Source organism: Equus przewalskii, chromosome 9, assembly GCF_037783145.1.
Source record: "Equus przewalskii isolate Varuska chromosome 9, EquPr2, whole genome shotgun sequence".
Taxonomy (NCBI): Eukaryota; Metazoa; Chordata; class Mammalia; order Perissodactyla; family Equidae; genus Equus; species Equus przewalskii.
In genome coordinates, this window is record NC_091839.1 from 1,104,829 (window position 1) to 1,175,996 (window position 71,168).

The window sequence follows — 71,168 nt, forward strand, 5'->3', positions numbered from 1 at the left end:
GCAACTCACCCAAACGGCAGAGGCTCTCATCTTAAATACCATCCTCAGCTAAAGACAAAGGAGGATGTTGGCGGTGGGGGGAGTCAGTAAGTGGAGATTACCAGAAAAGTGCAGTAAACAAGGGTAAGATTATTATGCAGATTTAAGTCCTTGCCTTCTGCATTGATAAGAGTTTCTAGAGATAATGTCATCCCCCCTTCTTCCTGGTACAGCGAGGGAGACACCTTTACAGATGGAGATTTCCTTTACAAATGTAAATGTCTCTTAACAAGGGGTAAATTCTACTTTTCAGAGCTTCTCCCATGTCTGCAGTTTTTAAAAGTAACCAGCCCAAAATAATACTCATGCCAAAGAGACGCATTTTGGGGTGGCCAATTCTGATCCTCCAGTCATCATTCAACAAAGATTTCTTTAGCCCCTGCTATGTACCAGGCACTGTTCCAGGTACTGAGGATACTGACTTAAACAAAGAGACAGTCTTCACCCAAGAGCAGCTCACATATTTTAAAGGTAATACTTTGTCCTATTTTCATTTCTAGGAGCTTACTTCTGATGCAGTGAAAAGCCTTGATTTAGAACACTAGTCTTGCCATTCAGCACCTTACCAAATTCTTAATTCTAGTGTTTTATTAGGGTCTCTGGGTTTTCTGGAAATGTTACATCAACAGAAAATACAGTTTTCTCTCTTCTTTTCTGGGATTTATACTGATTATTTCATTTTCTTTCCTATTTATTGCATTTTCTAGAACCTCCAAAACAGTGTTAAATAATGCTAGTGATAGTGGGTATCACCAGCTGGCCCTGATCTTCCGAGTTGTCTCAGTGTTTCACAATTTAGAATATTTGCTATTGGTTTCAATAAACCTTTCTCATATTTAAAGATTCTCCTTCCCTGTTTTATTTAGATTTATATTAAGAATGCCTTTTCCATATCTGTTGATAGCTTCATATGTTTTTTTCTTTTTTGTTGCTTTAATAAACAGTGTTGATTCCAAACCACCTTGCATTCCTAGAATAAACCTGACTTGGTCAAAGCTTATTATTCTTTTGCTACCTTGTTATATTTCCTCTTTTTTTTTTTTTTTTTTTTTTTGTCTTGGTACAGCATACTTTACCGTGGTACATTACAAGGTAGGGCTTCCTAAGCCCCTCCCTTCTTCAGGGGCTCTGGGATGGAAACTGTATTGAGGCCCAGAGTCTCAGTATGTTGGGGGCTCAAGTGGGGGCACGAACTCCCCAGCTGAGAACCTCTCTCTTCCTCTCGTGCTCTCACTGAGGCTGGTGGTCCAGGGCTCTCACTCTTGGAGGCCATGTGGACCATTAACAGCTACCACCCCGTTGCTATAGTCAAATTCACTGTCATACCAGGAAAGGACCTTTACCAAGTGGTTGCTGAGGGTAATGCCAGCCCCAGGACCGAAGGTGGAAGAGTGGGTGTCACTGTTAAAGTCACAGGAGATAACCTGTCCTCAGCATAGCCCAGGATGCCCTTTAGGAGGCCTTCTGATGCCCACTTCACCACCTTCTTGATGTCATCATATTTTACAGCTTTTTGTAGATGGCAGGTCAGATGCATGGCCAACTCATCAGGGCTGGGGACACAGAAGGCCATGCCAGGAAGCTTTCCATTCAGCTCAGGGATGACCTAGCCCACAGCCTTGGCAGCACCAGTAGAAGCAGGGATGATGTTGTGGGCAGCCCCTCAGGCATCACGCCACAGCTTCCCAGAGGGACTGTTCATGGTCTTCTGTGTGGCAGTGATGGCATAGACTGTGGCCATGTGTCCCTCCACGATGCCAAAGTTGTCAAGGATGACGTTAGCCGGGGTGGGGGGGGGGTGGGACGGGCAGGGGGTGTAAGTAGTTGGTGGTGCAGGAGGCATTGCTGACAATCTTGAAGGAGTTATACTTCCCACGGTTCATGCTCATCACAAACATGGAGGCATCAGCAGACGGTGCAGACACGAAGACCTTTTTGGCTCTACCTTTCAAGAGAGCTCCAGCCTTCTCCAAGGTAGTGAAGACATCAGTGGACTCCACAGCAGATTCAGCACCAACATCACCTGATTGATGTTGGCAGGATCTTGCTCCTGGAAGATGGAGATGGACTTTCCATTGATGACAAGCTTCCCATTCCCAGCCTTGACTGTGCTATTGCACTTGCCATGGGTGAACTTACACTGGAACATATAGATCATGTAGGTCAGTGAAGGGGTCATTGACGGCAACAGTGTCTACGTTGCCAGAGTTACAAGCAGCCCTGGTTCCCAGGCTCCCAGTGCAGCCAGACCCATTCACTCAGACCGTCACCATCACGTGTCCGGGCGATGCAGCTGTCTGTCAAGCAGGGAGAAGCAGAGCCTAGATTTCTTTTACTAGTATTTGATTTAGAAATTTTTTATTTATTAAGTAAATGAGATTGATTTAGTACTTTATTTATTTATTTATTTTAAAGATTTTATTTTTTCCTTTTTCTCCCCAAAGCCCCCCGCTACATAGTTGTATCTTCTTCGTTGTGGGTCCTTCTAGTTGTGGCATGTGGGGCGCTGCCTCAGCGTGGCTTGATGAGCAGTGCCATGTCCGCGCCCAGGATTCGAACCAACGAAACACTGGGCCGCCTGCAGCGGAGCGCGCGAACTTAACCACTCGGCCACGGGGCCGGCCCCGGTACTTGATTTTTGTGTATCTAATCTCAGGTTTTATAGTAAGCTTACGCTGAGGCCATAAAATGAATTGCAGACCTTCCGTCTCCCACCTCAGCCTACAATCCCATGACGCAGAATTCTGCTGACCCAAAGCACGCCTCAGGAACCACCAGCATGGACGTCACGTGGACGTCAAGCTCATTTCCTGGAACTTGTGAGAAATGCAGAATCTCAAGCCCTAACTCAGACCTATGGAATCAGAACCAGAGCGTCAGAGTTATCTTTTCTTTCAAGTGTGACACAGAACTCAGATATGAAGCCAAACCAGGCATGGTAACTCTTTCCACTTAATTTAATCAATGCTAATTGGTGTATTTAAGGTTTCTACTTCTTGGGTGAATTTTGGTATTTTATATTTTGTTTAAAAATTATCTGTGTCCCTTGATCTTTACAACTTTGTTGTCACAGAGTTGCATTCTTTTATTATTATTTTAATCTCTTCCACCAAGTGACGATGACTGACTCTTTCCTCATTTTACGTATTTCTGCTTTGTCTCATTTTTCTCTTTATCAAGCTTACAAAAGCTTTATCTATCTTCTTGGTCTTTTCAAAGAATCAGCTTTTAGACTCAATTAGTAATAAGCCTTCAAAATTCAATGAGAGGAAGAAACCCACGTGAAGCATTACTGCATCCGGATGAATTCGGCTTTGCTCTCCATTAGCATCAAAACCACGCACACAGGCAAATCCGAACTTCAGGGACCAAAGCATCGTGAGAACGCAGAATCAATACCCATCTTCAACTGATGAATCACAGTCCGAACAGGGTCATACCTTCGCCTAAACTGCCTTTCTGCACACCTAACCATATCCTAAATGTCATCCATGGCCTCACTGGTACACCTCTCTAAATAATGCTTCGAGCATTTGTATCTTGCTTTACTGTTTATATGCCTCTCACACCTTTTATCTCATTTGAGATTTATCTTTAAAAGGGTCTAATAGATAATCCTTGACTAAGGGGAATATAGTGCCTAACCTGATTTTCACGTACCGAGATCAGCTCAGAATGCTCTGTCCCCACAAAGGGCCACAGGGGAGAGTGCGTCTTGTGGGGAAAGCTAAAAAGCAAGTGTCCCCTCAGATAGAGGAAGAGTCATGAGATGGAATTTTAGCCAGGGACCGATAAAGAAAAGGCACACTTCGGATACTCATCCTAGACCGCACAGTTAGGCGAAATGCATTAGCTTTTTTCCCTTTCAATTAAGGAGTCAAGGTTTTGTTGGCTCGTTAAAAAATGTGCGAAAAATTTATTATTTATGCACTCTCATTTCTTACCTTTGCAAATATTCTAATCAGATAAGGATTTCCAAAGCCAGATGACTGTAAACTTTTGCACTCAAATTGGCCCAAGTTTAGAATAATAGTTGAAAAAATATAAAATGTAGTTTATTGAATTTGGGATTTTCAGTTCACTGATAGACCAAGCCTTATGTTGATCATTTTGGAGGAGTTATTGCAAAGATACTGCTGAAGCCCTTCACAAAATTAATTTTAATTTTGTGCTGTCGACCAGAGACTTCTGATCTATAATAATCTTTTCATAAGCATTCACATGAGCAAGCCCTTGAACAGTCTTTCTCTGGCGGTCTACCCAAGTCTCCTTCAGGTATCCAGAGTAGAAAGCACCTTATCTTCACATTCCTGGGAGTATTATGCTTAAGACATTTTTAACCTCCAATAAGTAGTGCTGAGCATTAAAAAAGAGGAAATAATCCCCAATCCTTCCTACCTCAGAGAAGAACTGACCAGTTCACTGCTTGACAATATTTTTCCCCTTTAAGCAAAATGTTCCCTTCCCACATCCCAGGATGGAAAGTGAATAAAAGAGAGATGAGATTGCAGAAGTCATGAAATGAGGGCCATTGCACTTAAGTGTTGGAAATAAAATACTAAAGGACAGACCTTTTGACATTGAAATCTTACGCAGGCAGAAAAATGTTCATTATGAAGCAAATGGAAATAAAGTAAAATTATCCTAGATTTTTAAGATTTTGAATTATTTATTCTTTTCAATTTTTTCTTCTGTGGCTAAAGGCTGAATTTAAATCCAAAATATCCTGTAACATAGTTCTGTTCTCCTCTAAGCTGAAGTCCCAGAAAGATATGCAGACATTACATGATTGTTCCATTTTTTTTTTTAATGTTAGAGCCGATATTTATAAAGTACTCCCTGGAAATTTTTCCTTTCAAATATCGCCACTCAGAAATTCCTTTTTTTTTCCCATTCAGCATTCGACTCCATGGCTGAGTACTTGTCACAGGCACAGCCCCCTCGGCCTGGCGGTGGGCAGACAAACCAGGAGTGGACTTCACAACAGAGGAGAATAGAAATATCTAAATGGATACGGCTGGCTGTTCGGGGGAGACTTGCTGGAAAAGTGGATGTGACTTGGGTGCAGGTGCCACACCTAAGCAGTCTTGAAGGGCAGGCAGAGGACAATCCAGCTAAGACAAGCAAAAGGAGAGCGAACCAGGCGAGGCGAGTGTGGGAAGAGACAGAGAGAACAAGGAGAACGCAGGGAGCAGGCAGCAAATTCTGTGGTTCTGGAGCAAAGGGTTTACTGACGGGATGCAGGCAAGGAGGACCTTGTTAGGAGGTTCCACATCAAGAAGTTTTGAAGGCATCCCTGACCAACGATAATGCACTAATTCCTAAAGAAACCCTGGGAGGGTATGAGTTTTCAAATGGGGAAGAGAGGGACAAAGAGATTGATTCATGTCGGGTCACATATCTAGGACACAGCAGCGCCAGGACTGGAACCCAGGAACGAAGCTCATACTCTTAAGCTCTACACTACTTAGCAATTATGTGGAGGGTTTTAAGGGGACAGGATTGGAGGAAAGCAGACAGACCTGTATGGAATCTTGCTGCAGTAGACCAGGCAAGAACTGACGAGGCCCCAATTAAAGACAGGTTGGCGATCAGGATTATAGGCTCTGGACTCAGACTCTCTGGATTAAAATAAAATTTTGGCTCCACCAACCTACCAGCTATATGACTGTAGGCAAAGGACTTCTATGTGCCTCAGTTTCTCTATCTATAAACCAGGAATAGCAATATTACCTATCTGACTGGATTTTTTGAGGATTAAATGAAATCATATACACAAAGTACACTTGGCCTCGTGGCCAGGAGTCAGTGCTCAAAGTCTGTCATTATTGGAGTGCTACAGCTTGCAGAGACAGTAAGGGACCTGTTTTATTAAGGAGGTCCAATGAGCAGGGTTTTGAGATTGACTTGAGCCCAGGGGGAGGGAGTAATGAGAAAGGAGGCAGCAAAGACTAGAGGTTTTTACCTGCCAAGCAGGTTAGCAGGTAGATGGGAAGGCTACTAACAGCAATAAAGAAGATGGCTCATGGAAAACAGAGATGACTTCCTTTTGCACATGTTGAGTTTAAGGTGTTAATGCAACATCCACACAGATGCCCAGGCAGCAGGTGGATGTGAGCATGAAGCTCAGGGAAGTGATCTAGGGAAGCAATGAGCAATAATGAAAGTGTGTTAGAACAGTGGGCCAACGATATCATTCTGAGAAATATGAACATGTATGTGGGTTAATATATAAACAGCAATAATATTCAAATGACATGAAAATTCAGAAAATGACAGTTTCAGCACTGTGGGAATTAAGAATGACCTGACATCCAGATAAATAGCATGTTCCCATTGTTCAGAAAAATTAGGGTACCGATAGCACATTTTGATCCCAAGCCATAAATATCAAGTAAGGAAAAATGCCCTCCCTCTACACCCTCAGATTGAGTCATAGATTTTATGAAGGTATGCTCAGAAAAACCAAAGTAAATTTGGTGTTACTTCTAACAGACATTGCAATTTTTTTTTTTAAATGATTGGCACCTGTGCTAACATCTGTTGCCAATCTTTCTTCTTCTTCTTCTTCTTCTTCTTCTTCTTCTTCTCCTCAAAGCCCCTGGTACGTAGTTGTATATTCTAGTCGAGTGCCTCTGGTTGTGCTATATGGGACACCGCCTCAAAATGACCTGGTGAGCGGTGCCCATGTCCACACCCAGGATCCAAACCGGTGAAACCCTGGGCCACTGAAGTGGAGCGCACAAACTTAACCACTTGGCCACAGGGCCAGCCCCTGCAAAATTTTTTTAAAAGGCCATTTTCTATAACCCTCTTTTAAAGCATGCTGAAAAGTCATGGATCCCAAGATTGTCCCAATCTTTATTCCCAGTAAAAACACGTTAATGATCTGATGTCAAGATGTCAATGGGTCATATTTCTTCTATTTTTCTTAAGTCATTTCCCCCTAATATCTAAGATCTTGTTTCAGTAAAATCATCAAAAAGCTAACATAGCCCTGCTCTATCCATTTAGCAAAGTAGCATGTAGTAATTTTACTCGTCCTGTCACTTGTGGAACAAAAAACTAAATGGGGTACAATTTAAAAATAAATGGGGTACTAGGATTTATCAGTTTAACATCATCAGTCAAAATGGCATGAAAGACATAAGCAGCCCACCAAATACAGCAATTCCAGCACAGAACGCCCGATACTTCCAGGGACGTGCAACCTGCCTGAGTCTGCCATTGCCATGTAGCCTCTAAGACAGCCGTGTTTTGGCATTTCAAATATAAAACTATGAACTATATTGAGGTATCACTTCAGCGTACAGGAAGTGGTGCTATTGACACTTGACAAGCACTTCTTAGGGTGTGGACCTGTGCCCCCCTCACAACTGAAGATTTTTCATCCCTGCTCCCCTCAACACCAGCAGCACCCTCCAATCATCATGAGGATGAAACAATGCCCACAAACACCCCGAGAGTAGCCGGGCTGCCCTATTGGGAAAGGTTGGCTCAGCTGATTAAGATACCACCACTCCCGAGTTTGGATCTCTTTATTATAATACCAAAAACTGGAAACACAACAAACACTTATCAAAGAAAACTCATTCCCATTACTGGGGTGGGGTTGAGGGGCTCAGAGAATCCTAACATTGGAAGGACTCTGAGAAATCATCTAGTCCGACAGTCCCGATTTTAAGGATGGGAAAACAGACGTCCAGGGGAGGTTAAGCGACAGGCCCATGGTTCCACAGCTAGGAAATGGCAAACCCAGAATTAACGCCCTAAATTCTAGTCCAGTACTTCCACCACTACACCACGCCCCCGACTCATGCTACCCTCCATGGATGTGTTAGCAGCTCAGCAACTTCAATTAGGTCCAAAGGAACAAAAGTACTTTAAAATTTGCATAGGATGACAAAAGAACAGTCAGCTGGATTTGCTGGGTTGTAAGGATTCCTTCAACAATGCTTTGAGGTTTAATAACACCCTCAAATTAAAATTTGCATTTTTACTTATCATCCCATTAAGTTGCTCCAAGCAAGAATTTTATGGATGAAAAATATATACCAGCAAAGTTCCTACATTAGTATATCCTGAAGAAGTGATCAACAGCTCCGGGTGCCATTAAAAAAAAAAGTAGCCACTTACAACTCGACCTCAAAATTTGTCAGCTTATAAGATATGTTGGTATAGTTTTAAACGATAAGTTGTGGGCAACTAGCACCACGAAAAATTGGCATGAGCAAAAGAAAAGTCTAAGATGATTTTCCCCATGAATATTAGAAAAACAGAATCTCCACAATAATAAACAAAATATCCAAAAATATACAGCAACTTCTCTTGGGGTGACAGGGACTTCATGTGAGATGCTCCAAATGTTGACACCAAATACTGTGCACCTATAATGTTTATATCTAGTATTTCATGACTTTTAAGTTCAAGAACACCAACTTTTCCTTGTTAATCTACATATGCTCAAAAGATCAGAAAGCGCTCCATTTAAAATAGAGAACATACCAAAAAGTAGTAATGTTTGGTACTTTTGGTCTCATATTCACACTTAAATATTTGCACCTAAATGTCATTATCTAGAGACCTGGAACATAAAGTACTCTTGTTATGTGCCCCATTTTTCACATCTGCTAATTTTCTTTCTAGAATGGTAAAAATAAACCAAAGACTAATATCTGCTCATAAGCACAAAACTTCAACATTTTCTTTTTTTGATACATTAACTACTGACTTAAAGACTGGAACCCTTGGGGCCAGCCCAGTGGCGCAGCGGTTAAGTGTGCACGTTCCGCTTCTCGGTGCCCCAGGGTTCACCGGTTCAGATCCAATGTGTGGACATGGCACCGCTTGGCATGCCATGCTGTGGCAGGCGTCCCACATATAAAGTAGAGGAAGATGGGCATGGATGGTAGCTCAGGGCCAGTCTTCCTCAGCAAAAAGAGGAGGACTGGCAGTAGTTAGTTCAGGGCTAATCTTCCTCAAATAAAATAAAAAAGACCAGAACCCTCAATGGCCAGTTCCCTTTCGAAGACCCAACCACTTAATCTAGTTGGCTATTTTACAAACGCACCTGTGATCACAAGGTGGCCCCAGTGGAGTACATTGCTGATCCACGTCCAAGCAGTAAAACAAGACAAACCTATCAAAGTAGCCACAATTCTCCAGAGGGCAAAGCCCACTCCCAGTTCCCAGGGAGCCTGTCAGGTCTTGGTCTCACTTCACCTGTGTGACTAGAGACAGGAGGCAGGAGGCAGAAAGCAAGTGTGAATTCTGCCGTCTCCCTGTGCCCACCCTCACTCCACAGTGAACAGTAGTGAGTGACTGCAAACCCAACTGGAAGAAACACCTCAAAGCGTAATCATTACAGAACCGGGACCAGCGGGATCATTTTCAGACAGCCTCCAGACTCAGATGCATCACTCTGTCTGCCTCTTGGTAAGGCAGATGCATTAGGGACACAAATCCCCACCCCAGATGAAGGAAAGGGCACTCCCATTTTGGAAACTTCTCAGATATTCCACCACTGCCTCTCAAAAGTAAAGAATTCTAACTACTAACTTCCCCCATGGGTGATGAATAGAACTTCCTGATCTGTCCCAGGGCTATCAGCCAGCTAGAGCTTGGGCTACCCTGAAAGCTGCTAACCCCTCACTCAGGAGGCTTTCCCAGAGACAAGTCAACACCGTCAGACAAATGACACCAGGGGTGGGGGGGATGTGGTGGTGGGGGGGCACGCAGACACAGAGCCAGGACTCACGTGCGAAATAAGGGAAACCTGGATACTACCGTTTCTGACAATGCCACAAACATCTCCCAGGACCTGGAGATGCCCAGCTAGTTCTACCTCATCCTAACCAGGAGCTCTGTAGAATCCATGTCCCTGACATAAAGAAGGTAAATAAACGAGAAATTACAGATTCCACAAATACCCTGTACACCAATCTGTAACTTTTAATTAGAATTAACTAACAAAGACACTGCATCTTTCAAGTCTCTGAGCATAACAATGTTTAACAGTGGTTTTATTAGGTGAATGATTGAAAGAATCCAATTTACTTCACATTAATGTTTGCAAATACATTATTAGCAATTCTTAACTACTTCAAATCAAGCAAGTTGAAGTGCAGAAGGCTTGCTCTCGAATAACTCTTCTGAGGTGCTAGGAAGACTGAGAGAAGCCTATGACTTGAGTCCAGGTCTCTAACCAACAATCACCAAATCATCACCGGTGAACTCATATGAGGGAACTTCAAGGTTGAGAGGCGCAGGCCCCTTCCTGATCCTGCCAGACGCATCATAGTGTGACCCATGGCAAGGGCAGTAATAACCACCGAAATCTCCTGCATTTGCAATGGGTACACAGCCAAGATGAGTGCAAACACCTATCAGGATAACCCACTCTGGCTTCTTTACTCGTTCTAAATCATGCTGTGGGTCCCTCAACTGGGACATTTCCACTGCTGCTTCCTGGTCGATCTCCTTCTTGGTTCTATGGCGCACAAACAGGGGTTTGCCTCTCCACTTGAAAGCCATGTTCTTGCCTTCCGGAATATCAGATAACTTGATTTCGATTTTCGACATGGCCAACACATCCGCAGAAGCACTCATGCTGGAAACAAACTGGGAGACGACATTCTTGGCGGCATATGCAACACCCACAGTAGTTGTCGCTGTTACCAGGTAGGAGAAGCCCTTTCTCGCCTCGCTGCTCGCCTTTGAAGACTTGGTACTGTCTAACACTTCCGGGCGCCGATAGTCAGAGAAGTCAGGCACTCTGATGTCTGTATGGGAATAACGAACAGAAGCAGGGACTGCAAGATAAACAAAGGTTAAAAAACACAATTAGATGACCACCCTGAGGGGGTGTGTATACATCAGGAAACACAGCTTTACGCATTCAAAACAAAAACTCAAATTATAAAAATGTAAAATATGGCACTCAGTGGTCTCGGAAATAGTCAAGTTGGCAGCGCCAGCATACAAAATACTAAAAACGGAGTCAACCACACCTATCATAATGGTATGAAATCATAAGACAATATTGTAGACTGAGTTCCTTCTGATTGAACACTATTGATTCAGGATTCACAACCATTCAGTTGCATCAAACAAATACCACTGCGAACAGCAACAGTTTAAAGTTCCCAAAAATCCACGCTGCCAAGACACACTATACAATCATGCTTATACCTCCCATATTCTCTGGGTTAGAAGAGACCCTAAAACTCATCTAGCCCACCTAATAAGCTGATGAGTGATCATTTATTAAAGCAAATGCCGAAGGTTACACTCCTATCTACCTGCTCTCTGGAAGAACGGCTAAAAATCCATACAAGACGCACTACAGAATAAATAACATTCTGTGAACTGTTAGCGTAACTTTAGCTGCAGAAAAATTAAAGATTTCTATTTCAGATTGACGTATAAATCAGTATTACTTTAACTAATGGGCAGAAAAGGACATCCGCATCAGAATAGGCACCTACCAAGATCAAACGAAATTTCCAAAAGAACCAATTACTTCAATTTAGTACAGGAACAAAAAAGAGAAAAAATTTCATGACTCCCCTTCTCAGTGAAGGGCAATAGCTTCTAGAGGAGCAGGGGCATCCTTATCTTTCTTTTTCACTGCTGTGGGTCTCTCAGCTGGGCCAGTACTACCGCAGGCCATAACAGGCCAGATGTTTGTGGCAAACGTTAAACAATCATTGTTTATCTGGTACTTTGGATGCAAGTAGTCCATTTTTTTAAAAAAACAGATATGTCCTTCTGTCCTATTCCATTTTTAAATGTCTGACAAAAAACCAGCTCACTGGTATCACTTTTAAGTATATTTCAGGAAGCAAATCTCTGCAAATTGTATTCTCATTTTAGGAAATTTGCCACAAGGTTTCCTTTTTAGAAAAAGGGACATTAAAAATTCCTCACTTTTAGAAAACGTGTTGTTTCCAAAAAAAAAAAAAAAACGTACTTATAAAATGCATTTTCATCTAAGCTGCGATTCTAACTTGGTCTCCCAGGCCGTCTCATCCTAACTGACTTCTGTGAGCGGCCACCATTACAATAAAGAATACATCAACTACTTCCCATCGTTCTCAAAGTCATACCTTTATGAAGCCAGAAGGGTTCATAAACGATGGTCAAACCTATCAAAACCACTCCAAGTACTTTTCTAACTAACCCAAGATTTTTTGGAGGAAACCAGGACAGAGGCCGTGACTATCTGAGATTCACAAGTACGGCAAAGTGACATTACATTACGGACTACCCTGCCTCTACCTCATGCTGACGTGTCAGTGGGGACTGGGGCTTGGGATCAAGGATGATTCTTTTCCCTTAGCGTCGTCTGGGATTATACAGGAAAGATCTGTATCATACCTGAAAGATGAAGGAACCAAAGTTCATATTTCTACACTAAACACAGTATCTACAACCCTCAGCCATACAACAGAACACAAGGAAATGTACAGGAACACTAAATAGAAGACCTCTGACATTTCGTCCAGAAATTAGGTGGCAAAAGAAATCCAGTTGTCTACACCCATTCTATCTAGCAGGCTACACTTTATATTGAGCTACATCACCACCACCACTTTGGAAAATTAAACTGCATTTTCCAGTTTATTTTTCCAAATAATGCAAAAAACATTCAATAATTTACATGAACTGTATTAGGTGTAACTTTCAGCAACAAAGATGCCAGCTAGATTCAGTTCTGAACTAAAGCAAAATCAGATACTTAGAGAAATACCATCTAGAAATAGAGACAATTTAAGGCAATATAACAAAACAGGTTTTTGTTCATTTTGCTTTGTTTTACAGCGAGCTCTGATGTACTCTGGAAACCCTCCTCCCCAACTGAGCGATCTGATGCAACCCCTTTCTATCCCACACCCTCTGCTACCCAGCTTTCCACAAACCACCCAGACAGATTTTGAAGTGAACTTAAGCTACAAGCAGAAGGCATTACAGAAAAGAGGTTTGCCTTATGGTTCCAGATTATTTACCAGTTCTTGGAAAAACCAGGTAAGGCTCCAATTTTTAGAAGAAACTCTTTAGGCACTTGAAAAATTCCAAAGATACTTTTCACTTTGCCATCGACATTTTCTCCTCCCTTACTGTTTCTCACCTCCAGGTCTGAAAAATAGGCTTGCAGTGGGCTAGGGCACTGTTCTGCCCTGAACAGTCTCTCCAAAACCCACTGCTGCCCTCTAACAAAAAAATCACCACTTCATTCATTCGCAAATATTTTGCACCACTGTATGCAAAATCCGAGGTTGTGGGAGATAGAAAACTAAAGGAAATAGTCTGTGCACCCTACAGCTCAAATTCAGAGGAAATCACCAGTAAATGCAATAGAAATGGAAAATGTTATGTGCTATAAAACAAAGGAATCAGCAAAAACATAATTTTATTGACCTGATCCTGAACTGAGATTGAAAAGATGGGTGATACCTGGAAACGTGGAAACCTGAGGAGGATCATTTAAAGAGAACTGGGTGAATGAAGACAGAATAAGAGGGGGGCAGCTGGTCAGTATGTAGGGCAAGCGTCACCACTCAACTGCCCACGGGGCCAGGCAGGTGAACAGGGAATCCAGCAGGCCTGCGAGGAACGGGAAGAGCACTTGCTCCAGCTCAGGGCGGCCGATGCACGGGACACGAGCCTTGTCCACGGAGAAACTAGAGCCCAGGGTCACCGGTTTCCCGCATTTCAAGAGGCCACAAATCTTCCCAGTTTCGAAAACCACGCAGCTCGTGCAGACAACAAGCACAGCGGCCCGCAGGCTGCCAATTCTGGGTCTCCAATACCAGGCATGAGAAGAGAAGCGGAAGGCAAAGCACAGGAGAGAAAGGGGATCCGCCGACAGAGGCGGGAAACACTCCCGGCGGGAGCCCGCGGCGCGCGTCCCCACGCCCGGCGTCTCACCTCCCAGCACCGTCCACCGCCGCCCCCTCTCTCCCTGAGGACGACGCTGACTCGGGCCCCCGCTGCCCCCGGGCCTGGAGGCCCTGCCCTGCCCTCCGCTACACTGAGCCCGGGCTTGTGCCGCGGCGGTGGGTGGGTGGGTGGTGAAGAGCGCTGGAGGGATCGGTGGTGCCGATCCGGGCAAGCTCCCGAACGTGAACAGCAGCTCCTCTTTTCCGAGCATCCGTGAAGCGCCCCGACGCGTGCCAACGGCGTTAGGCAGAACTCCGCCACCTGAGCCCCGCGGCGGAAGCCCGAGACTGGGCGGCCGTTAGCGCACCGCCCAGCGGGGGACGCCGAGGCCGCCGAGGACAGGGCACCAGCCCGCCGGGCCGCGCGGCGGGGACGCCCACAGAGGCTGCCAACGCCGGGCCAGGACGCGGAGGCCCGGGAGGACAGAGGCCCAAGGTCGGCCCGCCCCGCACGGCGCGCCGCCTCCCCGTCCCCGAGACCGCGGACCCCGGGACTCCCCAGGCGGGCGGAGCGAGCGGTACAGGCCGCAGCCCGCGGCCGCCCAGCCGGCTCACCGTTGAGGCCCACGGAGGCGACCAGAGGCCGGCCCGCCGCCTGGCCGCTCAGCGACTCGCGGCACCGGAAGGGCCGCTTCACGTCCAGCACCGGCGGCTCCGGGGCCGGGGTCACCGCGGCCTGCACCAGGGGCCGCAGCGCACCCGCCACCCCGCGCGACGTGGCCGACAGCACCGGCGCGAACGGGCCCGAGCGGGCGGCGACCGACAACATGGCGACAGCAGCTGAGAAGCCGGGCCGGTCACACGGACGACCTTCCGCCCGCCGCGCAGGCGCCAGAGGCGCAGGCGTCGCAGGCCCCGTGACGTCAGAGCGCCGGCTGAGCAGCGCCCGGCGGGGCGGGGCCCACTTGGGGCGGTGTGCGTCGGAGGCGGGGCCACGAGCCCACGCTGAGGCCGGATCTGGGCTGGGCGGGCGCGGCTGCCGCTCCACCTGTCAGCCTGGGGGGGCTCCTGGCGTGTGCGGGCGTCTGCCCCGCAGGAACCTCCAGTGGGCCGACTTTGCGTCCCTTAGAGCAAAAACTTCATCAGTGGGGGCCTAGGGACAAGAATAAATTATCATAAAGATTAACTAGGGATAATAATAGTTAACATATGTGCATATATATTGTGTATTATACCATGTATATATCGGGATATATATATATATATGGAAGACTGTACGTAAAACCCAAAACAGAGACCAGCACATAGTAACCTTTATGTGTTTACTGTAATGATTATTATTATCTAACAAAAAATAAATTTTAAAAAGACCAGGGACTTGTATGCAAAGCTTAATAATAGTAATGAAAATGACATGGTTTATGTTTATCGGCGTTTACTATGTAGTAGATTTTGTGCTTTACCTTCATTCTTTCATTTGTAGTCAAGGTCCCTACGAAGTAACAACTACTTTACCAAAGAGGAAACCAGCGTTTAGAGGGATTACGCGCCCAGGGCAGGATAGCCAGCAGGTGGGGAAGTATAGTGGTCTGCCTTCCCGGGCCGTGCTCTTGACCACTGCCTTAGTTTCCCTAGGTGAGATTTTAGGGGACGCAAGGGTAGGTCCTTAAATCACTTTATCGCATGGTGAGAAAGTTACTCCCTTTTTACTTCTCTTTCAATCCCTGTGATTACACCAGTGAGAAAGCCCCAGTTGGGTACTAACACATTTTCAATTCCTCTCTATCACTTGCTCACCTCCCCTTTAACAGAACAGGCCTTGAGTCAATTGAAAGCCCTTAGCAGGTAGTTGAATCTGGAGAGGATTTAATCATATTGTTTACTTTCATGGTATTTGTTTCTATCCATACAAATTTTCCAAGGACTATGGTAAAATAAAGCATTATTTATTTAGGTCAAAAATGAGTTAATTTAAATATTAAGTAAATAGTAATACCAGCAAGTGCACAGATTTGACGGAATTGTGATGGCGGTGGGTGTGTGAACCAAAGAAGCTTCTCTACTCTGTGCTGTGTGGGCTCTGTGACCGGGGCAAGTTTCCCAAACCCTCTCTGCCTCAGTTTCCTCACGTGTACAGGGGGGTGGTGATGATGCCACCTGGGAGGAGTGAATGTACTGATGTGTGTAGAGCGCCTACAAGGGGCCTGGTACACGCTGAGCGCCCGTTGAGGGTTTGCTGGTGGTGTGTTTATCTGGCAGGTCTCCTACCTCCTCTGAAAAGGCTGCCTCTGATTCCTGCTGACTCACTTGTGTTCCTCTCTCTAGGTCCACGGCACCCTGACCACTTCCTCCTGGAGCCTCCTCGGGGCCTAGGCCTTGGCGGTCCTTATTGCCCCGGGGACTGTGTTGTACTCTCAACACTGGAACTGGCCTCCTCAGGGGCCACCCTGCCTGGGCTAGCCACAGGCTTGTCCCAGCAACCAGACACTTCCAGAGCCGCTCCCACACACCTCGCCCAGTTTGAATGCTTTACGTAAACCAATACACTAATATCGCAACAGCCCTCTGAGGTGGGTAAGAGTCAGCGAAGAATGAATGAGAGAGCGAGTGAGCGAGTGAGGGAAGGAGCCTTCACGAGGCCCTCACAACCTCCCCATGGGGGGAGCACAGTAGGAACTGTTTTCTCCAGACTCTCTGGGATCAAGCCCAGTTCTGCCCCTCACAAGCTATGTCCTAAGCTGAGTTATGTATAACCTCTGGGTGTAAAATGAGGATAATAACAGTGTCTACTCCCCAAGCGTTATTGTAAGGATTAAATGGATTAATATATGTAAAGTGAATAAAACTATGCCTGGGACACATTAAGTGCTACGTAAATGTCCATAATAATGATAAAAATAACTCTCCATTTTCTAGATGAAGAATCTGAAATTAAAAATCTGAGATTCAGAGAAGACAAACAACCTACCCAAAGAGACATCTTTATTTCAGCTTTCTTGAGCTGTAAGTGACATATAACATGGGTAACGTTAAGGATCACAAGGTGTTGATTTGATACACTTCTATATGGCAACGTGATCACCACCCTAGCGTTAGCTAACACCTCCATCACATCACAGAATCACCACTTCTTTTTTGTGGCGAGAACCCTCAAGATCTTCTCTCTTAGCAATTTTCAACTATGTAACACGGTATTATTAACTATAGTCACCATGCTGCACATTAGATCCCCAGAACTTACTCATCTTCTAACTGGAAGTTTGTTAGAAGTTCATCTTCTAACTGGAAGTTGATCCCTTTGACCAACATCTCCCCATTTCCCCAGCCCCCAGCCCCTGGCAACCACCACTCTACTCTCTGTTTCTGTGAGTTTCACTTTTTTAGATTCCACATGCGAGATCATCCAGTATTTGTCTTTCTCTATCTGAATTATTTCACTGAGCGTAATGCCCTCAAGTTTCACCCATGTTATCCCACCTGGTAGGATTTCCTTCTTTCTCATGGCTGAATAGTATTCCATTGGATAGATATACCAAATCTTCTTTATCCATTCATCCATCGACAGGCACTTACGTTGTGTCCATATCTTGGCCATTGTGAATGATGCTGCAGTGAACATGGGAGTCCCCATACCTCTTCAAGATCCTGTTTTCATTTCCTTTTGATAGATACCCAGAAACGAGATTGCTGGATCATATGGTATTTCTATTTTTAATTTTTTGAGGAATCTCCATACTATTTTCCATAGTGGCTGTACTGGTTTACATTCCCACCAGCAGTGTACAGGGTTTCCCTTTTCTCCACATCCCTGCCAACACTTATCTCTTCTTGCCTTTTTGGTGATAGCCATTCTAACAGGTGTGAGGTGACATCTCGCTGTGGTTTTGATTTGCGTTTCTCTGATTATTAGTGACATCAAGCATGTTTTCATATGCCTTTTGGCCATTTGTGTGTCTTCTTTGGAAAAATGTCTATTCACATTCTCTGCCTAGTTTTTAATTAGATTGTTTGTTTTGTTGCTGTTGAGTTCTTTATATATTTTGAATATTAATTCCTTATCAGATGTGATTTGCAAATATCTTCTCTCATTCTGATGGTTGCATTTTCATTTTGTTGATGGTTCCCTTTGCTGTGCAGAAGCTTTTTAGTTTGACATAGTCTCACTTATTGATTTTGCTTTTCTTGCTTCTGCTTTTGGTGTCCTATGCAAAAAATCATTGCCAAGACCAAAGTCAAGAAGCTTATTCCCTGTTTTCCTCCAGGACTTTTACAATTTCTGATCTTATGTTTGAGTCTCTAACCAATTTGGAGTTGATTTTTGTTTGCGATGTAAGATAGGGGTCCAATTTCACCCCTCTCCATGTGGTTATGCAGTTTTCCCAACACCATATATTGAAGACACTATCCTTTTCACTACTTAGTATTCTTGACTCCCTTGTCAAATATTAGTTGACTGTATATGCGAGAGTTTATTTCTGGGCTCACAATTCTGTTTCAATATTCCTAAATTTGCTAAGACTTGTTCTGTGACCTTTTGTATAATCTAGACTGGAGAGTGTTCCATGTGCTCTTGAGAAGAATGTGTATTCTGCTGCTGTTGGATGAGATGTTCTAGATATGTCTGTTAGGTCCATTTGGTCTAAAGTTTGGTTCAAGTCCAACATTTCCTTGTTTTTTTTCTGATTAGATGATCTATCCATTGTTGAAAGTAGGGTATTGAATTCCCTTACTAGATTGGATTGGATTGTCTATTTCTCTCTTCCGGTCTGTTAATATCTGCTTTATATATTTCATTGCTCCAATGTTTGGCACATATATATTTATGATTGTTATATCTTCTTGATGAATTGGCCCCTTTATTATTATATAATGAGCTTTTTGTCTCTTGTTACCATTTCTGGCTTAAAGTCTGTTTTGTCTCATGTAAGTATAGCTACCTCCTCTCTCTTTTGGTTTCCACTGGCATGGGATACCTTTTTCCATCCCTTCACTTTGAGCCTGTATGTGTCCTTATAGCTGAAATGAGTCTTTTGTAGGTAGCATATATTTTGGCCTAGTTTTTTTAATCCAGCCAGCCACTGTATGTCTTTTGATTGGAGAATTCAATCCATGTACATTTTGAGTAATTTTGATAGGTAAGGACTTACTATTGCCATTTTATTAATTGTTTTCTAGATGTTTTGTAGTTCCCTCATTCCTTTCTTCTCTCTCACTGCCTTCCTTTGTGAACTGATGATTTTCTGTAGTGGTGTATTTTGATTCCCTTCTCTTTATCTTTTGTTAATCTGTTTTTTCTTTGTGGTTACCATGAGGCATGCACAAAACATCATATATACATACATAATATATATGTATAAAACAGTCCATTTTATGCTTGTAACAATTTAACATTTAACTTCAATCACATAGAAAACACTACCCTTTTACTTATCCCTTTTACGTTTTTGATGTCATAATTTACATCTTTTTATATTGTGTATACATTAGCAAATTATTGTACCTATAGCTGTTTTTAATACTAATGTTCTTTAACCTTTATGCTAGTGTTAAATAATAAACACACCACCATATTACAGTTTAGAGTATTCTGAATCTGACTATATGCTTGCCTTATCAGTGTAGTGTATATTTTCATACGTTTTCATATTACTAATTAGCATCCTTTTATTTCAGCTCAAAGAACTCCTTTCAGAATGTCTTGTGAAGCATGTCTAGTGGTGATGAATTCCCTCAGTTTATGTTTGTTTGGGAAAGTCTTTATCTCACCTTCATTTCTGAAAGATAACTTTCCTAAGTAAAGTATCCTTTATTGACAGTTTCCTTCTTTCAGCCCCTGGACTATATCACCCAACTCTCTCCTGGCCTCCAGGGTCTCTGCTGAGAAATTGGCTGATAAGTTTAAGGGGGTTTCCTTGTATGAGGAAGTTTTTTTCTCTTACTACTTTTAAAATTCTTTGTCTTTGATTTTGGAGAGTTTTATTATTGTGTGTCTTGAAGAAGATTGTTTTGGATTGCTTTTAGGGTAATTTATTAGCTTGAGGAACTTGGATGTCCAAGTCACTCCCCAGGTTTGGGAGGTTCTCAGCCACTTTTTCTTTAAGTAAGCTTTCTACCCTTTTTTCCCTGTCTTCTTCTTCTGGGACTCCAAAGATGCATACATTGTTTCTCTTACTGGTGCCCCATAGTCAAGTAGGCTTTCTTCATTCCTTCTGTCTTTTTAACTTTTTGCTCCTCTGATTGGATAATTTCAATTGATTTGTATTCTAGCTCACTGATTCTTTCTTCTGCTTGGTCTAGTCTGTTGCTCAAGCTCTCTATCCAGTTCTTCAGTTCAGCTGTTTTATTCTTCAGCTCCAAAATTTTTGTTTGGTTCCTTTTTATGTTTTCTATATCTTTGTTGAGCTTCTCATTTTATTCTCATATTGTTTTCCTGATATCATTAGATGGTTTATCTTTGTTCTCTTGTAGCTCTCTGGGCATCTGTAGAGCAATTCTTTTGAGTTCTTTGTTGAGCTATTCCTGGACCATTTCTTGGGGCCAGATACAAGACGCTTGCTCTATTCCTTTGCTGACGTCATTTTTCCCTGATTCTTGGTAGTCCCTGTTGCCTTGCGTAGGTGTCTGCATTTGAAGAAGTGGTCACCTCTTCCAGACTTTATGTACTGATTTGAGTAAAGGGATACTTTTATCTGTGGGTGGGAGCACACTGGATCATGATGTTACCCTGGGTCTCCTGGTGCAGGGCACCAATGTGGGACATATGGCAGCACCAGCTCTGGGCGATACGTGTTGCCTCTTTAGCTTAGGAGTCCAAAACCACTGACAACTCTGTGATCCTTGGTGAGAACTGTGGAGGGCCACGATGCCTACAAGGGCTGTTGGGGTCCTCAGTAGTACCTCCAGGTCCAGCACTAGGCACCATGGCAGGCAGCAGTGGTGCCCGGAGCCAGTGGTATCACACACAGGTGTGTGGCAGCCACCTGCAGGTGCCTATATAGTGGCAAGGGACAGTTGCAGACACACGCAATGGGGGGACCAAGGCAGGCAGCAAGGTCCAGGGCCAACTATGGGCTCGTCGGCAGCTGTTGGGGCCCCGGCTGTTGGCGTGCCCTCCTTTGGCTGCACAGTCTGCCCTGAGGCATGCACACTGCAGAGAAGCTGGTGATGGGCATCAGGCCAGCAGCATCTAATGCACAGCTTGGGGAGCTAGCCCCATGCATGTGCATGGTGGTGGGGGTCAGCCATGGGGTCTAGGCTGGTATTTTGCACTCGTGCAGCCTCAGAGGCCCGAGCTGACTGCTGGTGCAGTTTCTGAGTTCCAGTGGGGGGCAGAGGGTGGTGTCAGCAAACGTGAATACCTGTGGGGCAAAAGCTGGTGAAATCTGCAGGAGGGCCATGCATTTGTGCTGGCCACTTGTTTCTTCAGTGACCAAATCAGCTGGGGTCCTCTGCAGAGCAGGTCATACTGTGAGCCACCGACACTCCTGCTGCGTGGCTGACATTGGTAGCCCCTACTTTTTGTCCTTGTTCCTAGCCAACTCTGTATGTCTCCACTTCGCCAGTCTGAGTGTGGGGAAACGGAAGTGGGACCTTGGTGCAGTGCTCCCGAAAGCCTGGGGAAGTGGGTAGCTCACCCCACTCTTCCCTTTCTGGCAAGGAGAACTCTTTCTAGCTTGGACATGCCCTCCTGGCACTGAGCAGTGCCAGCTTGGGGAATGGGTTGGTGTAGGTAAAATGAAGCTCTCTTGATTCTCTTCTTGAGTGGTTCCTCTCAGGTTTTTCATTCCACTGTGTTGCTAAAGTTTCTTAAGTGGACTCCAGAGCTCTCACAGAGCTGTGTTGTTTACGGATCGCTGCCTAGTTGCTGATCTTTGTAGGGCACGGAGACTGGAGTCTCCTGTGATGCCATTTTGTTGACGTCACTCCCTTATCATTGATCTGTAAAAGAACCCATTTGTTCTGGGTTCCAGTCCAATGGTGCAGCAGGGAGAAGGGGAACTCTGTGGCTGAATATCTGTCCGCTCGTGGAAGGCGGAGGCTGGAATCCAGGAGCGGCCAGCACGTTGGAAGTTGGACCAAGTAGACCCATCTGGGTTCCACTTGGTGGTTGTTTTTTTAACTGAAGGGGCTGCTGGCTTTCATGCTTCAGCTTCTCTTTCCTTGACTGCTGTGTCTTGATGGGCTCTGGGGCAGACAAGCTGGTCTGCACACCAGCTCTACCCTCTATAGCTGTGTGACTTGGGGCAACGCTGAGCTTCAGATTCCTCAGATTTACAGATTCTGTAAAAGAGGGATAAAAATGAGCTTGCTATGAGGATTAAAAGAAATAATGTACATGAAGTACTTAGTGTTTGGTACACAGCAAGAGCTTAGTAAATGTTGTTTTTGTAAACCAAGGAGGGGAAATAGCCATGGGCTTGGAAACATAAATGTTTGGTAAGATGCTCAGTCCCCAAGAACTCTGAAAAGCAGAGTGTATACGTAAGAACAAGGCAGGAAGAGATATGGCACAGAGCTTTCCTTTCGACAAACGGATGGTGTGTTTAAATCAGAGGTCAGAGGTCACAGACTGGGACTCAGTGTCTCCCCCGCTCAGTTCTGCACAGAGCCCTGTGCGCGTGGCATCCTCAGTAATAGAAACCTCAGGATTGTTTGCTACCATTTACAGACCGTGAGTATTCCCACATACGTGCCGTTGTAGGCAAAATAACGGCCCCCTAAAGATGTCCCTGTCTTAGTCCCTGGATCCTGAGAAGATTTACCTTCCATGGCAAAGGGACTTTGCAGATGTGATTAAGCATCTTGAGATGAGATTATCCAAGATCGTCCAGGTGGGGCCCAATGTAGTCACGGAGTCCTTATCAGAAAGAAGCAGGAGACCAGAGAGGGAAGAAAATGTTATGTTGCTGACTTTAAAGATGGAGGAATGGGGTCTGGAGCCAAGGAGTGCAGGCAGCGTCTAGAAGCTGGAAACTCCAGGAAACAGATTTTCCCCTGGAGCCCCCAGGAGGAGCAGCCCTGCAGACCCATTTTAGACTTCGACTTACAGAATTGTCAAATAGTAAATCCATGCTGTTTTACGCCACTAAATTTGTGGTAATTTGTTACAGCAGCACTAGGAAACTAACACATGGGTGCATGCACACACACACACACACACACGTTTGTCTTTTCTCTAAAAACTGGAAGATCTAACCACATTAGCCCTGGGTCCTCATGTAGAAAAAGGCTGGGGTGAGAACCAGCTTGCTGATCTGGGTTCTTCTCCATCATGCTCACCTCGTTCAGTTACATTACCTCCCTATCCGCTGAGGCCTCTGAGTGTGGGACCTCGGTCTATACAATTCCATGAACAAACGGGATCTGTTGCCAAAAGTAGTAGGATGCGAATGAGCAGCGGAATCTCCCAGTCCCAAGTCTGCGAGTTGTATTCTGAGATCCTTCTTGTTCCCTAAATTCTTGATGCTTCCATCTGGACAATGGGTGTGTGTGTATGGATCCAGGGAGGGAAGTGTGTTCCAAGGAGACTGTGCCAGGATTGTCCAAGGACGTCCTCGAAGTGTCTTTATACCACGGTAGTTCTGCAATGATCCTGGATAACACACAAAGCCAGTGAGAGGCCCGGGCCCTGCCTTGGGGGACGTGCCTCCTCAGCCACTTTCACCTCACTTTGTGCCTGAGCAGAAAGACCGTCAGCCCCCTAGCTGAAGGGCCCCACGTCTGCCTCCCGGTTCCACGCCATTGCCCCGGGGATGCCTGGCTTCCCATTTCCAGTTCCAGGCACTGTGACAGCTTCAGCCTCTCCCCTCAGCCCACATCCCTCGCTTGAGCAGCGAGACATGAAGACTGACAGCCACTTGAGAACTGCACAGACTGTCCCAATTTAAGCCATTTAAAATGCACTTCTGTTCCATAAAATCTGTTCCCGCCATTCTGTGCCCCTACCTCTTTGAAAAATGGTAACCCCAGAGAGGAGAAGAAATTAGCCAGGGAGGGGAAGTTCAGATGTGCTAGTATTTTAATTGCTCGTTCCTTTCACCCATTAGTCACATTCATTAAGTATGATGAATTTGCAGGCTTTGTTGAAAACCGTATCAGTTTCTCCGTCAGCCGCACATCCATTTCTTGCAGAGCCAGCCGCAACAGTGGCCCCCAAAACTCCCCCTTTGTACAGCCCGATTGCATTACAGGGCCCCTGAAAAGTGCATCGCGTTATCTGAACTCATGTGTATAGAATAGCTACCCTGGCTCCTGGGTCCGGCTGCCAGGGTTCGGTCCCAACTCCTCTACTTGCTGTGTGAGTCACTTGGGCAAGTTACTGAACCTCTCCGAGCCTCAGTTTCCCATCTGAGAATGGAGATAAAAATACTGACCTCAGAAGTTTGTTGTCAAAATGAAATAAGGCTTGAGAATTGCTCAATAAGTTAATAAGTAATTAAGGGCCCTTGGAGTATCATTCATTCATTCATTCAAAAGATTTTTACCCAGTGACTTCTACGTGCCGGGCGATACTGTGCGCCCACTGCTGCCATTACAGCGCTGGACAAATAAATGTGTTTGGCCTTGAAGAACTGACAGTCTAGTAGAGGAAGGTAGACAACAAGCAAACATATCAAATATGCCAGATGGAGATGTGTTCTATGAGAAGAGAAAGCAAGAGCAGGGAAAGGGCGCTCTGAGATGCTGGGAGAGGGTTGAAGGGGTCTCAACCACACTGAGGGGGACCCTCCTCAGGAAAAACGTGCCTCATGGACCCATCAAGTGAGGGTGGGAACCTGCGAGGTGCCGGGCCCGGGCTGGAGGGGCTCGTGGTTTGCAGGGGGAGAGAGCCCCACTGTGTGCCCAGGTGTGTGACACGCAATGAGAAGATGCCAACAGATGTATAGACCAGGAGCAAGTGCTGAGGAGCAGAGGCTGCAGGGCACAGCATGGTGAAGCAGGAGGGCTCGGAGCATGCTGCCCTGAGGAGGGGCCGGGGAGCCTGCCATGGGGACGCGGCGGAGGCCAGCAGGCAGAAGAGCAGTGTGGCAAGTGCTGCCTCGGTGCTGCCTGCATCCCCTCCCCAGACTCCCCGTGCCAGCCCTTGAATTCCTCTGCTGGAGGCTCTCTCGCCCACACGGCAGGCCAGATGCGGGGGAATGAGCAGCCCACTCCCCACGGCGGCCCTCCTCGGCTGCCTTCCTCTGGGTCGGCTCCTCCAGGTGTGTGTTGTGCACTGTCCCCAGCATTCCCCGTGGGATTCAGCAACAGGTGCCCACGGTAACTGGCTTGATGACACATCGCCTACTGGCTGCTTCCCTTTCCTGCCGCACTTCTTCCCTCCTCTGCTGGTGTTCTCTCCGCCTCCCAGATAAACAACATGTGTCTAGTTGCCTCAGGGTCTGCTTCTGGGGGAGGGGGACAGGCAGAGAGCACCTCAGGTGCCCAGGGGCCTGAAGGCAATGGCGGGAGGGGAGTGCTTTCCAGTGGGCAGAAGAGAACCTATGTGGGAGAGGGATATGGAGATTGGGCCCTTATTTGTGTTCTGTTGTGGAACAAATACCTCAAACTCAGCCACTGAGAACAAGGCCCATTTATCGTCTCACGGTTTCTGTGGGCAGGGGTCCAGCTCAGTTGGGTCCTCTGCTCAGGGTCTCACCAGCTGCAATCAAGATGTCGGCCGGGGCTGTGATCTCACCTGAGGCCCGGAGTCCTCTTCCAGGCCCCCAGGCTGCTGGCAGAGCCTAGTTCCTTGCGGTCGTAGGACTGAGGCCCTCAGCAGCTAGAGGGCACCGCAGTTCACTGCCGCGCGGCCCTCGCCACAACAGAGCTGTTCCTTCAAGCCCAGGAGAAGAATCTCTCCGACTTCTTCTATCTCCAACCTCTGGACCCTCTTTGACAAGGGCTGAACTGATCAAGTCAGGCCCAGCCACACGCAGGGGAAGGGACAGACAGGGCGTTTACACCAGGGGTGGGAATCTTGGGGGCCATCTTAAAATTCTGCCTACCACCACGCCCCATTGTGAAGAGGCTTGCACACTACGCTGAGAAGCTTGGGCCTTCTTTCTCCAGGAATGGGAACCATGAGACCAGCGAGCGGCGAAACAGCTGGGGACAGTGCCATCCCATTGCTCGTCTGCCTGCTTTGACTCCGGCAGACACAGCGTGCAAGGCAAGCAAACCTTTTTCCACATGGGAGCACTTGGCACGTGGTCCACTTTGTCTTCTAAACAACCATAATTTCTGGGTCATGTGAGGGCTTCCTCCTCGCGTCCCGCAGAGTGGGGAGGACCCTGAGAGGCAGGTCCAGGATGAGCTGTTCTGACAGAGCATTGCACACCTTCCGGAGGGAGGCGGGTATTCAGAGAAGTGGGGAGTGAGTGGGGGGGTGCAGCCTGCAGAGGGCAAAGAGTGGGTTGAGGTAGGGTGTCTCCTCCTCTCAGCTCCCCCCTCCCCTCCCCAGCAGTATCACAGCTCTGTAGCTTCAGTCATCCTGTTCCCAAGCAGGAGGTTCTGCCCCACTCAGCTTGGACTCCGCTCGGAACCTCTGTGAAGCTTTGCCCGTTACTCAGGGGAAGATGCGATCCAGGCTCTGCTGCCTGGACCCCACGTTTGCAGGGAGAGACTCAGCAGAGGCCCCCTGGGGAGGACTGGCCTCCCGGTCCCCAGGACATCCCTGGCATCCCTGGGGGCTGGAGTGTGAGCCAGAGAAGTGAGGAGGAGGCGCAGGCCCACTGGGGCCCCTGCAGGACCTGTGGACCCAATTACAGGTCATTATTTCCCCTTCATAATGTTGCTCAGAAAACATTAAGGGAAGTTAAATCAAACCACTAGCTGTCCAGTGTTGCCACTGGAATAATAAATTCATAGGTTAAATAAGAACTTTTATTTGTACTTATTTCAAAATCAGTGGAGGCAAGGAAGCAGATCATAACGTGCTTGGTACTTCATTTGTATTCCGAGGCAATCCCGGAGACAGCACCCAATCGTAGGTCCAAAGGCCCTTTCACCCCTGAATCTTGAGAGCGCTTTTCCAAGCACACCAGGGATAAATTATGTCGCAAAACCTCCGTGAAAAAGATTAAAGTTAAAACATAATTTTGAAGAACCACTTGAGTTCATCCATTTACCTGCTCTGTAAGTACAGTCGCCCATTTTTCTTACAATTCTTTTCACACAAGAAGGAACTTTGTGTAGCATGTAGAACCACAACACAGAATGAAATGGCAAACCGTCAGCATCTTAAGAAAAGTCCAAGCTGAATTCACCCCGCCTTCTGCATCTAGGTGATGATAATTAAACCAGACCTCCCGTAATGAGGTGTGCTGATTAATAAATTATTTGATTACCAAGTATACGTGCAATCAATACAATTGCCTAAAAGCTCTGAATTAGAAATTGTGCAATAAAGTGTAACTGAAAGGTATTAAGAGTTGGTAGTTTTAATTATAAGGAATGATTAATTGATCATTCAGATAATATTGATCTACAACTTATTTAATTCTTTGCAATTTGATTTGTCAAGTCCAAATAATTGATGATTTGTCGTGTTAATGGTGGAGCTGGAAGGGATGGGAATGATGAAAGATGAAAGGCCTCGGCTGTCCTCTCGCCCCGCCAGGCCTGTGACGGTGCTCGCCTGGAGCGCCCTCTGTCGCCCGCTCGTCCCTCTCTGGGTCTAGGTCCAGCTCTGGCTCCCAGCCCCAGGAAGCCTTGGTGGACCCAGGAGGCCCCAGGGGAATGTCCAGCTCTGCTCTCATCTCGTGTCTCCTTGCCTCAGTTCTCCCACAGCAAAATGGGGGATAGAAGAGTGTGTCTCCCACGGGAGAGAGGGGCGAACCCTGCTCGCTCGGCACAGCCTCCGCTGGTGCTGACCTGAGCGCGTGCTGACTGGCCTTTCCCCACTGCTGTTAGCACCGGCTCCCTCCTCTGAACTCCTGTGGGATGTACGGTTGACGCCTCATTAGCTTCCAAGACACACCCTGCACTCTCTTCTGTCATGTCACCAAAGAAACTCCTTATGGTGGGAACAGGGTCTGCACTTTTTTGTGCTCCCCTTCCCAGAAGTATTGCTCTGTCCACAGTTGTGGAAAAATGACCGAATTCCTTCTATTCAGTCTGTAACAGCCCTGTATGCACACAGACGGAGCCCAAAGAACCTGGTGCTGGTTGAGGGCAGTAAGGAAATGCTCATGTGGCCTCTTGCGCTCCAGAGAGAGCAGTGTGGCCAGTGACTACACTGATCGGAGACAGCACCTGACGCCTGGGTTCGGATGGGGCCTGGAGGTGCCCCAGCGTAGGGACCACAGGGAAGGAGAGGCGGGCAGGAGAGACAGGTGGGTGCGTGAGGGGAGAAAGTAGGCACTGAGAGCAGCCGCTGATCTGGGGGAGTAAACACGCCTGGTGCCCACGTACCCAGCAGATGCCTCTGCAGAGGGAGACGCTGGGCCCCTGGGCTCCTGCAGCCAGCGGCTGCTCCTCTCAGTAGACCTCTTCCAGGGAGCAGGATGTGAACATCTGAAGGTTCTAGAGGTGAGGTCTTACCTTCCCTCTCTCCACCTCTTTTCCCTGTAACTTCATCTCATGGTGAGGCCAAATACCCTGCCAGATACTAACCTCTTCCCAGCACTTTGGTGGAAAGAAAACCCAGATCCTAAGAGAACCTGGTCTGACTCGCTGGTGACAGCAGAAGACAGGGCAGCAAGAGCTCTGGGCTTTGGTCAAGGTAGACAGAGCTGGAGACGGCAGATCTCGCCTTGGAGCTCTGCCCACCTGAGGGGTGAGGGCAGCTCTCTTGCTCTCCTGGGAGGCCTGCTTGCAGACCTTGATATCTTCCATGCGTGGGGCTCTGCAATCTGCACTCACAGCCCAAACCTTTTGACCCACCCACTCCAGTTGTAGGAATGTGTCCTGTTGTCGGAAATGAACCATCAGACAAGTGTATGAAGATGAATGTGCAAAGATGTTCATTGCAGGATTGTTTATAACAGTGAAAAATTCTCCCCAGACTTAATGCAGAATTGGTTAGATTCGGGTATAATCATAAAATGCCTTTGCCATCACCAAAAGTTACATTGTAAATCTAAGCTTAATGACAGGATAAATGATACTCAATATGTTAAATGAAAAAAGCAGCTTTTAAATCAGGATGCACAAGATCAGATTTTTGTTAAAAGTGTTTGTGTGTGTGAGTGTCTATTTTTGCAAACAAAAAAGGTCTAGCAAGATGCACATCAAACGTTATCATCATCTTTGGATAGTGGAATTATTTTTATAATATATACAAAATATATATTATATATTTTTATAGTATATTTTACATGTTTTTCACTTTCTTTTTATATTTTTCTATATTATCTGACTTTTTAGATTGATTATTTTTACGATTAAAATATAAATCCACCAATCTACCTCCATTTGGGCAGTGGAAAAAGCAAACCTCACCTGCTTCTCTACAGACTGCATGAGGAAGACAGGCCAGGAAGAACCCCGTGGATAAAGGCCTGGGGTGGAGAGACGGAAGCCCAGCTTGGCCACCCGCCCTTCCAGGCCCTGCCCACTGCTCTGACTCCTGTCTGAGGCTCCCCCTCCTGCCGTTGGTGCCCCAGCTTTCCTGGGCACCTTGCTGTCCTCCGACATGCCAAACTCACCCCAGCCTCAGGGCTTTGCCCCAGCTGTCCCTCTGCCTGGTACATTCCACTCGCCAGTCTTCACACGGCTCGGCCCTTTCTGTCATGTTGTTGTCCTCAGGTTACATGCCATCGCCCCTTGAAGCCCTCCCTTAACACCCAGTTTAAACAGGTCTTCTCCCCCACACGCCCGCCACTCTCGGTCACTCCATCCTTTCTGTTTCCTTGTATTCATCGCCGTCTGAAAAGATGATGCTCACTTCTTCGCCTATCCATTTGTAGTCCATTTTGTTCACTGCTGTGGGCAACTAACAGTGTCTGCTGCAGCCAGATCAGGACCTTTAAAGAACTGAAACATAGATTCCCATGAAATCCCAGATAAAAACAATGTTGTGTTTTCATGGAAGGAACTCCAGCGGTTCCTGAGTTTTCCCGTATCTTCTCTGCTCACTGTGTCCCCACAAAACACAGCTCATCGCACTGTGTGTTCAATGAACACACACTGAGTGAATGAAGAGGCAAATGAGTGCGTGTGTCCTGAGCCTCAGGAAGGAGAGGGGAGGCAGAAGAGGGCCACCCCAGCGAGGAAGGGGCCAGGCTACGGGGCAGGTACAAACAGCAGCGCCCGTGAGGCAGCGTGAAGAAACCCCCAGCCCCCAGCTGGGCTGGAAATTTCCCCCACATGGACGCCTGGAACAGCAGGGTCAGAGAGCAACCATCCCTGGCAGTGGCCCGGCCCACCCAGACACTGAAAGCCAACTTCTAAACCCCCGAGAAGTTTAAACTGGTTAACTTATTAAGTAAAGCTACTTTTAAACATGGAGGAGAAAAGTAATCCTTTCCCAATTGATACCTTAACACTGACTTAGAGCACAGTGGAGTTAAGTTTTATGTGACTGAGTTGTAAATTGTTGAAAATAAGGGTTTCAAATGGGAATGTTGACATAATCATCTTATCTACAGCAGCATGAATAACCAACCACAACCATTATTATTTCTCCTTCTCTTAATGTTTGCTTCTTTGAAAGTTCAACTTGCTCAGAGTGCTCATCTTTTAACGTGAGTTAAGAGGTAATTTGCATGAACACAAATAGCGCAGTGTCAATTCAGTGGCATTATGAATTAATTAGCTCCAACCCACCATAATGAATTGGGAAAACACAACTGCACTTTCCATCTCTTTTATTTATGGCTCATTCTTGCTACGTTACACCTTTTCAGAGATTAAGTGCTGAACACGCTTGCTTCTTAAAAAAGGTTAATTATCCAAGACAGGTTTATGGTACTTTATCTAAAGGCCCCGCATTCAACTGCTTTCGCATCCTGGATTTATTGTTGACAAACAGGGGAAAGCGATCAAGCCGACTTCCTTCCTTCCAGACTCCGGCAGACACCCTTCTCCTTTGTGTCCGGTTAGTACTGGCTGGCCTTCTGTCAGCAGGTCTTGGTTTCTGAATCTGGCAAAGCAACGTTTAGAGCTTGGCACACCCAACTCTCACAGCCTTGACTGCGACGGAGCGTGGAATGACCAAGGTGAGCGAGGAAGCCGAAATCCAGCCCAAACCCTGCCACTTCTGGAGTACAGCATGGGTTCTGGGTTTCTTTGGCCCAGAAAGGGTTGAAAAATGGAATTCTTGGCCAATATTTAAAACTTTGTAGGTTTCATGCACACACACAAAATCAGATACTGGTCTATCTTGAGGAACCAGAAAGCCAAGCCCAGTCAGCCACGTTCCTAGGTGGCAACAACCAGGAGCAGTGTGGAGGCCCCTCCTTAGACGGCGCCCGAGCTCAAGGGTATCCCCACGGTCCCCTGTGGAGGTTGAGTGCTGGGTGTCATTTATCTCCTTATACTGGGCCCATTCGAAACATCTGTGTTGCCTGCCCAGCTCCTGCGACTGGAAGGCACATTTTGTGAGAGGGCAGGGCTGCACCTGCACCTCCAGGGGACCAGGGAGTGAATCCAAGTGCTGTAAGGCCAAGGAAGCAGGCCTCCAGTACACAATCCAGTCACCCACAGACCGCACAAGGTAAACGATGACAAAGGAGAGCATCTCAGAGCATGGCAGAAGCTCCTGGAAAATAAACAGTGAAATGAGACGGAGGCGGCCTGGTGGTGGGAGTGAGCTCTGCTCACACTGGGTGATCAGCAAGGGTTTCTCTGCAAGGGTGGCACGTGAGCAGGGACCAGAAGAGGTGGTGCAGGAAGAGCTGGCGCAGGTGTTCGAGGTATGTTCAAAGGCCTTGACGTAGAAACAAAGTTGGCATATTATGGGCTCTGCAAGAAGGCCAGGGTCATGGGCTTCAGCAGTTAGCAAGAGAGGAGAACACAGACGTGCACAGGGGCTGATCAGGCAGGGGCTGATCACTACTTCCATCCCCCACAGGTCAAGTGTGGCCCCACAGGCAGTGACTTCTTGGGACATCTGGGTTTAATATGCGTAACTGTCAAATAAATTCCTGGGTGCACAACACCTCAAGATCAGAGAAATCCTGGGGCAGGAACAGAGGCAGAGCTGGGTCAGCCGATGTCACATTGCATCCGTGCAATGCTGGTCAGAGCCAGGATGAAACTCTGTTTCACGTCAATGGCTGGAACAAGAGGTGGGACTGAGAAGATGCGGAACAGCGCCAAAGAAGCCCAATAGAGTAACGGTATGATGGAGATCTCCGCATCTCCCCCAAACCAAACCCACCAACCTCCTTCCATCTGCGCTCACACTCTGCCTTCTCGTGTTAACACAGCTGGGCACCCTGTGCAGTCGAGGGTCCCATTCCCTCTGGTGTCCTCTTCCCCGTGTCATCTTTCAGCCACACTACCCCCATGCAAACATGCCCTGACATGTTGTCTTTTTAAAAACCTCCCTGAGGACAAGCTAGAAGAAATGTACAAATTCCTAGAAACATACAACCTACCAAGTCTGAATCATGAAGAAACTCTGAACAGACTAATAATGAGTAGAGAGATTGAATCGGTAATCAAAATTCTAAAACCTCCCAACAGAAAGCCCAGGACAAGATGGTTTTACTGAGAATTCCACCAAACATTTAGAGAATGATTAATGACAATTCCTATCAAATTCTTCCAAAAAATTGAAGAGGAAGTAACATTCCCAAACTCATTTTATGAAGCCAACATTAGCCTGCTAATGAAGCCAGATAAGAATACTACAAGAAAACTACCAACCAATACCCCTGATGAATATAGATGCAAAAATTTAAAGACAAGCAATCTTGGAAGAACACAAGTGCTGACAGCTAAATAACATATACATGAGGGAGACCCAGGCAGCCTGGCTAAAAAACCGCCAGAGATAAAAGAGAAACGTGCTCATGCAAGAAAGAGCTACCCAGGGGACAGTCTGTGGGTGCGATGTTTTTTAAACGCAGGCACACCCCGGCCATGACAGCTCAGGCAGTGAGCAGAAGAAAGATGAAGCCTCACGGGTTTGAAGTGTCAGAGGTCAAGACTCAAGGCAAGAAAACTTTACAAACTGCAGGGAGGGGGAACCTCTCAAGCAAGGAAACCACAGCATTAGCCCTCTCTGTGTGAGTCGTTGGCTGCCCACCCATCACACAGGCACAACGGAGACCATATTAAAAGGCAGCATCAAGGAGCAAGACAGAGAGCAGAGGCACCAGCGGCTGCACACTGCAGAGGAGTCGAAGTCTGCAGCTTGAGTCCGCGCAAATTAACACCCACCACACACGAAAACAAAACCCTCAAACAAGCACAACAGGACCCAGACTTCCTAAAGCATATCCATGAGGCCTACTTTTCATCTAAAAGTTACTAGACATAGAAAGAATCAGGAGGGCCCGGCCCCGTGGCTGAGTGGTTGAGCTCACGTGCCCTGCTTTGGCGGCCCAGGGTTTCACTGGCTCGGGTCCTGGGCGCGGACATGGCACTGCTCACCAGGTCACGCTGAGGCAGCGTCCCACATGCCACAACTAGAAGGACCCACAACGAAAAATATACAACTATGTACCGGGGGGATTTGGGGAGAAAAAGGAAAAATAAAATCTTAAAAAAAAAAAAGAAAGAATGGGGGAAAAAAGCAGCCAATAGAAACTGATTCTGTGAGGAGATGGATAATTAACTTGACTGTAGTGATCATTTCAGTATGTAGATCAAACGCCATGCTGCACACCTTAGAGCTATACAATTTTTACTTCAAAACAGAAAAAAGAAAGTGACTTTGTGTGAACTCAGAGGTTTGACTCAGCAAAGACGTCAAAGTAGCCACACATGCAAATAATTAAAGAAAAACTACATTCAAAAGATTAAAGAAAAATATGGTACAAGTGAACAAACAGAAAATGAATCTTAATGGAGAAATGAAAACAATAAAAACAGAAATTCCAGAACTAAAAAATATAATAACTAAAATTAAAAAGACACCACATAGGCTGAATAGCATATTTTAAATGAGAGAAAGTAACCAGTAAACTTGAAGACAGATCAATAGAAATTACTCAAGTCATAGGTATATGGAGAAACAAGATCAAAAGAAAATGAAAAGAACCTCAGAGATGTGTGAGACAACAGCAGTTGTGGTCCAAAATACATGGTATTTGAATCCTAGAATTAGAAGATTAAAATAAAGGAAAAGAGAAAATATTCAGAGAAATAATAGCCCCAAAAGTCTCAATTTTGGTTGAAAACATTAACCTACAGATCCCAAAACTCCCCCAAGTATGAAAGAACTAAAGAAAACTCTCCTGGACGTAGCATATTCCAAGTTGTGAAAGCCAAAGAGAGAACATCTTGAAGGCAGCCAGCAAAAACGAGGGGGAATACTAAAGGGAAAACCACTGAGGAGAGTGACTGATTTCTTATCATAAACAAGGCAAAACGAAAGAAACAGGAACGACACAATCAAAGTACTGAAGGGGGAAAAGAGCTGCCAATCGAGGATATTAGGTGCATAGAGAAGAGCCTTCAAAAACGGAGGTAAAACAAAGACATTAGGGGGGAAACTGATTATTTGTCACTCACAGACCTGCACCACAAGAAACACTAAAGGAAGTTCCTTACGCTGAAGAAATAAAGAGCTGTGGAAACAGCAGGTATGTAAGTAAACTAAAAAGACCATATTTAAAATTTTCTTTTTGAAAAAAATATAAGACTTCTTTTTAAAAATGTATTATACTTTAATAACAAAATATTTTAAAAGTTTTAATACTACAGGAATGGTTTTATACTACATAGTGTATATCTATGAAAAATAGCACTAAAAAGAGGATGGCAAAATGAAATACACTGTTTCAAGGCTCCTCTATGTTGTCTAAAGTAACTCAATATTAACCACAAATAGAATAGGTTAAGTTGAAGGTGGGTATTGTAGCCCCTAAAACCACTAAAAACATAATGCAAAGATATATAGATAGAAAGCCAAAAGGAGAATTTAGAGGGAATACTAAAATATTTTATTAACTCAAAACAAGGCAAAAAAGTAGGAACAGAGAAACAACAACAACAAACAGATGAGGCAAAAAGAAAGCAAGCAGAAGCATGGCGGATCTCAACACAACTGTGTCAATAATTACATTGAATGTGGAAAGAACACGCACTGCAATCAAAGGCAGAGGTTTTTAAGACTGGGTAAAAAAGCAAGAACCAAGTGCATGCTGCCTAAAACAGACACACATTAAATTCAAATACAAGAATGGATCGAAAGTAAAAAAGATGAAAACAGTCAGGAGCAATGTCAGCATCATGGTGAAGTGAGTTGTTTCCTTTGGATTCTCCTCTAGGTTACAACCAATAGGACACCCATTGACCAAGGAAGGACTCCCTGCTCAGCACAGTAAGATGCCTGAGGGACGCACACATCCGTGCATCTGAAGGCGGGTGGCCTGGACCTCGAGGAGGCAGTGGAACTAGGGGAGCAGTTCCCTCCCCCTCCCTCAGTGACGATCCAAAACACGGATACCACCAGTACTGACTGAGGTTTCAAAAAGCGCACCGGCATGGGAGCACAGAGGCTGCAGGAGCAGCAGTGGCACTCGTGGCCCATGCCTGGCCCCTCTGCAGCAGCAGGGGGTAGCAGCCACTACCTGACACTTCAGGAAACACAGGAGTGCTGGCAACCCAGTGCTCTCCTGCTCCCCTGGCAGTGGCGACACCGAAGCTGGCCCTCCCAGTAGTGAGGGCTGCATCCAAAACGGAAATACCCCTGGAAGTGGCAGTGGTGTCCTAACCTGAGGTTTCAAAAAATGCACTGACTCCAGAGACCAGAGGCTACAGGAGCAGCAGCAGCAATCACAGCTCAGCCCCTATCCCGCTCTACCAGTGGCAGTGGCACCTGCAACCTGAGGCTTCAGGAGCCACAGCAATACCCATGACCCAGCCCCTAGTGGCGGCACCCCCGACACCAACCCTATCAACAGCAAGGCCTGCATACAAGACACCGGGCCCCTGGCAGCAGCAGCAACACCCATGAACCCAGCAACCCTGTCAGCAGTGTCACCAGGACACCCAGACAGCCCAGGAGCAGCAGCACCTGAGCCTGTGGAGAGCCCACAGAGAGTCAGTGGGGGAAAATGAGATCCAAGCGACCCCAGAAGCAGCAGAAGTGCAGCATCCTGGTGACCCAAGTGACGAGAGCTGCAACTGCAACATCGTAAGCAGCAAGGCACCAGCGACCTCAGAGGCATGAGTGACACAGGGAGGGCACTGATGAGCCCCTGGCAGAGGCAGCAGAGGGTGGAAAGTGCAGGCTCTCAAACACAACCAGAAGCAGCTCAGACCAAAGTGACCAAAGCCTCACCCAAATGAGAAAGGCGTTTACTACCACAAATGTGCCAGCAGAGGATCAACTCATCGAGCACCATGAGGAACTACCATGACACTGCAGAACAGAAGGAGAATGACAACTCTCCAGAATCCAAACTTGAAGTCACGGAAGATGACAATCTGACTGACAGAAAATTCAAAGTAGCCATCATGAAGAAACTCAACAACTTAAAAGAAAACACAGAGAGACAGTTCAATGAGCTCAGGAACAAAATTAATGAACAGAAGGCATACTTCACCAAATAAGGTGAAATTCTAAAAAAAAAAACCCAGAAATTCTGGAGATGAAGAACACAATTAATGAGATGAAAAATAAAGTAGAAAGCATAGGAAATAGAGCAGACTATATGGAAGACACAATTAGCAAGCTTGAAGATAGAAATCTAGAAATAATTCAGGTAGAGGAGGAGAGAGAAGTGAGATTTTTAAAAAATGAAGAAATCCCACAAGAAATATCCAACTCAATTAGGAAAAGCAACAGAAGGATAACGGATATCCTAAAAGGAGAAGAGAGAGAGAAAGGAGCAGAAAGTTTATTTATTTATTTATTTTGAGGAAGATTAGCCCTGAGCTAACTACTGCCAATCCTCCTCTTTTTGCTGAGGAAGACTGGCCCTGAGCTAACATCTGTGCTCATCTTCCTCTACTTTATATGTGGGATGCCTACCACAGCAAGGCTTTTGCCAAGTGGTGCCATGTCCACACCTGGGATCCGAACTGCTAACCCCAGCCCGCTGAGAAGGAGAAGGTGCAAACTTAACCGCTGCGCCACCAGTCCGGCCCCAAGAGAGTTTATTTAAAGAAATAATAGCTGAGGGGCTGGCCCCCTGGCTGAGGGGTTAAGTTAGCGTGCTCCGCTTCGGAGGCCCAGGGTTTTGCCAGTTTGGATCCTGGGCACAGACATGGCACCACTCATCAGGCCATGTTGAGGTGGCGGCCCACACAGCAGAACTAGAAGGACCACAACTAAAATATACAACTATGTACTGGGGCTTTGGGGAGAAGAAGAAAAAGAAAGAGGAAGACTGGCAACAGATGTTAGCTCATGGCCAATCTTAAAAAAGAAAAAGAAATAATAGCTGAGAACTTCCTGAACCTACAGAAGGAACTGGATACACAAGTGCATGAAGCTAATAGAACTCCTAATTATCTCAATGAGAAAAGATCTTCTCCAAGGCACATTATATTAAAACTGTCAAAAGTCAATGACAGAGAAAGAATATTAAGGGCGGCCACGGAGAAGAAAAGAAGTTACAAATGAACCCCCATCAGGCAGAAACTCTACAAGCTAGGAGAAAGTGGAATGATTTGTTCAAAATAATGGAAAACAAAAAGTATCAGCCAAGAACACTCTATCCAAATAAGTTACCCCTCAGATATGAAGGAAATATAAAGGCTTTCGCAGACAAACAAACCTGAGGGAGTCCATCATCACTAGACCTGCCTTACCAGAAAGCAGCCCTCCTGCCTGAAATGAGAAGCAAAGGTTTACAAAGCTCTGAGCAAGGAGATAAACAGACAATCAGCAAACTGCAGCTCTACATCAGAACAGGCTAGTAAACAATTAATTATAACATAAGGGCTAAAGGGAAAGAAAGAATCAAAAATAACTATAACCACTTCAATTTGGTAACAAATTCACAACATAAAAAAGGATAATTTCTGAGAACAAAAGCATAGAAGGAGAAAAGGATGGAACCTGCACAGGTTCATGGAGATAAGAAGCTATCAGCAGAAAAGTGACTGTCTCATCTATGAGATCTTTTATACAAACTTCATGGGAACCACAAAACAAAAAATTAGAGGAGAGTGACGAATCATAAATAAGGAGCAAACTGAGAAAAACATCACAGAAAACCACAAAACTGACATGGCAGTCAGAAACACAGGGAGAAGAAACAATGGAAATATAGAAAAACCAGAACATGAAAGATAAAATGGCAGCATTAAACCCTCATATATCACTACTTTCCTTAAATGTAAATGGATTGAATTCATTGGTCAAAAGACACAGAGTGAAAATGAAAACACAAAATACCAAAATTTATGGGATGCAGCAAAAGTGGTACTAAGAGGGAAGCATACAGCAATACAGGCCCACCTCAAAAAGTAAGACAAATCTGAAATAAAAAATCTAACACTATGCCTAAAAGAATTGGAAAATTAGCAAAAACAAAGTCCAAAGTCAGTAGAAGGAAGGAAATAATAAAAATCAGAGCAGAAATAAGTGAAATAGAGACTAAAAAGACAATAGAAAGAATCGATGAAACTATGAGCTTGAAAAGATAAACAAAATTGACAAAACCGCAACTAAACTCACTAAGAAAAAAAAGAAGATTCAAATAAATAAAATAAGAAATGCAAAAGGAGAAATTACAACAGATATCACAGAAATATAAAGGATTAAAAGAGAATACTATGAAAAGCTATACACCAACAAATTGAATAACTTAGAAGAAGTGGATAAATTCTTAGAATCACACAACCTCCCAAAAGTGAATCAAGAAGAAACAGAGAATCTAAATAGATTAACCACAAGTAAAGAGATAGAAACAGTAATAAAAAACCTCCCAAAAAACAAAAGTCCAGGACCAGATGGCTTCTTTAGTGAATTCTACCAAACATTCAAAGATTTATTACCTATCCTTCTCAAACTCTTCCAAAAAATTGAAGAGGATGGGATGCTTTCTAACTCATTTTACAAGGCCAACACTACCCTGATACCAGAAGCAGACAAGGACAACACAAAAATAGAAAATTACAGGCCAATATCACCAGTGAACATAGATGCAAAAATCCTCAACAAAACATTAGCGAATCAAGTCCAACAATACATTAGAAGGATCATACACCATGATCAAGTGGGATTTATTCCAGGGATGCAGGGATGGTTCAACACCTGCAAATCAATCAGTGTGATACACAACACTAAAAAAATTAAGAATAAAAATCACATGACCATCTCAACAGATACAGGGAGAGCATTTGAGAAGATTCAACATCGATTATGATAAACACTCTCAATAAAATGGGTATAGAGAAAATAATCTCAACATAATAAAGGCCATATATGACAAACCCACAGTCAACATCATAATCAATGGTGAAAAACTGCAAGCCATTCCTCTAAGAACAGGAGTAAGACAAAGATACCCACTCTCACCACTCTTATTCAATGAAGTATTAGAAATCCTATCCAGAGCAATGAGGCAAGAAAAAGAAATAAAAGGGATCCGAACTGTAAAGGAAGAAGTAACACTGTCACTATTTGTGGACAACATGATTGTGTATATAAAAACTCTAAAGACTCCACCAAGAAACTATTAGAAATAGTTAATGAATACAGTAAAGTTGCAGGGTACAAAATCGATATACCAAAATCAGTGGCACTTCTATACATTAACAACAAACTAGCAGAAAGAGAAATCAAGAGTACAACCTCATTTACAATCACAACAAAAAGAATAAAATACCTAGGAATAAACTTAATGAAAAATATAAGACCTTACTGAAAGAAACTGAAGATGACACAAAGGTATTCCGTGCTCATGCACTAGAAGCATAAACATAGTCAAAATAAATGGCCATACTACCTAAGCAATCTACAGAATCAAAGCAATCCCAATCAGGATCCCAATGACATTTTCCACAGAAATAGGAGAAAGAATCTTAAAACTTAAATGGAACAGCAAAAGACCCCAAATAGCCAAAGCAATCCTGAGAAAAAAGAACAAAGCTGGAGGCATCACAATCCCTGACTTCAAGATATACTACAAAGCCATAGTGACCAAAACAGCATGGTTCTGGCAGAAAAACAGACACACAGATCAATGGAATAGAACTGAAAGCCCAGAAATAAACCACACATCTACGGACAGCTAATTTTTGACAAAGAAGCCAAGAACATACAATGGAGAAAGGAAAGTCTCTGTAATAAATGGTGTTGGGAAACCAGACATGCACATGCAAAAGAATGAAAGTAGACCATTATCTTACATCATACAGAAAAATTAACTCAAAATGGGTTAAAGACTTGAAGATAAGACCTGAAACTACAAAACTCCTAGAAGAAAACATAGGCAGTGCACTCTTTTACATCAGTTTTAGCAGTATCTTTGTGAATACCACGTCTCCTCAGGAAGGGGAACAAAAGAAAAAATAAACAAATGGGATTACATCAGACTAAAAAGCTTCTGCACAGCAAAGGAAACCATGAAGAAAATGAAAAGACAATCCACCAACTGGGAGAAAATATTTGTGAATCATATATTGGATTAGGGGTTAATATCCAAAATATATAAAGAAATCATGAAACTCAACAACAAAATATGAGCAATCCAATCAAAAAATGGGCAGATGATATAAACAGACATTTTTCCAAAGAAAACATACAGACGGCCAACAGGCACATGAAAAGTGTTCCACATCACTAATTATTAGGGAAATGCAAATCAAAACTACAAGGAGATATCACCTCATACCCATCAGAATGGCTACTATTAAAAAGACAAGAAATAAGTGTTGGAGAGAATGTGGAGAAAATGGAACCTTCATACAGTGCTAGTGGGAGTGTAAATTGGTGCAGACACTATGGAAAATAGTGTGGATATTTCTCAAAAAATTAAAAATATAAAACACCATATAATCCAGCTATTCCACTTCAGAGTATTTATCCCAAGAACATGAAAACAGTAATTTGAAAAGATATACGCACCCCTATGGTCACTGTAGCATTATTCACAATAGCCAAGCCCTGGAAACAACCCAAGTGCCCATCAACAGATGAATAGATAAAGAAGATGTGGTGTGTACATATACATACACACACACAATGGAATACTACTCAGCCATTAAAAAAGACAAAATTGTGCCATTTGCAACAACATGGATGGACCTTGAGGATATTATGCTAAGGGAAATGAGTCAGACAGAGAAAGACAAATAGTGTATGATTTCCTTCATACGTGGAAGATAAACACACAGATTCAGAGAACAGATTGGTGGTTACCAAAGGGGGAGGTGATGGGGGAGGGCGAAAGGGGTAAGGGGGCACCTGTGTACTGTGAGGGATGGCAACTAGACTTCTGGCGGCGAACACGATGCAGTCTACAGAGAAGTCAAAATATAACGACGCACACCTGAAATTTACACAATGTTAAAAACCACTGTGACCTCAACAAAATGAATTTCGAAAAATGAAATAAAAATTCAGTTCCTCAGTCAAAAGAACAGATGAAAAAAGGTGTGAAGAGTAAGTATAATAAAGCTGTGCTTATAATAGTGTGAGTGAAAACAGACTTCAAAACAAGGGCTGTTAGTAGAGGCAAGCAGGGACTTTCCTTTAGGATACACGGGACAATACAGTCAGGAAGATACGACCCTTACCAGAGTGTACGTGCCTTATAAAACATCTTCAAAATATATGCATGAAAAACTGATGAAACAGACAGGCCACGATCACAGTAGGAGTCTCTACGGTAGGAGTCTCTAACACAGCTTTGTCGAGAACTGATAGAACAATTAGAGAAGAAACCGGAAAAGATAGAGGACATCTGAAGGATGTCATCCACCACTTTAACCTGCTTGACATTTGTTGAACACCACACCCAACAGCTACACAGCACACCCTCTTTTCAAGAGCAGAGGTTCACTGAGTAGAGCACATACTGTGCTACAAAATAAATTTCGGTAGATGTCAAAAGAATGAAATTTTACAAAGTATTTTCTCTGCCCACAAAGGAAATAAATTTGGAGGCCTCCCTGAATTGAGTCGTAGCAGAAACCTTACACTCTCAGCATCCTTGCACACTTTCGGGCAACATCCTCCCCCTCTGCACCTTTCCAGTAAGCGCTGAACTGCGGCACGGAAAATAATAATATTTTAAAAGTAACTGTGCCGGCTCTACTCCGATAAGCACACGGTCATTCCCTCTCCTACTTTAAGCCAACGGCAGAAAATGCAACTCCAACTGGGGTCGGCAAAAAACGACCGCATCCGCTCACGCAACCGAAGAGCACAGCGCAAGGACGCAGCCTCCCAGCTCCGCTTTCCTCTGCGCCGCCCCCTGTCCAGCAGCCTCTCCCGGTGGCAACAGGGCACCTCCAGCTGCACGCCGGGCAGAAGCAGAGCTGCTCCCGCCCAAGGGCGCCTCCAGAGTCCGGTCAGGATCCTTGGCTCTGACTGGCCAAGTGTAGGTCACGTGATCACCCTTGATGGGGGTTTGACTCGATTGCCCAGCTCATTCGCTGCAGGGTTCGGGAGTGAATTTGTGTTTTGCCAAAGGAAAATTGAGATTAAGAGGAGGGAATGAATGCTGCGCGGGCAATGACAACAGACGTGCGTCCGCTGGGCTTAAAGATGGTGGTGCAGGAGGTGGGGAGGGGCGGGCAGGTCCTGAAGGGCAGAGGAAGCCGCTGCCAGCCTGTCCTTCGAACCGTGGTCACCTCCCGGGGAGGGTCATGAGTGACCGTCTGCACGAGTGCGCACATGCACACGCACAACCCCCTTCATGTTCTCTTCTGTTTTTTCGTAATGAATACAGATTACTTCTGTATAAATACTTTCTTTAAAAAGCACAAATATTTAAGACAAAAGCATACAGGGGTTGGAGCTTTCTTTGAGAAATAAAGGAGTATAGTAGAAAGAAACTTAGCTTTAAGGTCAGAAATGTATACTGCACAGGTGTTCCTGCCAGCCGTGAAACATTTAACAAGTCACTTCTTCTCTCCTTAAAAATGGAAATAACCGCTGATTTAGTGACCTCATAAGCTGTGGGGGGAAACCTCACCAAAATGTGGAGCTTTGAAGATGGGCCCTGTAAACAGCCTTTCTATACTGTAGAATGTCTTACATGTGGGAGAGAATGTGATTTGTCTGTCGCTTCTGGAAGCCACAGGAAAGTAACCAGCACTTTGTCCCTCCCGTTCGGGTTGGGTGTGCTCCCACAACACAGCCCTGCCTCGCCAAGGGGAGAAACCTTTACCTGTTAGAGCTCCAGGCCTTAACTCCTAAACAAACAGAAGTAATGAGAGTAGCTGGCACCCAAACTGAGGGACATAGACAATTAAAAATAAATCAGGCTTCTTGGAAAAAGTCATTTGCAGAAACAGTTGTGTCCACAGCATGAAATATTGAGGAAATACATTAAAGCAAAAATTAATTTAATAAGCATTCGACCTCATTCTTTTTAAGGGAGAGGATGCTATAAAATACTTCATTAGGCAAAGTCTCAGCAGGGAAACACGGAGTTTTTTTTAAAGAAGAACTTTGTAAATTAGTGAGATGGAAGGAAAAAAGAGGAGAGCGAGAGCCCCGGCGCCTGTGCGAGAGCGCAGCTTTGAGAACGGGACAGCCGGCTCGGGTCCTGAGAGAGGGAGCCAGGGTTCCCAGCGCCCCTCCAGCCCCTGTTCAATCCTCCTGTGAGTCCACCATGCTAGAGCCGCCAAAGCCAGTCAGACAAGGCAGCCTCTGTCTGCCCAGAGCTCCAGACACCTAGACCCAAATGTGAGCAAGACCCAGAGGGGTCTCTGTCTGCCCAGAGCATCCAGACACCTAGACCCAAATGTGGTCAAGACCCAGAGGGGTCTCTGTCTGCCCAGAGCATCCAGACACCTAGACCCAAATGTGGCCAAGACCCGGAGGGGCCTTGACTGTGCCCCACCCCGTGCTGCCACATTTGCCCTGGGTGCTGAGCAGAAGTGCCGCTGAGGAAGGCAATTATCTGTTCTCTCCCCAGGTGATCCTAGAGCCTAGCATGGTGCTGGGAGATGCCGGCCCTCCAGGACACCTGCTGATCGAGGCAGTGGGCATTCGATGGCGCCGTCCCAGAGTTCTTTTTCTGTCCACTTGCTAACAACACCCAGCGTTTCCCTCAGGTATCCACCTCGGCTCATGGCCCCACCCACAAGTCTAGACTGGGGATTTGGCGGCTTAGCTAAATCTAGACATTCCACACCTCAGCCCTGATCGTTAGTTCGGAGGTAGCATGTGAACTAGGCCTAGCCAATCAGAACAAATCTCAGGACTTTTCTGGGATGTTGAGACAGAAACCTCAGCTTTGGGACTGTGCAGTGTGTAGGCAGGAAACCTAGAATCACGAAGCCACTGTGAACTAGCTGCCAGAAGAGAAGCTAGCTCAGGGACAAAGCCAACACACAGAGAAGGGCCAAGAGAGAAGTGCAGGGAAAGAGAGCGCTCTGATCATGCCATTCCTGACACTGTCCTTCCCTTAACTTCCAGTAAGGTATTCCGGGAGGAATAAATCCTGTTTGTTTTATAGGGTGGTTGAAATTTCGCTATTGTTTGATGTTCACATGTTAAGAGTTCTGACACAGGCAGATCAGAGAATGGGAAGGACAAGAGAGAAAAGAGAAAGGAAGGGAGAGGGAAGCTAACAGAGGGAAGGAAGGAGAAAAAGGAAAAGGACAAAAACGGAGGCAGAAAATAAGAGAATCACAGAGCAGTCTGGGGCATATGGGCTGGTGTATGCATCTGTCACGAGACAAATGACCCAAGCTCTGAAGTGGCTTTCCCAGGCCACACCACTGGTGCACACCAGCATGGGTGCCCAGGGCCGCGCCGGCCACTCCCCGCCCACCCTCGAGTCCTGAGTATGCGGAAGCGGCTTCCATGACTAAAGTGGTTCTCGCTCATCACAGAAAGTGTGGGATGTGCACAGAAGCAGGAAAAAGCCGTGATTTCACCATCCAGCACAACCACTACCAACATTTTACCAACTTTCCTGTCAGTTGTCTGTCTGTATTTAAGGGTAATTTTTAGAGATGTAAACACGCTTTGTACATAATTTTATTCCCTGATTTTTTTCTCATAACATTATTTCATAATCATCCCCTCATCTGTATGTTCTTCAGAAACATCATTTTTATGACACTATAATATTCAATCAAGTAGATATTGCCTAATTTACTTAATCCTTTTCCTACCACTGGACATATCATTGTTCCTAATTTTTGAACATTTCTTTTCAAAACACTCCAAGGAAAATTTCCTTGCATAAAACTTTTCTTGTTTAAGATTATTTACTTGGAACAGATTCCCAGAAGTGAAATCTTAGGGTCAAAGGGTAGGAATTAGTGTTGCCACATTTAGCACCGAAAAATGTAGAATGTTCAGTCAAATCTTAGTTTCAAATTGCTTGTTGTCATCTGAAATTTAAATTTAAGTGAGCATGCTAGTATTTCACCTGGCAGCCCTGGTCGGAATACTTTAAAGGTTTCTGGCGTCTTTCCAATGCCTTTTCTGCTCTAAAGCATTTCCTTGGGCTGGAGAAGAGGGGGCACAGAGAGCAGTAGCTGACGTTCTGCCTCGCTCGGGCGCTGTCTTTGACACAGCCTCCGACGCAGGGGGCTATTTTCAGCCCTACATTGCAGATAAGGAAGCTGAGGTAGTGCGGTCAAGTGAAACGTCCAGGACCGGCGTGTGGACCTAGGATCTGCCCGGGCCGCCTGACTGCCACCGCCCGAGGAGCCGAGGAGGCCGGCCTCCCGGGAGAGCAGGCTGCCGTGGGCATCTTGTGGGTCCACCTCAGAGTCAAACTCAACCACTGGAGCGGCCTTGCCCACCTCCACAGACCCGGAATCTTCGCCACGCCTTTACGGGATATTTTGCGGAAGGACAAGGCGGAGAATTTGCACTACACGTAATGGAAGCCATTTCATCAAGTTAATTTGGAAACTGGTCCGTTCTTTCCCAAGTCCACTTCCAGCTGCCAGCCGGGCCGCCTTCTCCCGTCCCCGCCTCTTCATCCCCTGGCCTCGCTCCCTTTCCTCCTGGGACCCCCTTCTCCCCACTGCCTTCTCGAGCCGGGAAAACGCGGAGCTCCTTCATCTTGGTCATTTTCGTCCTCACGCGCATCGCTCCCCCGGCAAACAGCCCTCCCACCTGCACCTGGAAAGGAGAGCTTATGCGGACCAAGTAGTGGCGGATCTAGTTCAGACAGTAAGGGGTTTTATTCCTCCTTTCTACCTCTCTCCCGTGCTCTCTGCCTGTCTCCCTGCCTCCCTGCCTCCCTGCCTAACGTGACACACAACAAGCAAAGGGTCGGAGCGGGCCCCGGGTCAGTGTCTCTGCACAATACCAGGCCTTCCTCAGCCCAGGAGGGGCCCGGGCAAGTGGGAGAGACATCCCATCGGCTGCAGGCCAACAGGGAGAGCGAGGGCTCCCGAGGCCTCAGACAAAGGGCTCCGAGGGCCGAGGAGGACAGCACCCAGCTTGGGTATCCGGAAGGCGTGTGACCCCGGGGCCGCTTAGCTGGGCCCTGAAGGACCGAGAGGCGTCGCCCATCTGGAGACGGGTGGCACTGGGGAGGCTGCCCTCTCCAGCAAGGACGTTCTGAAGACACCGTCCGGGGAGAGAAAGCTGGGCGTGAGTCTGAAGGGTGTGAAGTTCTCTGCCACCCCCTCCCCGTATTTATCAGGACCCCCTGTTGGTTGATGGCCAAAGGGTCAGGGGTGGAGGGGGCGCTGACCTCTGGGGCCTCCATTTGCGGAGCGTACGTGCACGGTCAGCGCCCACTCCGTGGCTGGGACGGGTCTCAAACGGCTCACGAAGCGCAGCTGACGTCTTCAAACTGCTCGGAACAACGCGTCAATCAGCACAAGGCTGAAATAATTAGTTCCCTCTGCTAGGAAAACAGTGTCCTTTAATTACTGTACTGGTTGCAGGAGAGGGTTCTGAAGACAACAAAGAGGCCTCTAAGGGCCGGGTCTACCTGCATATACGGGAAATAATCTAATTAAAACAAAGAAAAACATTACTATTTAATGGTGTGATGTTCCCCACATCCTTTTCTCTTCTAGACCTAACCCAGTGACAGCACCGAAAATTCCCCCAGAATCAACACCCAAAACCCCGAGAGATGAAGCTGTCAGAGCGCAGCTGTAGCGGACAGCTCGATGCCAGCTCCCGGAGCTGCGGAGCCGAGCCCCCGCCGGGCCTCCTCCCTCACCCAGCCTGTCCCTGCCTCCACCTGCCTCGGCGACATCTGACTCCGCCTCCAACACGGCCGGCCCCCCGGGAGCGTGTTCCTGCGGTCGGTCCCAGTGACCCCGTGTGCAGAGCCTGGGCGCCTGCATGGAGAGCGGGAGTGGTGCCGCCGGCTGCCAGGGAACCAATGAGATGATGTGAGTAAATCCTTGGCAGAGGACCTGGCAAAGGGTGGGCACTCAACAAACATGACTTAGCGTCTTGTTACTCCAGCAGACGGGGAGACCAGGGTCCCAGAGTGCAGGAGACGGGTGACTTTTCTGGGGTCACACACAAGTTGGTGGCAGAGCCGGCCCGTGGTTATTCCTCCCGGTATTCTGACTTGCCTCCGTGTCTTGGCCTCCCATGTTGGCCATCTTCTCCACTGCTGGGAGAATGGTCCTTGCTGTCTGGACCCTGTGCTCATCACCTATGGCTGAACCAGTGCCCATGGCCCCCCCTCTGGACCCACTGTCATCTTATTCTTGAATGGATGTGTCCTTCTATATCTGCTATGTTACTTTTGATTCCAAGAGACAGACAGTTCAAACAAACTGACTTAAAGAGAAAGGGGATTTTATCACTGAAATAACCAGGGACAGGGTTTCAGGCATAGTTGGATCTAGGCACTGGACTGTCATCAGAACTTGGCTTTTTCCTCTGGGCTCGTCTGTCATGCAGACTTGATTCTCAGATAAGTTGTCCTCTAGGGGCTGCAAGATGGTTACTGAAGCTCTTGCCTCCCCTCTAAGCCCATTCAAAGTGAGTTTTCCCCACATGGCTCCCAGAAATTCTCACCACAGCCCATTGGCTCTGGCAGAATGAGTCATGTGCCCATCCGTGAACCAATCACTGTGTCTGGGGTAAGAAGAAAGACTTACAGGGCTGGGTCCTCGGGTTCCTCTGAGTGCCACTGATGCCTCTGCCCTCAGGTCACCCAGGAAGAGGAAGATGTGGCTTCTTCAGTGGGTTTTTTAGCCAGAACGACGTTCCACTGATAAACTCCATGTAGGGTCCTGGAATTTGAATTCGTTGTCAGCATGAAATGTCTGCGGAGTTCCCGCGAGCATTCAGGCTCCTGGCTCCCTTGGCAGAATCAGGTCGCTGGCCACACGGGCGTGCCCCGGCTCTGCCCCGGCCAGTCCTCTCCGTCAGCCACAGAGCCTGCCAGCTCCCTTCTCTCACTCACGCCAGCTGAGTCTGCAGCCCTGGCGCCAGTCAGCGCAGGGGTCCCAGCGCCCCCTCCGTTTAAAGCACCGTTCACACCCGCAGCCCCAGGAGTGCGGCTTCTTCCGCCTTAGACGCTGGCGCAGTGGGCCGGGCATGCCGCCAGGCAGGGTCACGGGCCCGTTTTGCAGAGAAGGAAGTTCAGGGATAATGAGGCAGAAACAAGTGTTAACCTGAGTGCACAGGTAAGGAGTGGCCGGGGCAGGGCGGGCTGTGCTGGATCCTGTCGCTGTGCCCCAGGGTGGGGCAACTCAGCCCCTGACCCGTGAAGTCCAGAGGAAGAGGAATACCAAGGAAGAGGAGCGCTTTCTTTCCCTCTCCACGGCCCCATCTCCCTGTGTGGGGGAGGACGGGAGGCTTGAGCAGGACCGGGCAGCAGACCAGGCCTGTGGTCTGCTGGGTGGTTGTCACCTTATGCCCCCCTCAACCCTTCCCTGCTCCCCGGCTCCTCTGGGAAGCAAGCTCTCAGAGTGGGGTGTCTGCCTGCCTCTTGCTGGGACCCATGGGGGTCATCCTTGTCAGCAGGCCCGATCAGAACACAGCAGTGGCTCATTCAGAAACTTCTCTCCTGTCTCTCTTATGGGAGAGAGGAAGGAAAGGAGGGGGAGGAGCGTGGAAAGGAGACTGGGCCACAGATCCTACGAGTTAGGCTCCCATGTACACCCCAAAGCTGACACTTCTCTCTGCCTCCTCTGCCCTCAGCCCAGACCAGCCATCCTCCTCCCTTGGCCGGCTGCTCCTTCTTCTCTCCTGGGCCCCCAGCGGCCACTCTCACCCTGCCACACCTCGCTCACAATCTGCCCATGGCTTCCTACTTAACGGGGATCCAATCCAAACTCTTGGCTGAGCCAGAAAAGGCCGTTAGTGATGTTTCTTCCTCCCATGGGACTGCGTCTCAGCCCCTCTCCCACTCAGGACCGGACGCTGAGGGTGTCTCACCCATCCCACCTTAGCTCCGACCGGGGTCTGTGCCGCACTCGACCCGCGATGCCCAGCCTCGCACTGTGCCTGCCACACGGTGGGGGCTGCATGGCTGAATGAATGAGTGAGTGAACGAGTGGCCACGGTCTTGCCACGGTCTCACCACAGTCCGAGCAGCCAGAACTTGTTTTTATCAGTAGTTCAAGACAACTATTTGCAAATCCCTACAGACTTCATTTAAAAACGTAGCTGGAGTACAAGAATGGCACAAGGAACACGGGGAAAATTGGCATTATTCCACAGTTTATTTAATTCGCTCCCCCTGCTGGCATTAATTTAACTCGTCTGCATGGCTGAAGGAAGGACCGAGATGAAATATTAACCTCAAAGGCGCACTGGGACAGATAACGGAGCGGCGCCTGCGAGCGCGAGCGGGCGGATGAAAGAGGAAGGCGCTGCCGCGGCCCCAGGAAGATTAAGGCGGCGTGCGGGGTAACAGGAGCCTTTTTCTAATGGTTCATTTTCTTTCTCTTTAGTCCAAAGTGATAAAAGCAAATAAATTTGTGTTTAGAATCACAAGCATAGTACAAGGCTATTATATAAAGATATTATCTTCCTGGTGAAACTTCGTCAGAAGTTCTTAATGTCGAAAGCGTGCAAAGTGGATTAAAGCATCACAGGCAAGCAGCAGAGATGGTCAAAATGACAGAATGTTATTAACCCTGTATGCCTATCCCTCAGTTGTCACCGCCACACCAGCCCGCGCCGTGCTGTCTCCACCCAGAGCCGAAGGGTGGAGGCACCACTTAGCAGAGCCCCAAACGCCTCCCGCTCCAGCCGGCCTCCCGCGTGACCCGAGTCCAGTCCTCGAGTCTAAAGGGACAGAGACAGGCAGCCCTTCTGCCTGGAGGACACGGCGCTGGAATTCCCTCCCGGGTGCCTCAGGGCCAAGGAAGGGCAGGGTGCAAGGCCAGCTGCCACCTTCCACAGGCGCCACTGCTCCTGTCCCCGGGAGGCAGCAGGACGCAGGAGGCCCTCAGCCTGCTGGCTCTCTGGCTGAGGGCAGCAGCTGCTGGCCATGGGGCATCCTCTGTGTCCCACTCTGTCCTGAGCTGTAGCCACATTCTCCAAGTTAAGCCTCGTAGCAGCCCCTGAGGAGGGGCTATCGTCCTCTCCCTTTTCCAGATGAGGAAACCAAGGCTCAGAGGCCACGCCACCTGCCAGGGTCCTGCAGGAGGCCCGCAATGACGCCAGGCTGGAGCCCAGCTCCGCCCAGCTTTCCTCTACTGTGCGCTGCTCAGGTGGCCAGTCGGTGTGGACACGGCGGGAGGAAACACTCTTCAAGGCAGGTGCCGAGGGGACAAGAGGGCGCAGAGTGGTCGTTCCAAGTGTGTGAAGGAGCTCAGCCATGCCTGCATTTGCATGCAGTCTCCAGAAAGCTTCATGGGTAGTGACAGCAGCTGCTTCTCGGGGCAGCTGGGGACGGAGTCAGGGAGGGGCAGGAAGCTACATTTCACTGTCCGCCCTTTTGTGTATTTGCATTTATTATCGTGTGTGCATAGATTTAGAAAATAGATGTTAAGCCTGTGAAAAATAGCCTAGCCAGAAGAAAGAAAAGCAAGCTGTACGAGTCCTCAGAGGTCCTGGGTACCCTCACTGTGATGGGCAGAGAGCCCTTCGGAGTGCTGCCTGGGCATTTCACAGCACAACGCCCCTGCTTACGCCAGCCTGGGCTTGGCAAGAAGGACCCGAGCTCAGCATCCCCACCCTGCTCTTCCCGGGCACCTGGTAAGATGACCACTCAGAACTGAGCCTGAGAACAATTAGTGACCACCACCCCCAACCACCTTGTACGTAGTAGGCACTGCTACTCTGCTATCCATCTCCTGCTCACTCGTGACCTGAGACGAAGTGTCACCGGGTAGGGTACTCTCCCCCCAGGGACTCCTTGGGCACCCACAGGAAAGAATTCAAGTGAGAGCCACAGAATAAAGTACAAAACAGTTTGATCAAGCAATAAGCAAGACATAGGTAAGGCAAAGGGACAGCCTGCAGAGCGCCTGGGCTGTCCCCGAAGCAGAGGGCAGCCCCGAGCTGGATGAAGGGGGACTGTTTAAGGGCTTCTGGATGGGGAAGCGTCGCTGAGGCGCGGTTGGACCTCAGGACGCGTGACCAGCGGGCTGACTGGCTCTGGAGCTGCATGCTGTCTGTGGTCCCTGTGCTGAGTGGCTTGCAGCAGGCAAGGACCAGCGGCCAACTTGCTCCGTGTCACAGGATGTGTGGCCGACTGCAGGTGGATGTGGCCTCCTGTATGTGCAGGCTCATTTAACCCAGGGTCCCCCTCCCCCACCGAGACGCCTGTCCCAGGAGGAGGGACCTGCCGGCTCATTGTGCCCCGGTTCTGGGATCTGTAAGTTATAAACCTTATGACTTTACTTTGTTTGTGTGACTGTATTGAAACTGCGCCTTCAATCAAAGCGGCCCTGGGGTTTCACTTCCCCAGAGTGGGAGCCCGGACGCTGAGGGAGTGACCGCTGCCCCGTGTGGGTGGCTTGCACCGCCTCACTCAGCAGGTCCTCGTCTGCTCATTCTGAACTTGACCCACTGGCTCCAGGTTTTCCAGCCCGCCACCTCACCCAGGCCACTCCCTGCCGCACACGCGTTCCTTCCTAGTACCCTCCAGGCCCCCTGCTTCTTTCCCCAGCCAATGGGGACCTCCTCAGGGCTCTCGCCCCGTCCACTGGATGCCTGGTTCCTGTCTCTTCCAATACAAGTCCTGCTCCCCTTCAGCCTCAGCTCCAACTCTGCCACCCGAGGCAGCCTTTCCTGGCCGCTGCAGGCCATCTATGAAGGCCTGCAGCAGAGAGAGCTCCCTTCCAAAGTCCAGACCCAGAGCCTCGCCACCACCCGCCATCCCGTCCGCTCCTGAGGGCAACCACGTGCCGTGTGCCTTCCCTCCCCTGGTCTGCGCGGCGGGCAGCAGAAGGAGGGCCGTTCGAGCAGGATCTGTATTAAGGCAAACTGGACACCTGCCGTCCCCAGAGCCGAATCCACTGAGCTCAGCGTGAAGCCAGGAGCCAGGGCTGAGGGAGGGGCCCTGGCAGCAGGCAGGGAGAAGGGAGACAGGGAGGCGCGTCCAGGGCTGGCTCTGCACCTGCTGTGGGTAAACGAAGCAGAGGCGGGCAGGGGATCCAGCTGTGCGAGGCAGGACTCACACGATTGGGGGATCCACTTTAAGAAAAAGACTACAAAATTACAAATACAAGATTCTGTATGAAAATGACTATCTAGTTAGAATGAGAAAATAGACAAATAGTAGACAAATACTAGAGGCCTAGACATTCAGGTCCCCTTCAGGATTCTTTAGGCACTGTCCCAGAAGTGCTTACAAAGACACATCCTCTGATGTCACTGGGCCTGTCCCACACAGAGCACTGCTCAAGCCCGGAGCCCCTGCAGATTAGGGGTCCTGGCGCTTCCCGGCTTCCCCATCGACTCCCCTCTTTGAAGAGGATCCATGATGCACTGCTGCCTGTGTGAAGAGTGAAAGTGACAAACCGGCAAAAACCAGCCGCCAGCCACTGAACACGGTTCCTCTGGCCAGCCCAGCACTCTTCTGGCCTGCCCGGGGTGGAGCAAGGCCCCCCCCGGAGAAGCCCAGCCCCACTGGCTCCCGGGAGACGCACTCACACCAGGCGTGTGAATGGCACATCAGACAAAGGGAACGGCCAGGGAGAACAGCGCAGGCCTCATGGCGGGGGTCAGACCCTGGTTCCGCTGTGCATCCTAGAAAATATGTAAAGAGGGGTGGGGCCAATGCTCCAGCTCCACACTCGCTCTTCCTGGAAGTAGAAGAGGAGGGAACACAACCCCGAGCAGGTTTATGAAACCAGCAATCCTCGGTACCAGAGCCCAACAAAGATATTTCAAGGAAAAAACACGATTACTCACCGTGTATATACCAGAATGGCTACAATTAAAAACACCAACCATTGGCAAGAATGTGGAGCCACTGGAACTCTTATAGACCACTGATGGGAGGACAAAATGGTGCAATCAACTTGGAAAACAGTTTGACAGTTTCTAAAAATGTTAAACATACACTTTCCATATAACTCAATAATTCCACTCTTGAAAGTTTATCCAATAGGAATAAAACACACGTCCACACAAACACTTTCACGTGAACGCTCATGGCGGCTTTATTCGTAGGAGCCCAGCCTGGGAACAATGCCAGCGTCCGCCAGCAGGTAGGTGGATGGCCACATCGTGTCACGTCCACACAGTGGAAGGCTCTCCAGCAATAAGAAGGAACCGCTGGCCACAGTATAGGAGAATCTCAAACCATCGCGCTGGGTGGAAAAGCCAGACATGGAGAGTTTGGACTAATTGATTCCATTTACCTGAAATTCTAGCACAAGCAAAACGACCTACAGTGACACAAAGCAGGTCAGTGGTTGCCCAGGGCCGGGGGTGGAGGCAGGGATGGGCTGCAAAGAGACATGGGGGAGCTTTTTTGGGGTGATGAAAATATACTATGTCTTGATTTGGGGGCGATGTATGTATTTGTATTTGTGTTTGTATGTATTTGTTAAAACTTATCAAAATGTACAAAAAAGTTGATTTTAAACTTGAAAAAATATAATAAATAAATAATACACTCTACTCCCAAATATTTGGCTTTAACATTTACTGCCTGGGGGGCGCCCGGCTTGGGGAAAAAACAGACTCAGCCTTTGAAAACCTGATCAGGGCCTGTTACTCCCGCACACCCCACGTGAGCCAGTCTGTTTCCACCTTCTTAGCCCTGTCTCAGAGGTCTGCGCCTCTCACTGGACGGCAGCCACGATGTCACACCTGCCCCCTCCTGCCCCCGCAGCCCAGCTGGCTCAGGCCTCATGCACTTCTCCTCCTGCGGTGCTCTTCCCTTTGCTCCACAAGGCCAGGTGACCTCCGACATTCAGGGCTCAGCACACGTGTCCCTTCCTCGCCAAGGCCCCCCGACCCTCCGTCTGAGGCCCCTCTACCACCAGGCCCCCCTCCCAGCCCTCTGTTCACTTCCTGCTCAGCACGGATCACTCTGTGGCTTCATCTCTTCCTGGCGATCCCTCTCCTCGGGCTACAAGCAGGATCTCTGTTGTCCACAGCCATACCCTGTCACCCAAAAGGGCAGCTAGTGCATGGGAAGTGCTCAGTAAAATCACACTGAACAAACAGCTTCACAAAGTTGCCGTCGGGTAGTGAAACTAAAGAGCTAGGGCTAAAGACGCCCGTCAGCTCCTGAAAAAGAATTATAGAAACAGTTCAGTGCGCTCTACAATGATACCATGGGCAGTGAAGGAGACCGAATGCTTCATCTCTTCAGGGTTTTTCTCTTTTTTGGTGTTTTCACAAGTCTTTGCAAAGAGCAAAAATTGTCATGGCCTACTTTGGGTGTACGTGTGCAGCAACGAGCTGCCGCCCCCTTTCCCCAGAAGCTGCCACAGGAGCAGGGGGTGAGCCCAGGTGACCTGTCTGACCCCAGGCCCTGCCTGCCTGAGCACCGCTGACAGGAGCAGCAGCAGAAACCTGACCCAGACTGGACCAACCAGATTCTCTGCAGGTGGCTGGACTGCCGGTGTGGGAAGCTGGCTTCTTCTAGTTGGGAAAGAGGGGCTGAGAGAGCCACTGTCATGTGCCCGCGGCGGGAGAGGGCAGCGGCTGCTGGGACGAGCAGAGCAGGTCCACAGGGCACTCCTGTTCCAGCGCCTTCTCAGATTGCTCACATTCGCACCCAGAATGCCACAAGGCCTTCAGGCCCCTTGCTTAGAAACCCTCCCTTCTGTTTTGCTTTGTTTGTTTTCTTTTTCGCTTGGGCGAGCTTGAATGCTCCTATTATTTGGTGCAAGAAGGATCATAACTAATCAAGCATGCATTACTATAATAATAAGAAGAAATAGTGCTATAAGAATTTAATCTGCATACAAACGTTTTCAATATCAGCACATGTTTATAGCCAGAATGTAAATGGAGGTCCACGCATGGTTTCTGTCCAGCCGCTCTGGACTCTGAGGATGGCTCCGTGTTCTCTCCCCATCGCACCTCCACCCCACCCCACTTCTACCTCCTTACAGGGCTTTCTGGTCCAGGAGGCCCTTAGAATTTCTGATTTCCTAACCAAAGCCAGACTTAGCAGGGAGGATGCTGATGATAGAGACATGGGTGACTGTGTCCTGGGTCGTCTCAGCCATGCGTCTGGCGACAACAGTGCCCCATGCCTGTTCAGCATGAATTTGAGCTGTGACACCATTTTCCAAGCTGTTGCCATCTCAGGTCACAAGGGACCCTCTCTGGGGAGCAGAGTTGGTATTCAATTTCCCTCCTCACTTCTCGAGAGCCAAGCTCCCAAGTTCAAAGACATCCATCATGGGGAGTGACGGATCGCACTGCAGAGCAGGCGGGCAGCGGGAGGGAACTGGATTCAGAAACAACCATCTGGCTTTTGCAACTGTGTGCCCTTTGCCTTGCTGAGCAGCAAGCCGGCTGTCACACAATCCGAGTGACCACAGGAGCAAAACTGGCCCTCGTGTCCAGCCCAGACAGGCCCCCTCTGTGTTGGAGACGCAGAAGGCAGTCAGAAAGCCCGTGGGGCCCTCCAGGCTGTTTGTGGAGCGAGTTGGGGATGAGCACAGAGGCCTTTTTGAGAGTCTGCTGTGTGCCGGGCCCTGGGGAGACAGACTGAGACAGAGAAACACCTGCCCCCAGGAGCACTCATTCCTTCACTCAAAAACACCTATTTCTACGGTGCCTACCAGCACAGGCACTGATAAGCTCACTTCCCATCACGCGATGAAGCTCTTAGTCTCTAGAGTCAGATCCAAACTTCATCACCTACCAGCTGTGTCACGGAGGCACATCTCCTGGGCGTGCGCCCCACGTCAGCACCTGCCTCCCTGGGGCTGCATTTCCTCCTCCATAAATTAGGGCTAATAGTTATACTCACAGGATTGGTGACTGACACGTCACAGGTACCTGTGCATAGGACATGCTCGGTAATACAGCATTACTGTTCTTTTATTCAGTCGTGCAGATTTTTGCTGTTACTGTCGTATTGTGTCCATGCACTCTTTATTCAGACGCATTTCTCTGACCGTGCTTTTTTCTCCCCAAAGTCCCAGCGTGTGGTTGTATATCATAGTTTAAGCCCTCCTAGTCCTTCTATGGGAGCTGCCACCAGAGCACGGCTACTGACAGACGGGTGGTGTGGCTCCGTGACTGAGAACTGAACCAGGCCACCAAAGCAGTGAGAGTGCCAAGCTTTAACCACTAGGCCATCCTGACCGCTTCTTTAACTGATCAGACGGTGGATACCTACACCATCTCAGTGTCCGTGACAGTTGCTGATCTTAGTACGTCGGCTATTTGCAGGGATCTGCCCAGGGCCCCAGCGCTTGGGGCTCCTGGGTTGCTTGGAGCCTCACATATGCAGCATCCCAGCACCACCTCTGTGCCAGGAGCCACACTCCCAGGCTGCATTCTCCACTTCACGAGCAGCTGGGGAGGCTGCCAGTGTGAGCTCCGGTTGCTAGGATACCGGGAGAGGCCATGTCTTCTTGCTGCTCAGCACAGAGCCAGAGAGGCCACCAACCAATGAGTCCGGGGCAGGGACAACGCTGGCCGCTGACAAGCAATGTCACTCTCGATTGTGTTTTCAGAAACACTTTGGGGTGTCAAGGCTCTAGAAGACACCACATTATGTCTGTTTAAGAGGAGAAGCTTGGAGGAGCAAAGAATGTTCAGAGGGTGTGTATTGGCCACTCGTTGCAGGGAAGCCTAAAAGGAGAAAAACCAAACAAAAACACTTTGAAAGCTTCCTTACCCTCAAGGGGCTCTCAGCTAAGTGGTCAAAGAATAAAATTATTTCAGGAAAAGTACAAAACAGTGTTTTAAACTCTGTGTGTGGAGGTAGTTGTGGGCGTACATGCGTGCGCCTGACGGAGACAGAGGCTGAGAATGAGACGACAGGAAATGATGCAATCACACTGGATACGTAAATAAGCACATTGCTCACGTTGTGGAGCATCCACTGTGTGCCGACACTCTACTAAGCGCGTCCGTGTCCATTACTCCATTTAATTGTCACAACATCATAATGTCAGTAAAGCACGTGCCAATACCCGGTACCTGGCAGGTGTGCCGTTTTTATTGTTGTGGTTTCTATCTTCATCCCATTTCCAGATGAGGGAGTCGAGGCTCAGAGATGTGAAATGACCTGCCCTTGCTTTTTTTTTTCAGATTGGCGCCTGAGCTAACATCTGTTGCTAATCTTCCTCTTTCGTTTCCCTCCCCAAAGCCCCCCAGTACATAGTGTATGTTCCAGTTATAGGTCCTTCTAGGTCTTCTGTGTGGGATGCTGCCTTAGCATGGCCTGATGAGCCGTGCTAGGTCCACATCCAGGATCGGAACCGGCGAACCCTGGGCCACTGACGTAGAGCATGTGAACCTAACCATTTGGCCCCTGCCTTTGCTTTCTAATTGCAAAACCAAGTCTCAAACCTTGTGTTTGTGTGTGTGTGTGTGTGTGTTTTCTACTTTAAGGGTAAAAACAATGCGAAAAGTCCATTTCTCCAATACGCGCCATGGCCAGATACTGTAGTAGGCACTGTCTCTTGTTCACTCACTAAAATCTATTTATTTCCCCTTAGCTTACAGATCAGGGCACAGGAGCACAGAGACCTCAGATAACCTTCCCAGGGTCACACAGCAAGAAAGGCACGGAGCTGAGTCCCTGAAGGGACGGGCACGTTTCCAAAGCCCTCCCATGGACAGCGTGTCCCCTGCACTCAGGCTGCTCACCGTAGAGTGTAAGAGAATGGCTCCTGTGCCCTCAGCGCCCTCAGAAGCCCAGAGAGGCTACAGCGTGGATGTGCTTGGCAAGGACAGAGCGCCGGGCAGGTGTCAGAGGGCCTGGTCAGGAGAGTCTGCTTCTGAACACTGGACAGCCACAAGGCTCCAGTCCACTGCCCTGTGTCCTGGACGATGTCTAAGCCCCACAGTCCCCCAGGAAAACAGCTTTTGTTCCAGAACCAGAGAGAAAAGGGAGGCCGCCTGGGTGGATGAGGAAGGCTAGAGCCTCCTCTTCTGCAGAGACCCTCCCTCCTCCATGCCACGTGTAACTCCGTCTCCAGGCTCCTCCCTGGCTTCGCTGGACATCCTCCTGCCAGCTGGGATGCAGTCCAGCCGGGTGGGGCTGTGACTTGCCCTCGGGACCTCTTCTGCTTCTCCCGTCAAGGTTGTGGCTGCCAGCAGGTAATGAGCGTCTCTTCCCTTTGAATCACCTGGAGCCCAGCCGCTCTGCACTTCACTGCCCCCTCCGGCTGCCAGTGACAAGAGCCGCAACCACGGCGTCGTCCCCAACCCCCAGGGGGAAGGAAGGGCAGCCGTCACCTGGAATGGCAGCCTCAGTTCCTTGTGAGCTAGAGAATCAGGTTAGAGGAAATGTCCTTTGGAGACCCTGGCTGGGGAAGGAAGGGCCCGACGATGTCATCCTGCCGCTGGAGGTGGAGCTCCCGTCCCTCGTCCAGCTGCAGCCTGCAAGGACTCAGCAATCCTCACAACCACCCACTGTCCCTATCTTCCAGGTGGAGAAACAGAGGCAAATAACTTACCCAAGGCCCATGCTGGTCAACGACTGAACCCAGGACAGCCCCACGCTGCACCTCCCGTTCTCCCCACGGTGCTGCCAAAGTATCCAGACACTCCACAGTCCTCCCCCCATATTCCAGTAAATGTCCTGTGTATCCCCAGGAATTGCACTCTGGAGGGACACTCCACAGCTCCCCCCTGCCATTCCAAGAAATGCCCTGAGTATCCCAGGGAATTGCACTCTGGAGGGACACTCCACAGCACCCCCCTTCCATTCCAAGAAATGCCCTGAGTATCCCCAGGAATTGCACTCTGGAGGGACACTCCACAGCGCCCCCCTGCCATTCCAAGAAATGCCCTGAGTATCCCAGGGAATTGCACTCTGGAGGGACAGTCTTTTCCTGGAGGCGTGCCAATGCCCGAGACACCGCTTTTCCTATGCAAGCTTGGCAATAGGATCCTGTGTCTTCTCCCAGCGAGGAGTGAGGTCGGTCCCTCCCAGCCTTCCATAGAGGGTCCCGGGGGGCGGTGGCTGCACATCCGATTCTGCAGGTGCATTAACTGCTCATTCCTTCAACGCTGGCCATGTCTACACACATTACTATAGCAGTCAATTCTGTTCTTAAAAATAAGCTAATTTAAACCAGTGATTTGATGGATGTTTTTGAAAACTAAATGAGCTAAATCTTTGCTTTAAAGTAGAATCAGTCTTAAGAACAGAGAACTGGTCAAACCCTCAATGAGGCCAAATTCTTGAAAGCAAAGTACCATTCATTCATTTAACAAACATGTGATAGGCTGGGCTGGTCCTCTGGGGAGTGGAGCAAAGATGACCGACAGCAGAGGCCCCCCATCCAATACGGAGAAGAAGGTGGAAATGAGCCCACCACAGAACGGCACGAGGAACACGCCACGCAGGTGAGGGAGGCTCCTTGTCTGCACCTCGACCCCTAGACAGCAGTGAAAAATAAAGAAGTGCCCATCCCACAGGGCACGGAAGGGTCCACTCAGTCAGCGGCCTGGGCAGCTGTGCAGTGCGCGGGGGCGCTCACCCGCAGCTCACCATCAGCCGCTGAGCTGATCAGACCAACGTGCACTGGGGAACGCAGGGGACCGCGGGCGACACCGCCAGGAAACGCAGGGGTGGGTTTCTTTCTTACACTGAGTGAGCAGTTTTTAATTGCAGTCCTCCGAAACCTGGAGCGTGCGCTGGCGTGGACGAGGTCAGGCCAGTGTTCGGCTCCCACTGTCTACACAGAAAGGCTTCTCCATGGCTCTCTCCCATCTAGAGGGTGCCACAGATTCAACTAATGAAGAGAACAGCTTGTTTTCAAGGATGAATTAAAGGATAAAGCTATTGATGTGACAGATGACATCAGCCGTTGTTAAAGCAGCCCTTTGACGTCACCCATTAGCCCCGTCCCGCCCATCAGCTGGCTGCCCGGTGGCCCCGCACCAGGCCCACCCCTGGGCTCCGCTCCCCACAGGCTGTGCCGTCCTGCTGCTGTTACCTAACACCCGTGGGTTCAGTGTTCTCTGTAGATGCGGCTATACCCCGCCTCCTAAGACTGAGGGCAAGCACTCAGTGCCATGACACGTGCTCAGTGCACGCTCCGGTCACAGTCACTGAAAAGTCATCACATGAGCCTGCGAAGGATGTGATCCATCTGTGCAGCGTCGAGGGCAGCCGGTCTGCCGCCTTCTGGAGGAGGCTCAGGGCCCCGATGGAGGAAGGGAAGGTCTCGGCCTCTGGGACCACAGCACAGCTTGTGGGCTGTGCTCCTGAACACACCCAGACCTGTAGAAGATACATGCGGTGGGGCTCCAGAGGATGGAAGATTCCAGGTCTGTCTGCCCTGCCCTCCTTCTTTCCCCTCTCCTCGCTCGGGTGGGAACGTGGTCTTCTCTCCTGGGCATCCACGTGTCACAAGGGGCCTCCTTCCTCCTGGAGCCTGGCAGGGCGTGGTGGGCAGCGGTTGCTCCCACTTTTTTGGCCTATGTGCAGAGGACAGGTCCCTCCCATCTTGATGTTCCACCTCCTTGACGTGCTTTGGGCTCCCCCGGCCACCCTCTCGGCCACCCTCTCTGAATCTTGCAAGGCTCCCTCCCCAGGGCTTACACTACAGGGTGGCTTGTAGCACCCTGGCCAGCTGCACACCCCCTGGGACAAGGCCCTCCATGTCTCCCCTCCCGGCCCCTGACAGGTCCAGTTCCAGGTGGGGCCCCCAGTCAGTGCTGTGTTGAATCAACACACACACACAAAAGAGCCTGAGACCCTTGCCTTGGAGTCCCCAGGGCTCTGCCTCCCACGCGGACATCCTCGTCGTCTTCGGAAAGAAGCTCCCCAGGGCCAGCCTCTCCACCTGCACAGGGTCCAGTTCCGTCTCCCGGCGGCCCCGGCACGCATCCCACTGGCTGTGCAGTTCCAGGCCAGGAGCACACAGCATTCTGGACACAACCCCTGGGAGAGAACTTGTCACTGTCAGCCTGGCTGCAGAAATTCCTCCACCAGCACTGCCAGCCCCAGGAGCTGGCCTTCTTCCAGAGCCGCCTTTGGAAATCCCGGCCCCACTGAGTGAGCTCCCAGGGAACAACCTGGGCTTGTGTTTTAGTGTGAAGATGCCCCCAGCCCCGTGTTCGGGACAGCATCCTGTCCACATGCTGGATGTCGCACTGGGATGGGAGGTCCACAGAACAGTTCCAGAATCCAGGGCTGGCTCTCACCTGTGTCCTGTGTGACCCTGGGCAGGACCCACACCTTCTCTGGCCCTTGGGTCTGTGTTTCACTCCTCAGAGCGATTGACAGGTCACACGGGCTGTGGGCTCATATCGCTTGCCAAACACCTTTCTTGGTTAGCGCATGCAGAGTCGGCAGACAGATACCAAAGCACCAAGACACTGGCAGCCAAATAATGAACCAGAACATTTTGGATGGTGATAGGGCTCTGAAGGACATCTGGAGTGACTGGGGTGCTCAGGGGAGCCATCCTGAAGAGGAGGCACCAAGCTTCTCCAGAACAATGAGAGCAAGTCAGCCAAGGGAAGGTCTGAACTCTTGTTTTCCCAGCTGAGGGAAGAGTGAGTGCAAAGGCCCTGAGGCAGGCATGAGGCTGGTGGGCTGGAGACAGAGAAGCTGAGTGGCCAGAGCTCCACGGACAGGGGACAGGGGAAAGAAGCCAGAAGGTGTAGGGCCTGTAAACCCTGGCTTTGGCTGAGTGTGCACGGCAGGGAGACACGGCTGATGTGGGTGGTAAGAGGCCTCTCCGTTGCAGAGGGTTGGCATCTGACAAAAGCTGTGCAAAGATCTCTCCGCTGCCTTGGGCCATGGTTTTGAGGGTGGAGGCGTGGAAACAGATCCTTCAAGAAACTGCTGCGACGATGCGGTGGAGGCTCGGGTTGCAGGAGGGGGCGGTGGAGACGGAGGGAAGCGGGCGCCTCCGGAGAGAGGGCCTAGAGGGGGCCCGTGTGGACGCTGGAGAGCACGGGCCGAGCAGGGACGGGAAGGCACCTCTGCAGCCCGCGGCCGGCTTTCCTGCGCTCAGACACTGGTAGCCGCGCCGGCCTCCTGGTCCGCAGGGGGAGGCGGCCTGGCCCTCGAATGAGGGACCCCATCTCCAGGAACGAGAACCGCTGGCGCGTCCTGGGCGACACCGCTCACAATGTACGCGGGAAGCGGCGACGTGGTGGCTTGGGCGAGCCGCCAGCAGCGAGGCCCCCCGTGCGCTGAGCCTGCGGGCCCCCTAGTCCTGCGGGCCAGACCGCTCTAGAGCCTGCGGGATCCCGGGCTCCTGCGGACGTGGAGGAAACAGCCGGTGCCACCACAGAGAGCGCTCCTAAACCACAAGAGGAAGCCGCCGGCCAGGGAGCCCCGCAGCCGGCCTTCTGGGGAACAGTCTCCTCCTGGGAGCAGGGTCGCAGCCCCTCTGGCCTTGAGAGCGTGCTCCGCCAGTGAAGGCTGCTCTGGCTCAGACACCAGCAGGGTGGTGAGCTCGCCATCACTGGAAGCCAGATGCCGTGGAAGCTTATGTGCTGCACTTGGAGTTGCGGCCTGCCTTGGACGGCTCCGCATCGGGCACACCTTCTGCCATCCTGGGCTAAGAGCTGGGGATGCGGGTGGCAAGAGCCTCTGCCCTCGATCATGGAGAGAGAGAAAATAAACAAGGAGGAGGTAAATGAAGGAGAGATGTGCCCTGAGGAAACAAAAGAGGCTGTCCTGACAGAGGCTGCGAGGAGGGAGCGGGTGGCATGGCATCCTGCAGCCGGCGGGGAGCTGAGACCTGCTGCTGGAAAGGAGCGGCCCCTGGAACACTGGGAGCCAACGCATCCAGCAGGGGGTCAGCCACTGCAACGGCTCGAGAAGGCACCTTTGACCTTGATTTCCAAAGTCCCACGTTCGGTGATGACAAGACGCTGAGTTGATGTCTGGGCGTCATGTGCCTCAGGTTGGGTTTGGGGTGAGGGAGCTGGACAGCTCTTCCTGAGGTCATTTCCTGGACCAGGCCATGTCCTGACTGCTTTTGGAGGCCAAGGATGGCCTGCCCCAGCATCCTGCCCTGTGGGAGACAGTGAGTGCCTTCCTCTCTCCATCCCGAGGAGCAGGGGAGGCCTAATCTGGGGGCCGTGGCCTGGAAGGAGCCTCTCCAGGCGGGGCCTCAGTCTGTGCACCGCTGCTGGGAGGAGCGAAGCTTCGGCAGCCACAGGCCAGAGCAGAGCGTGGGAGGGCCTGACCCTTTGGGCAAGTCAGCCAGCCCTGCGCCAGTGCCTCCGCATCGGGCTGCCGGAAGGAGGGCTCTGTCCCTCCCCTCCCTAACCTCTCCCCCGCTGTCACTGCCAGCTGTCACACTGGCCTTATGCTGCATTCTTATTTTAGATACTGTGACAATTCTTAAAATAGCCACCAAAGAGAAAAACGGGAGCCCTCTGCGACCGGCACCGCCGAGGGGAGGGCCGTCGCCGGGCACCCTCAGCACCTCTGCCTGGGGCCCCCGCTGTGCTGCCCTCACTCCCGCACCGGGAGCAGAGTCTTCCGGCAGAAAATCTACAACCTGTCCGGACCCCCTGAGGCCCCGCGTGCGAGGTGGAGGTGCCCTGGAGGTGGAGGCAGATGTGGCACCCGGAGTGTGTGTACCCGCCTCCAAACGCAGAGACGGCCGGAATCTGACAGCTTTGTTGTAGGAAGACAGCTGGGTCAGCGCCGGCGCAGAAACGTCTGGAATCGCAGAGTCAGGTCAGGCCTGCACGCTCACGTTTAGCATGAGCACGGCCACCCACAGGCTGGGGCACGGCCCGGACTTCAGCACTTCCACACACGGGATGGGGCTGAGTCAGCAGAAACCTCCTGCCCTCACCAGGTGCCAGCCGCCCCCTCCAGGACCAAGGGACACTAGAACTCCTGGCCGGCCGCGTGACCACCGTCAGGACCCTGGTCAGGAAAGCATGTCTACGTGCCAGCAGGCCCTGAGGGCGCGCTTCTGCACCCACCCGCCAGGGGCTTTCCTCCTGACTCAGGATCAGCGCAGAAACTGGGCAGCAAGCCGAGCCCGGGCCGCACCTCAGGGCAGAGCCAGAAAGGTGGCCGTGCAGACACCGCTTCCCCAGAGCCCCAGGGACCACCAAGGGGCTGGAGTAGTTCCTATTGCTTGGTAACAAATTGCCACTAACTTAGAGCTCAAATTGACTCAATTTATCATCTCACATCTTCCACGGGCCAGGAATCTGAGCAGGGCTCAGCAGGTCCTCTGCTCGGGGCCTCACAGGCTGCAGCCAGGGCATGGAGGGCTGTGGTCTCCTCTGGGATTTGTCCTCTTCCGGCTCATTCAGTGTGTTGTCAGAATTCAGTTCCCTGAGGCTGTGGGACTGAGGTCCCCATTTTCTTGCTGGCTGTTAGCTGAGACCTCTCTCAATAGGGATGCCCTCAGTTCCCCACCCTGTGGCCCTCGTAGTCAGTTCACGGTTCCGATGTTTGCTGTCCTCCGGCACAGCAGGAATGTGTCTCCTGCTTCGAATCTCTCTGAATTCTCTCTCTGACCCTAGACCCAGACGTAAAGGGCTCATGTGACTCAGTGAAGCCCACTTGGGTAACCTCCCGTTGGTTCACTCAGGTCAACTGATTAGTAACCTTAATCGCATCTGCACATGCCTTTAGTCACGCAGCATAGCAATCACAGGAATGGTTCCCGTCACGTCACGGTGCCTGCCACACTCAAGGGCAGAAAATCACGCAAGGCGTGTACACCAGAGGACCAGAATCTTGGGGGCAATCCTAGAATTGTGCTTCCACAGGCACCCACTTCAAGACCTCAGCCCCTGCCATCCAGCTGTGCCCCGGACCCTACGTGCCCCTTGGCAGCCTTGCACCAACCAGGCAGCCATTGACAGGATCCCAGACACAAAGGGCCACAGGAACTCCCTCTAGTCATCTCATCCGTGACAGAAACCAGCAGAAGGTACCTTCCCCACTCCACTATGGCATCTGATGACCTCTCAGTTAACTGCTTTTCTTCAAAGATCTGAATGCCAAAATTGTCCCAAGATAGATCACTGGGCTAAGAGGACAGGTTCCAAAGTCAGCTGGGTCGCCTGCCAGCTGTGCAGCCTTGGGCACATGGCTTAGCTTCTCTGAGTCTCAGTTTTCTCTATGAAACAAGGATAAGATTGGCCTTCCTTCATAAAATCATTGTGAAGATTGGGTGTGCTGATCCCTTTCAAACACTTAACACAGTGACTGGTACCCAGCAAGCAGCTGGTACTTGTGATATGGTGCTGTTGTCCATCACGGTTCTAGGAAGGTTTGAGGTGCTTGTGTGTGTGCACACCCATGTATGTGTGCATGTGTGTGTGCACGTGTGTGTGTGTGCACGAAGACCACAGGGCCCAGACTAAGGAGGCCTGGCCCCAGACTCCGTTCAGTCCCCAAGAAGATACCTGGCAAATATTTTCTCCCATTGCGCAGCTGGCAGCCACAACTCTACTCTCTGCTTCTGTAAGTTTGGCTATTTTAGAGTCCGCATATTAGTGAAATTGTGCAGTATTTGCCAGAAGGGGACGTGGGGAGATGTTGGTCAAAGGGCACGTAATTTCAGTGATGCAAGACAATAAGTGCTGGGGTCTGATGAAGAGCAGTGTGGCTGTGGCTGGCAGTACTGTACTACATCCTGGAAACCTGCTGAGAGGGTGGATCTCACCACACACACACAAGAGGAGGCATCTGGCACCTGGCATGGGCGAGGCACTTCCACTGTCGGGACTTCAGTTTCTCCATCTGCAAAATGTAGATTGTCTCTAAGAGCACGTGCATTTCTGAAGCTATGCCATCCTCTGTGGAAAGCTTCCAGAACTACTTTTCTTTGGCTCTTGTTGGATGTGATCATTTGTTTATATACTTGGACATCTATACTGTGTTAGTCAGGGTTCTCCAGAAAAAACGAGCCGAGAGAACCAGTACACGTCTACACACACGTATAAGTTAGAGAGAAAGAATAGACAGTCGGCTCATGATTCTGGAGACTGGGAAGTCCAGACACAGGACAGCCAACGGTTTAATCCAGTCTGAGTCTGAAGGCAGAAGACAAACTCCCCGGCTCAGAGACGGCCTGGCAGAGAGCAGGAATTCCTCCTCACTCAGCCTCTTACTCTCTTCAGGCCTTCAACTGACCAGATGAGGCCCACCCGCACTGGGGAGGGTGGTCAGCCTTACAGAGTCCACCCATTCAAATGCTAATCTCGTCCAGAAACACCCTCACAGACACACCCAGAATCGTGTTTGACCAAATATGTGGGCACGCCGTTGCCAGTCAAGTTGGCACATAAAGTTAATCATCACACATACTTTGTGTACATTTTGGTGCATAAGAAGCACAACTTTTTAAAAACAGGAAAATGTACTTAGTCACGTTCACGGGGCCTGCGCCTGATGAGGGGTAGCCCTTCGTGTGAGCGGCTGCTGTCACACCCTCCCCACCCCCCTCCCGGGACCCTTCCTCCAGGCTCTTGCGTGACAGTTCTCAAGTCTTCCGAGCTGAAGCCATCCTCCCGGATGAGGCCATCAGACGTGATCCAGGCTGAAATGCGTGGTAGCTTTAACTGTTCGGCCCGAGTTTCTGATTCAGCACATTTTAATCAATTTTATTTGCCAAAATCAGGGAGATGTCATCTGTAATAATCCCAGCTGACCTCCCAAAGTCAGGCTGATAAAAATATTAATGTCAGCTTCCTGCAGCCTGGCAGAGAGCAACACCCAGTTTGACAAGCAAACAAACGGCTGGGAGCTGCCGCCCAGGCCGACGAGCCCACAGTAGGAGAGAGCTTCCTCAGTGCCAGCTCCCCTCCGGGCCGAGCCGCCTCCCCGCCCACGTCCTCTTGATCATCGACAGGGCCCTGGTGCGCCCATTAGGCATGTCTGCAGGGAGGATTGAGCCCCCAGACCACGTGCTCCAGGTGGGCTGCGAGGCACCCAAGGCTGGTCTCACCTCCTTCCACTCTCCCTGCCAAGGTGTCGTCCTCCTACCATCCAGCAGGCGCTCCCAGTGGCGACCCCGCAGCAGCGGGCCCGCTGAGAACACCAAGCAATTTCACGTAGGGATAAAGGCTTATTTCTAGGGATCACAGCCTTGTGTCTCCTGGCCCCGTTCAGCCAGTGTGTTTATTTGGTCCTATTGTTTAGCTCATGCAGTTCTGACAAGACAGTTACCAGGTAGGGCTTGTGTGGCTCACAATACGAGCAGTTCAGCATACGCTGTGTAACTCCTGTCTCCCTGTGAATATCTATGCTCTCGTCCCTGGCCTCTGGTGGCGCAGAATCTGTCGCTCCTGCTTTAACTGGAGCCATGGTAAATGGGGCGGGTGTTAACATCCTAACGTCACAGAGGCGTGTTGCCTGCCCACGGCTGTGCTGGGCAGCTGCACAGCCAGCCTCTGGACTCCTACTCCAGTGCTCATTGCTTAGCCCCTCCGGATGCCATCTCTCTGTCCTTAGTCTCTTTTTTTAAATTGAGGTATATTTGACATATGACATTGTATTAGTTTCAGGTGCACAACATAATGATTCGATATTTGTAGAGTATATATTGTGAAATGATCACCACATCAGTCTAGTTAACATCCATCCCCATATATAGTTACAAAATTTTTTTCTTGTGATGAGAAATTTTAAGATGTAGTCTCCTATAAAGTTTCAAATATGCAATACAGTGTTATGAAACATGATCACCATGCCATACATTTGTACATTACGTCCCCAGGACTTATTTATTTTATAATCAGAAGTTGGTACATCTTTATCCCACCCCGACCCACTGCCTCTGGCAACAACCAATCTGTTCTCTGGGTTTATGAACTTGGTTTTTTGTACTGTTTTGGTTTGGTTTTTTTAGATTTCACATATGAGTGGAATCACATGGTATTTGTCTTTCTCTGTCTGGCTTATTTCACTTAGCATAATGCCCTCAAGGTCCATCCATGTCACAAATGGCAAGATTTTATTCTTTTCATGGTTGGATAATATTCCATTGTGTATATATACCACATTTTCTTTTTCCATTTATCCATCAACGGACACTTATGTCGTCTCCCTATCTTGACTATTTTAAATAATGCTGCAGTGAACATGGGATGCATATATCTTTTCAAGTTAGTGTTTTCATTTTCTTCAAATAAGTACCCAGAAGTGGAATTGCTGGATCATATGGTAATTAGAGTTTTAATTTTTTGAGGAACCTCCATACCGTTTTTTATAAGTGGCTGCACCAGTTTACATTCCCTTCAGCAGTGCCTAAGGGTTCCCTTTTCTCCACATCCTCGCCAACACTTGCTATTTCTTGTCTTTTTCATGACAGCCATTCTAACAGGAGTGAGGTGATGTCTCATCATGGCGTTGATTTGCATTTCTCTGATGATTAGTGATATTGGGCATCTTTTCACCTACCTGTTGGCCATCTGTATGCCTTCTCTGGAAAATTTCTATTCAGAGCCTCTGCCCATTTTTAACTCGGATTGTTTGACTTTTTGCTATTGAGTTGTCTGAGTTCCTTATATATTTTGGATATCAACCCATCATCAGATATATGATTTGCAAATATTTTCTCCCATTCAGTAGGTTGCCTTTCATTTTGCTGATATTTTCATTTGCTGTGTGGAAGCTTTTGAGTGTGGCATAGGCCCACTTGTTTACTTTTGCTTTTAGTGTCAAATCCAAAGATCGTTGCCAAGACCAATGTCAAGGAGCTTACTGCCTACGTTTTCTTCCAAGAGTTGTACAGTTTCAGGTCTCATAGTCAACTCTTTAATCTATTTTGAGTTAATTTTTGTGTATGGCATAAGATAGAGGTTCAGTTTCATTGTTTTGCATGTGGCTGTCCAGCTTATTTATTGAAGACACTGTCCTTTCCCCATTCTATATTCTTGCCTCTTTTGTTGTAAATTAATTGAACATATATGCATGGTGTATTTCTAGGCTCTCTACTCTGTTCCATTCATCTGTGTGTCTGTTTTCATGCCAATATCGTACTGTTTTAGTTGATATAGTTTTGTAATACAGTTTGAAATCAGGGAATGTGATAGCTCCAGCTTTGTTCTTCTTTCTCAAGATTGTTTTGGCTATTTGAGGTCTTTTGTGGTTCCACACGTATTTTTAGAATTATTTGCTCTAGTTCTGTGAAATATGCCATTAGAATTTTGACAGGGATTGCACTGAATCTGTAGGTCACTTTGGGCAGTATGCACATTGTAATAATATTAATTCTTCTATTTCATGGGCACAGAATATCTTTCCTTTTATTTGTCTTCTTCAGTTTCTTTCATTGTTGCCTTGTGGTTTTCAGTGTAAAGGTTTTTCACCTCCTGGGTTAAATTCATTCCCAGGTGTTTTATTCTTTTTTGATGCAATTGTAAATGGGATTTTTTTCTTAATTTCTCTTTCTGATAGTTCATTATTAGTGTATAGAAACACAGCAGATTTGTGTATGTTGACTTTTTATCCTGCAAATTTGCTGAGTTCATTTATTAGTTCTGACAGTTTTTGGTGGCGTCTTTAGGGTTTTCTGTATATAGTGTCATGTCATCTGCAAATCGTGATAGTTTGACTTCTTCCTTTCAATTTGGATGCCCTTATTTTTTTTTCTTGCCTATGCTGTGGCGAGGACTTCCAATACTATGTTGAATAGGTGGTGAGCGTGGGCATCCTTGTCTGGTTCCTGATCTGAGAGGAAAGGCTTCCAGCTTTTCACTTTGAGCGTGATGCTGGCCGTGCTCCACGTATCCCTCCATACTCACTTTGTGGAGAGTTTTTATCGTAAATGGATGTTGAATTTTGTCAAATGCTTTTTCTGCATCTGTTGAGACGAGCATATCATTTCTCTCCTTCATTTTGTTAACGTGGTGCATCACCTCGATTGATTCGCAGATGCTGAACCATCCCTGCATCCCTGGAATGAATCCCACTGGGTCATGTGTATGATCCTTTAATATACTGTTGAATTTGGTTTGCTAATATTTTGTTGAGGATTTTTGCATCTTTGTTCCTCAGGGGTATTCTCTACCCTTAGTCTTAAGAGGTGACCCCAGCCCGGTTCCTTCCATCAGAAATGACAAAAAAACCAAGCTGGTCCCATGCAAGGGAGCCGCAAGCCCAAGTAGCCTCTCTTCAGTCTCCAAAGGCAGGAAAACTCCTTGCTTTGGTCCAAAGAGAAATGTGGTCTGAAAAGAGAAGGGTCATTTGAGGAAATGAGCAGTCCACGGAGAGGGTGTAATGTCATGCAGCCATGGTGGGTGCAAGGGTGGGACAGGTGTGCGAGACATGGGGCGGTGGCCTCCTGCAGGGTGAGGTGCTCCCCAGCAGACCGACTCCATTCTCAGGTCCCTGCAGCGCACTGCACAGCCGCAGCTATCAGCTCTGCCCGCTCAGCCCTTGCACACACCTGTCCGTACAAGCTGAGCACTGCACAGAGACCTCAGCGCTGCGAGACGTGGCCGAGGGCACCACTCCATACGCTGGGGTAGACACCCCTCATTGGCAGAGTTTGTTGTTTGTTTAACAAAATTAGCAAGCAGAACGAAACCCTTATCAGCCAGAAACTTGAGCGAGAAGGCCA

General features: G+C 48.6%; 1 protein-coding gene, 3 long non-coding RNA genes and 1 pseudogene across 4 annotated transcripts in view; 2 read left to right on the forward strand and 3 right to left on the reverse strand.

Annotated features, from left to right (window-relative positions):
* Positions 1–1,058: 1,058 nt before the first annotated feature.
* Positions 1,059–2,349, reverse strand: LOC103542604 (glyceraldehyde-3-phosphate dehydrogenase-like; annotated as a pseudogene).
* A 7,623-nt stretch (positions 2,350–9,972) lies between these two features.
* UQCRFS1 (ubiquinol-cytochrome c reductase, Rieske iron-sulfur polypeptide 1) lies at positions 9,973–14,904 on the reverse strand. Its single transcript, XM_008509543.2, has 2 exons — positions 14,535–14,904; positions 9,973–10,850 (listed from the first exon to the last, which is right to left on the reverse strand). Exons 1-2 carry the CDS (start codon positions 14,746–14,748, stop codon positions 10,240–10,242), a joined length of 825 nt encoding a protein of 274 aa, XP_008507765.1. The 5' UTR covers positions 14,749–14,904; the 3' UTR covers positions 9,973–10,239.
* A 3,615-nt stretch (positions 14,905–18,519) lies between these two features.
* LOC139085406 (uncharacterized) lies at positions 18,520–48,389 on the reverse strand. The gene is made up of 2 exons (XR_011543658.1): positions 48,192–48,389; positions 18,520–22,199 (listed from the first exon to the last, which is right to left on the reverse strand). It is a non-coding gene; the product is annotated as an uncharacterized lncRNA (long non-coding RNA).
* On the forward strand, positions 47,359–54,131 carry LOC139085407 (uncharacterized). Its single transcript, XR_011543659.1, has 3 exons — positions 47,359–47,468; positions 48,243–48,722; positions 49,240–54,131. It is a non-coding gene; the product is annotated as an uncharacterized lncRNA (long non-coding RNA).
* Positions 54,132–64,019: 9,888 nt separating this feature from the next.
* Positions 64,020–71,168, forward strand: part of LOC139085408 (uncharacterized) — a 13,349-nt gene continuing 6,200 nt past the window's right edge. Inside the window, exon 1 of the long non-coding RNA XR_011543660.1 lies at positions 64,020–64,309. This is a non-coding gene — a long non-coding RNA (uncharacterized lncRNA). The remainder of the gene's footprint in view (positions 64,310–71,168) is intronic.

What these genes read in the sequence shown, in the direction of transcription:
- UQCRFS1 (XM_008509543.2), bottom strand. Translation starts at nt 14,748, where the DNA reads ATGTTGTCGGTCGCCGCCCGCTCGGGCCCGTTCGCGCCGGTGCTGTCG. An exon ending in CGCCTCCGTGGGCCTCAACG is followed by an intron (nt 10,851 to 14,534) that starts GTGAGCCGGCTG and finishes TTTATCTTGCAG; the next exon opens with TCCCTGCTTCTGTTCGTTAT.